This window comes from Dendrobium catenatum, unplaced genomic scaffold (genome assembly GCF_001605985.2).
Source record: "Dendrobium catenatum unplaced genomic scaffold, ASM160598v2 original_scaffold_76227, whole genome shotgun sequence".
In the NCBI taxonomy this organism is placed as follows: domain Eukaryota; kingdom Viridiplantae; phylum Streptophyta; class Magnoliopsida; order Asparagales; family Orchidaceae; genus Dendrobium; species Dendrobium catenatum.
The window spans coordinates 398,958-471,046 of NW_021394673.1; the positions used below are offsets into that span (position 1 = coordinate 398,958).

Sequence of the window (72,089 nt, forward strand, 5' to 3'; positions counted from 1 at the left end):
GTGGCAGAATGATAATGATCAATCAGTATCTTTTAGTTATGTGATTTTGATTGTAATTATCATTGTTTTCTTAGTAAGTAAAGCAGTCAATCCAACTTGATTGAATGATCTTTATCGACAACTATGAGTTGGCATTGTCAAAGGATATTGTATACTTAGGGTGGATATATATTTAAGGCACATTTAAGTGAAACTTTAGTTAATGGATGGCTTTATGCCATACCAAGTGTATCATGTAATTCACCACTCAAGATATTAGTGTCTTTGGAGAACTTAATGTATCAAGTATAAAAATGAGTTGTGACTAATTACTGAGTTTCTTTAAATTTAAATAATCAAAATTCACTTGATTTTTTTTTTTTGCAAAAAAAAAAAAAACTTTTTTTATATTATTATCAGAATATAGGCTTGAAGTAATTTATTTTTGACATTCGATATCATTTTTTTAAATAATGTAATCTCTAGTTGAGATTGCAATCAACATGATTATCAACGGTGGTGCCTATTTGAAATTTTTATTGTCAAATTGAGGTTTGATTTGTTATCATGAACCCCTTCGATACAATGGTGTAAGTGATTGCGCCATCATAAGAGTTTTTGTAATATTAAATTGTGCTGAAGCTTCTTAATGCCATCTACTTGTCATAGAAGGTCAGGTTTAATATATGAAGTACAATAATGCCTAGAGAGTCAGTATATTAAAATGAATTTTTCTTTGTAGAGGCTTCCTAGGCTATGTAGCACAAATAAAAGATTTTCATCATTTACAATTTTATGCTCATTTTTTAATGTACTTAATTAAAAAAAAATGGTTCTTTTATAAATATGTTTGAATTTATTGTTTAAGTATCCTGTAGGGGTTTTAAGTCTTATTATCATAATTTTTTTTATAAAAAAGGAGATCAAATTTTGAAATATAGGACATATAGAACTGCTATATAGCCATAGGGCCAGCTTGAGAATATCAACAATGTATTGCAACTTTGATTTTAACACAAACGCGTTGCTACGCAAAATTCATTTATAAGGCTTAATATATGAATAAACAAAGTATAATCCTGAACAATTTAAGTTATCTCACTCTGCCTCAAATTCAGATCATTTATGAGTAAAAATGAATAAATGTTGAGATGCACATGTAATAATTCTAACGTGTACATCAACAAGCATCACAATCCTTTCAGCGGCATATTATCTAAAAACTTGCTCGTATGTACCTAATGAATAGTTAGAATCATAATAGAAGTCAAACAATATTTCAACATCTAAAATAAAACTCTCCTCATAGTTTGGAGTTCATATGAGAGTTACTGACTTCTGAGTCCACTCTCATCAATGATAAAGAAATTTGATAAAACCCCTAGCAAAATTTTTATAATAACCTACCGAGCCAACAAACTAATGCACCTCAAAAACTATAGTAAATCTTAGCTAATCAGAGAGCATGAACTTCTAGGAATCCACTTAAATACATGCCCTGCTCAGTGCTACTACATGCCCCAAGATAAAATATTATTAAACTAGAATTCCACTTCGAAAACTTAGAAAATAATTGATGTTATCTCAAAATCTTAAAGCATTTCTCAAGTGTGTTGCATGCTCATCTTCAGATATGGAATAATTAGAATATCATCTATAAAGACTATAAAAAATTGCATATGGGGATTGCACGACTGTGGGGGAGGGCTAGTGCATGAAAGTGCGAGCGAGCACGGGATCTGGTGCGGCCGTGTGATGCAGCCATAATCAAATTTGAAAGTTTTTTTTTTTAAATCTTTTGATATACAATAACCAATGCTACCTAATTTATTTTATTAATATAAATATCAACATAAATAAAACTACTGATCAAAATATTAATATATATACATTTGTATTCATTTCCCTAAAAATCATGTACACTACTCAAGAATGGATTGTGGAGCATTTGTTATAGTGGGAAGCTGGAGTAGCAAAGCGATCGACTAAGGGAAAAGGAGATATTTGCTTGTGCAGCTCAAGAAAGACTATAGGTAAGAAAGGGTAGAGGTTGGACAATGAGATTCTTTATTTATATATGATTGGACATGATAGAATATGAATACATTCAACACTACTAATGCAGAGGGCACAAAAGTCTGACTTTTAGTGATTTTAATGGAGATTTAAAATAATTGATATATTTTTTTATAAATTTCACATTGTAATTGCATTAAATAAATTTTATGTTTTGCCTTCATCATGCAATAATATCAGGCATATGAGTATTTATCATTGCATCTTTTTGAAGTTTTGGATGCGACAATGCATTATGGTTGTGAACCTATTGTGATTTCAATTTTGATCAAGATTTTCCAATCTTGATAATGACATAAATTAAAATATTTAAAATAGATCAAATCTAATTATTTTTAAATACATAAAAAATAAACTAGAGTGTTGATTTTAAATAATTAAAAATTTTCAATATATTTTTTATTTCAGGTCAAATATAAATTTTTTCAAATTTCTTATAATATTTTATATTTCTCTTCAAATCAAACAATTCATGACATTTAGAATTAGGGGCTATTTGACAACAAGCAAGATTTAGTAAATCCTGTAGATTCAGATTTAATAAATTTTGGGTTTGTTAAATCCTAAAAATTATTTGGCAAGATAGTTTTTAAATCCTCTGAAATCATTTGACAATGTAATACAGGATTTAAGCTGATTGATTTTTTAAAAAAAAATTTAACTTAATGTAATTTGAATTTAATTTACATGTTAAGTTTGAGTTACTCATTAATTTGAATTTTAATTACCATCAATAAGTTATAATGACAAAAAATATAATTAGAAGCTAGTTTAATTATCAAATAATTTAACTAACATTTTAATTACTAATTATAAAACTAAACTAATAAATATAAATTTTTTATTTGAATGTTAATATATGTTAATATAATAAATATTTGACTCTAATTATATTCATAATTATTTAATTAACTAGTTAATTATTTTTTAAATAAATAATTATTTAACTAATACTCCTATTAATGAAATATTTAAATGTTATTGATTAATTTTAATTATTAAATATACTATTAATTATATCATTAATCACATAAATATTTTAATACTCATTAATTATTTAATTATTATTTATGCTATTAAATATTATGTAATCTTTATTTAAATTCAATTAATTAATTAGTTCCTATGATATATATATACTCTTCTAATCTTCTGGCAATGCCTGCCTACCACAAGAGACCTATTTCAAAAATATTTTGCTCCGTTTTTCTATAGCCGTAGGCCTAGGGTTTGCTTTTCCTCTTCTGCAAATTGTGCGTAACTGTTCGACCACGCCTGCTTCGCGTGAGAGGTGGGAGTTTGGAACGGCTCGCTAAAAGTCTCTTCGCCTTCTCCGTCTCTCCTCCTCCTCCTTCGACGACGTTCCGGATCGGAAGTCAGGACAGCTCGCTGTTCTTCTGTTGGGTTCGAAGTAACGACGGCGATGGGAGGGAGCTCGCTCGTCGTTGCGAAGGTAACCATTTCCTCCCTTTGGCGCGCTTCTTCAGCCAAATCACGTTAATCCGCCGAACAACCTGATTTAATAAATCCGTGATTTACCGCAAAAAGGTGGTAACGGCGGATTTATTCTGCCTTGAGATTTATGCCGAGTAGCGTAAACCCTCTTGCCAAACAGCGCCTTAGGGCTTTCCACAACTCAAACTTTAAGCAAGGCGCGTGCGACATCTAGCGAGCGAGCGAGAGAGAAGGACAGTTACGGCGAAATAGGTAGTGATCGCGAGACTGGTGAGAGCTGGGAACTGTGCAATTCGAAGAGGGAGGGTCGGCGACTGGAAGAATCGGTGAGAAGAGATCAAGAGCTGCGAGGGCTTCTTCGTCCTCATTTTGTAATCTTGCTTTGGCAAAGGTGAATCTTAACATAGTTTTTTACCTTTATTTTCTATGAAGATTGTAAGGAGGTATATGGTTAGGGTTTGTTTGTGAAATGAAGAAAGGGTTGTAACCGTGTCTTCCTTTATATTCTACTGTGTTGAGATGAACCCTCAAACCCTAGTTTTCCTATAAGGTGTTGGTTTAATCATTGATGTTTATTCGTTCGGGGATTATGCTTGGAGGATGAAATCTTAAATCCTAGCCTTTCTTAAACTAATGATCTTAGCATGTTAAGGTGTTAAAAACATATCCATGCATCTACTTCCATGGCTAGAGATGATATTATATATCTACATAATTTGAAATAGGGATTCTATTTCCTTAATCAGTTTATAGATGAGATTTTGTAAGTATCAATTAGGGGCATGTGAAAGCATGTCTTGCATTTCATAAGAGGAGGTTCTAGTTGATGATGCCTTATATGGTGAGTTTGATTAGAGTGAGAGTTTGATGTATGAACTTAATTTACAGATTTTGTACTTTTGAAGTCAACCAATTTTAAGAGGGATTTCATGGGTTTGCATATCAACTACTAGTGATGGCACTGCACTTGGTCTGTTGCTTCAATTAGTACTGTGAATTTTGAAGCCTTAGTGGATAGTGGTTGTTCATCAACCTATATGCTATGCTTTTGATACTTAATTAGATACTGGTGCGTAAAAGATTAAGGATTTCATCAAGATTGGTGAGTTCCACATAATTTGATAAGAAGGGGGTTGACTATGTTAATATTCTATATATAGAAGTTAGGTTGGCCCTCTCTATGAGGTAGAGCTAGGTTATTAGGTTACAACATGGAGTCAACCAGCGACTTATGGTTGGTATTTGATTTGTAGTCATTGTGCAACTCAATTGATGAATAAATATCATGGGTATGCAACCTAAAGTTGGTAGTTGACTAGGGCCGGTGAGAGGCTATGGTGCATAGATGATTCAGGTCGAAGAACATTTTGGAACTTGTCGGCAATTCATGTTGATGGACCATTAGAGGTTACGAGTGACTTGGATTATGCTATAAATTAGAGTTGGCACATGACATGGAGTTGTTGGGCCACTTAAACAAAATGCAACTAGTTAGTAGGTGACCTGCATCAGCTTGTGACTTTCAGTCAGTGTGTGATTACAATTGTCATGATACTTGGAGTTAGATTGTAATAAGGGTGGGCAATGTGCAACCATTGGCATTTATGACTTCCTTGCTTTGAGATAAAGGGGAATAGTCATAGTGACATGCAATGAAAATCAACTAATGAGGGATGTTGAGCAACGATAAACATTGGGAGTTACTGATAGTCTTGTTACATAGGGGCATCAAATGATGGGGTGTTAAGTTATTGTGGTTATCAGATTGCATTGGATGATAAATGCCTACGAACATTTGTTGAGAGCGAATGTTAGGTGACTTAAATTATCAATTGATTGAAGGATAATATTTGACAAACAAGAGTAACTAATGAAAAGCGGGTAATGAGTGAAAGTAAGCATTGAAAGAAGTCTAAAGATGGTAAGACTTCAAGTGATGGTAGACATTGGTCAACAATGAGTGACTAATGGATGGCAAGTAAGCAATGGATGACTTATACCAGATGATGTCGGGCACTCAACACTAGACTTTGGGTGAAGATAAACATTGGTAACATATGTACTACTAATGGACGGTGAGTTAATGATAGATGCACGTGACAATAGACAACAACAAATGATAGGAAACTAATGGATGGCATGTGACCGACAATTGATTTTAAGCAATTTATTATGCAAGGAGGATTATGAAACACCTGTATGGTCGAATCTTTTTTTTTTGTCAATTCAAAATTTTACCTATTAAAAATTAAGATAACCATTGTTTTTTTATATATTTTTAGAGGGGGTATTCTTGTATTTATTCAAAGTTATATTGAAATATTCTCTATTTTATCAACATTCAATTTGTTACATAGTGCACTCCCTTTCTTAGAACTAGACTAATTGATCTTGCCTGTTGGCTGACTTGACTGACTTGCTATGTTGCACTGATACACCTATTTTATGAAGGCGTGCTATATCCGATACACCAATTCACGGATACGCCTCCGATACTCCACCGATACGTGTCGGATACGCCAAAGCCGTATCCAATTAAATTACTATTTAATTTCAAAAGGACACACGTATCCGATACGCGTGTCCGTTGAAAAATAAAAAGAAATCCGAAGAAAAAAGACGTTTTGTATTTACTTCCGCGGTTGCGAGCAAGATTCTCTCATTTCTGAGATGGATTTGAGTCTCTTGATGATATGAAAATATTAAAAATTACTAATCTTTCACTTGATGAGCTTGAATTAGAACCTATGATATTTATTAAAGATGATATAGAAGTTCAAAGAAAAACCAATGAAGAAGATAATTATATCATTCATTCTATTGAATAGTTGAAACTCCATGTGCTAGATAATTTATGTTTATGCTTTTGTTGTTGTACTAGACATTTAATGTTTACTTATATTTTGATATTATAAGCTACAAGGCTATAAATGATGTTGTTGTTATTTTTTTTGTTCAAATATTATGCTTTGATTGATTTCTTAATTTTTATGTATGATTTTAAATTATATTTCCGTGTCCGCGCCATACCCGTATCCTGTATTTTTAAGAATTGACGTATCCCGTATCTGTATCATGTCATATCCGTGTCGCCGTATCCGTATCGGTGCAACATAGCTGACTTGTTTGATGATGTTGGTTTGGTGGTGGTGTGATCGCGGTGGTTATTTGTGAATTCCCCGACCAATTAATAGAATGTACCACATAGAAGCACTTAACGCCATAAGTCTAATAGAGTTGGCATTCAAATTCTGATGGTTGGCTTATCTTGTACATTTTGAGGAACTTTAAGTCTTCAAATTGTAGCCAGTGAAGAATGCTAATGATATACCATGATTTTGATGATATACCATTAGGGTTTCTTTGGGACTGTTATAGCGTTTTATAAAGTTGGTTGTGAATTTACCGTGGATAAATCAACTTCACTACTATGATTGCAAAAAAATAGATTTTCACCACAAAAAATTCTTAAAAACAGTGAGAAAGTAGCAATAAAGCAGTAGCCAAACGAAATTGTGGTTGTTGTCTGAAAAGCAAAGCAGTCAGGAAGCTTTCCCAAATAGCCCTAAGTCTTTGAGAGCTATTCTATGAGATCTACGCAATAACATTGAAGATTTACAAATCAAAGTTTTGTAGAAGCTGCAATAATTCTTGAATGATGTGTTGATCTAATTTGGGGTTGTTGTAAATTGATAATGATATGCTTATATGTTTGTTCTATCGAGAATAATCCAACACGACAATTGACCCACAAATTAGAGACATTTAGAAGTCATTGGAATTATGAGAAGTTTAGATCTACCTGGAGCACCTCTTTGTGATTTGACATTGTGGAATGATTGCTCGTAGCAAGAGCTTATTGAGGGTCAGTCCTGGGATCTATTGACTGAACATCATAGTGGTGATGGTGCTATTCATAAGTGCTAACCTCTTGTATGCTACAAAGGAGGAAAATAAATGAGGTTTTAACCAATTTGTCATTCTCGATTATATTTGGCTCCAAACATTTTTTTTGGGACAATTTTGTATCATTGGAATAATCTCAATTAGACAATTATTTCAATTGTAGATTTTTATCGTTTGACTCCCTAGATAAAATTTGAAACCATAATTTGTGGTTGACTCAACCTTTTTGAGTTGTTTCAAATGCCCTAAATGCGCGCTTTGTGACAAAATACTATTTGATAATATGTGAAATTGTGAATTTTTATGGCCCAATAAGGTTTATTTTGTTGGATGTTATTAAACAAAAAGATAATAGTTAAAATGACATTGTGTGTTGGCCCATCAGGATGGTGATGATGCCATCTCGTCCATATATTTGAACCTCTTCTGTGTGATGAAGGAGAAGGGAGTCTGAACAAATTCACAATCCAATTTGATTATTGCAGACCCCATATATGTTTTTATATAGGCAATTTTGGCATCGTCAAAGTCATTTTAAAAAGACAATCAATTTAACTGTATATTTGTATCTCATGGCCCCTAAATAAATTTTGAAGCTATAATTTGTAGTTTACTCAATTTTCGAGTTAATTTAAACACCTTGGAATATGTGGTATATGACAAAACAACTATATTATCATATAGGAGTTTTTGTGGCCCCAATAAGTTTTATTTAATTAGATGTTATTAAACGAAAATATAGTTTTTAAAATAATGTTTGCTACTCAAGTTAAAGTAGTCTAGACAACTATGAAATTAGTTGCTATTCAGATTTTGGCTATGATGGGGGTAGTATTTTAGCACATTTGTTTGGATTCCTGTTTCTCTCTCTGTTGAAGCTTTCTTCACTTCATCCCATATAATCACAACTTTCTTTTTAGTCCATTTGTAAAATGTTAAACCCTTAATTTTTAAGACGCCTCTATCTTATGAGCTGCTCTTTGTTTTCCTCTTTCACAGAACCCTTTAATATATATGTTTTGATCCATGATATAAACATTTGGATTTGTGGTGTTGGAGATGCCTCATACCATCCACACCTGTCCTGTAGGCTTATCCTCATAATCGATATAAGGAGTACTCTGACTAAATCTTTCCATAGCTAGAATTAGTCCAAGGCGGCATCTCATAGAACATAAATGATAGCGACGCCTGTGAATGACTCGGTCAGTCCATCACTGATCTGTTGGTAGATTTTGAATATTTGACGCCTTATCTGTTAGTTTTCTTTTTAACCACTGAGATCTATAGATGGATTTTGAATTAGCTTTCTTATAATTTTCATTAAAGGAAAAAATACTGAAGCTATCCTTGAATGTAAACCTATAATCTCTATACGTACTAAAACTCTATGTTTAGATCTTCAATAGTCTCTCAATATTTTCTGCCAGTTCTGTAAAGTTATCAGTTAACTAAATTCATAGTTTGGATAATTATACCAGACACTGAAATTTTGAATGTCCAAAGTTAAGTGAAAATTTAAGATTTTGATTGCAAAATATCATTGCAGCAGCTGACATCAACCTACGAATTTTTTTATGTTTTAGTTTGGTGGGAGGGTTCTACTTCTGATGCAGCCATATTAATGAGTGCAGTGCGGAGACCCAATGAGTTTTAGGGTCCTCAAGGAAAAATTATTTTGTTGATGTTTCGCACTCCAAAAAGCTTGATTTCATTGCTTCTTTTTGGATTACAGGACAATCATCTAAGTAAATTTGATTTTATTGCTACTTATCAAGGCTGATGGCATTTTCCGAGTGGCCCGATAGCTTCTTCCAATTCTGGGGTTTACACTCACTTTGTTTCCACTAGCAGATCATGTTTTAGCATTGTTCAGTACAAAAGGGTATAATGCCAGATCCTTGGCTCCCTCACGTCCACGCCCCTTTGAAACTCTAACCCCTCAACCGTCTTGCCCCCCTTTCCATTGTATACTGCTCTTTTGGTGGCAATTGCTTGAGATCGGTAAGCTAGGCGTGTTCTAGATATCCCACTCTGTCTATTTTCTATGTTGAACATATTTGTTTTTTTCTAATATTTTAGCTCTTTTTTCCTTTTTCTCCATTAGTGATTTTTCTGCCTTTATTCTTCTACATCAGCCTCTTATTTGCCGTGATATTTTTGGATATATCTTTCCTTTGATCTGCTCTTAGTTTCGTAATTTTGCTCAGTTTGGAGAATGAGATGCATGGATGATATTATTTGGAACATGCGAGAGAGCACTATGTGGTGGTTTTTCATCCCCTGATTTGTTTTATTGTTTTCTCACCTAAGTTGATTTCTGGAGAAAAGAGTGGTATTTTTCTCAATTGCTGTCATGTGGTCTATAGTCGGATTTGTCTGCTATTTTATTGCTTGTTTGAATGCACTTTGCTGGTTTTGTTGCTTGCTAACAGTGCTATATGCATCGAGCCGCTTCATGTGTTCTTTTGATTTGGAAGCCAACGCTGTAGAACATTTAGTTCATTTTCTCTTTATATGTTTTGAAAAAGCTGTTGAACCTGATGATATTCCAATAGAGATGTGGAAATGCTTAGGAGATGAAGGAATTTCTTGTCTTACTAAACTTATTAATATTGTTTTGAAGACAAAAAAGATGCAAGATCAGTGAAGAATGAGTGTGTTAATTCCTATTTTTAAGAATAAAGGTGATGCACAAGATTGTGCGAATTGTAGAGGAATTAAGTTAATGTGTCATACTTTAATACTATAGGAGCGAATGGAGCGTAGGTTGCGGCGTGATACAAATATTTCTCAAAATCAAATTGGACTCATGTCGAGTAGCTCTACTATGGAAGCCATACATTTATTGAGAGGTTTGATGGAGAAATATAGAGAGAATAAGGAGGATCTACATATGATATTTATTGATTTAGAGAAAACATATGATAAAGTTCCAAGAGAAGTGTTATGGAGAGTTCTTGAAAAGAAAGGAGTTAATAATGCTTATATTCAAATCATTAAAGATATTTATATAGGAGCTATTACTTGTGTTCAAACACAAGGTGGTTTGACCAAGTATTTTCCTATTTCGGTTAGATTACATCAAGGATCAGACTTAAGTCCATATCTTTTTGATTAAGTCATGCATGTTCTCACTAGACATTGTTTTATGTTTTTTTGCTGATGATATTCTTCTTGTTGATAAGACTAGAGAGGGAGTTGAAGGTAAACTTGAATTATGGAGGTTAACTTTAGAGTCTAAAGGTTTTCTCTTGAGAAGATCTAAAATTGAATATATGGAGTGTAATTTTAGTAGCAATAGACATAGTGAGGGGATTGTGACTTTGGGCGATCAAGTCATTAATAAGAGTACACATTTTAGATATCTTGGATGTATTGTTCAAAGGGATGTTGAAATTGATGGGGATATTATTAGTAGAATTCAAGTTGGATGGTTGAAGTGGAGGAATGCATCAGGCTTATTGTGCGATAGAAAAGTCCCCCTCAAACTTAAGAGAAAATTCTATAAGATGGTGGTGAGACCTACAATGCTTTATGGTGCCGAATGTTGGCCATTAAAAGAGAAGCATAATACTAAGTGTTGCAGAGATGAGGATGCTTAGGTGGATGAGGATGCTTAGGTGGATGAGTGGCCCTTAGAGATAGGATACGAAATGAGCATATATGTGAAAATGTTGGAGTAGCTCTAGTAGAAGATAAGATTAGAGAGAGTCGCCTTAGATGGTTTGGTCACATTAAACGGAGGCCTTCCGATGACCTGGTTAGGAATGTTGAGGTATTAGATTTGACTTTGTTAAGAAAGGTAGAGGTAGACCTAAAAAGACTTGGTTAGAAAATATTAGAAATGATCTTTCTTTATTATATTTAAATGAGAATTTGACTTTTAACCGGACTCAATGGCGAAAAAGAATTTATGTAGCCGACCCCACATAGTGGGACAAAGGCTTGATGTTGTTTTTGTTGTATGTTTTGGAATTCGATGTTAAAACAATGCAACACATATATTGGAATATGAAGGTCAAATTGGTTTATATTTAGATCTTAGGTTTTATATTTCAGCTCATTAGCTTCATTCTTTGTAGTATTTTCATATTTAATGAATATCTAGCAGTTAGCTTTTTCTTTGATTATTTGTTTATTTTGTCATATTTTGGAATCAAGTTTTTGATTTATTATTGTTTCAAGGATTCTAGAGTCTGAAATACAATAAAATTTTCTGTTGTATATTTTGTTATTTATAGTGGGTTTGTATTAGAATTTTCTGTGGAATAATCTAAGAGTTTTTAATTTCAGTAGATTTACATTAAGAATCATAAAGTTTCATATTTTTTATATTGGTTATGAATACTTTTATAAAATATATTCGAAGCGAGATGCCTTGATTTATGACTATAATATTTGAAGATGGTATAATTATAATCGGTAAGACTTCCATAATCAAGTGAAGAATTAGAATAGTGGATGTAATGCTCGAAGGTAATGAACTTAGAATGAGTAACACAAAGGCTAAGTATTAGATATGTAAAATTTTAGTGGATGTGATACTAACACATATCATTCAATATTATTAAAAGATAAGATGATACTTAGGTGAATACTAGGGATATAGATGATGATATACATCTTAGAGTAAAGTTTTAATGTTTAAAATTGAGAAGTGTCACATGAGTTTTGTTTGGCAAGAGGATATCATGGAAACTTAAAGATAAATTCAGCTAAGATTGCTATTATGCTAATGATGTTGTATTGATCTGAATGTTGGACATTAAAAACGGTGATCAATATTTAAATTGATAGTCTTAAAATAAGAGTATTAAAGATGGATGTGTGACAAAATTATGAAAGATAAATTAAAGAATGATTATATTACAGAGAAGATTGGAGTAATAACTGGTGAACATAAGGTAATTAAAAATGGATTTAGATGGTTCGTGCATGTATAATGTAAGGGTAAAACACATGCCTATTATGCATATTGATAATTTACTGTCAAAGTTTTACGAAGGAAATACGGTAGACCTAAAGTTACATCAATGGAAGTTGTGCTAAATGGTATACATTGAATAGATTTTAACTATAGACAATGCTCAATAAAAGTGAATGCAAAATGTGGATTCATAAAGTCGATCCCAAATAGTTGAGAAAAGGCTTATGATAATGATGATAAGTTATTTATAGAAGCCTATCAAATACTAGACAAATGGTCTTTACCTTGGTTGTACTTCACTAATTTTCTTGAGATTTTTTAAGCATGTACGGTTTTCAAAATGAGTATTTATTTCAATATTTGAATGAAGTCTTCTTGAAGGGACCCAGGACACGTCATTTGAATTTTAATATTTATGCTTACCGTTTGTATAGAAACATATGTGTTACTCTTTATGATTAATATTTGTTTAACGTTACATATGTATTTTGATATTTTTATGTCGCCATTTAATTTACTTGTATTGATTTCTCTCTTCAAAGGCTTATGGTATTTAGTGGTTGCTAGACCTGTTCTTAAGTTAACTTAAGCTTGTGCTTTTTTGGTGCTTCAGGCTTGAAGTCAGGAAAATTTGGCTTGGCTTCACTTTTAGTATTGACAACATTGCATGATTCTGTGCAATTTGCAATGGTTCGGCCAGTTAAGAGGGAGCTGAGCAGCACAGATAGTGCTGAGGTTGAGAAAGTTGTCATCATGCAGGGTAACACCGCAGGTGTGAGCAGGCAGGGAGCATTGGAGAGAAGAGTTCTGCGGTCACGGTACCTTGCTGTTAAGAATCTCATTAGCAGTATGATTTCCTTCAAAATTTTGTTTTTGGCTTGTTTAAGTTCTTTTAATGTCCTCTTTACCCTTATTCCGTGTTTTGTATTATGGGCTTTTTGTAGATGAGAGGGATGATATCACTAGCCAAGATTCTAAGAAGTTCAAATCTATTATTAATGAGGTTGAAGCCTTGCATGAAAATGGTATATTATTTTCTATTCTATTGGACTTTTCTCATCTATGCTGGCATTGGCAAAGAACATTCTTTTCATTGTTTGTATAGTGCATGCGTTCAATTTGTATGTTTGGTTGTTTTTATACTCTTTTAATCAATAATGTCAAAGCTCTTGAAGTTATTAGGAAACTCATTTCTAAAGAATCAAGAGTATTTATGATGGATAATGTATATACGAGTCCTTCAGTGATGCGGGCAAAAAATATAGGGGAGCCTATATCTCTTGAACCCACAAAGAAGAGGAAACGAAGCACCAAGATAGAAGGGAATCACTTAGAGATATTAGAACAAACTCTTACATTTCAAACCTAAAATAAACTTAGAAATAAAAGACTTACAACTCTTTAAAATTTAAACGACTAGCAAACAAAATGACACCCTAAAATTGCTTCACTATTAGAAGAGGGATACAGGTGGAGTGGCACTTGCGGAGAGACGAAAGAGATTAGAAGCCGAGAAGAAAGGTTGGAAAGAGCTCGCAAGATTTCCGGAGGGGATGAGAAAGAAGACGGACAAAGCTCGCAAGCTTTTCCAAGCAAACCCGTAGGTTATAGCTTTTCCAAAAATAACATTTCATTTACTACTTTTTTTAAACATTACAAGCCCCTCATATTTATAGGTATGAAAGGAGAATACCAAAAGACACAAACATTGAATTCTCATTGGAATTCCAAACATCACAAACCATAAAACCCTATTGCTTTTTACGGAGGAGCAACCACGGGAGCCAAGGAGGCCGCACGGAACCAAGGCGCCAAAGACACGGGAAAACTCCCAGGCTCGGAAAACCAATGGTCGGCCAGAAATTCAAGGGGCAAAGGCACGGAAAACAGCAGCCCACGGTGGAAGCCAAGGAGCCACGACATGGGAAAACGAAACAACTTTTTTTTTTTTGGATTCCAAAAGCCCTTTTTGGAACCCAAGAGATATCATAAAAACAATAAAAAACTATAGAAATAACATGTAATAAAAAGATAAATATGAATTAAAATGTTAGCTAATAATGAGCTAACCCTTATTTCAATAAGTGAACTAAAGACCAGCTCATAAATGAGCTAAAATTTCAGCTCAATTTTGATTGAGCTTCTAAACTTGAGAGAAGCCAAAATTGATTTATTTTGGACATGAGTTGACCCCCCATTTGTCTATATCAGACTTCCCTTCTTGAGAACTCATCTCCCGATGAGTTAGTTTTGGGTTCTTTCGAGGAGGTGAATACTGTGCATCCTATTCATTGATCAAATCTTCATACTTCTGCATGATCTCATCTCGTTCTTTCAGAAATCAATCTTGTAAACGCTGCTTTTTCTTGAAGTACCTTTCTATACGTATGTGCATCCATGATTGAAGTTTGTATAGTTCATACTCCAGAGGATTTGTTGATTTTGATGGAATCCACCTATCCATAGGATCTTCAATTTCTTCAGGTTTGCTTTCTTTTGTCTTTTTTGTCTTTTTTCATTTTTTTTACGAATGAAACAAGACTCAAAGAAAGACTCAAAAGACTCAACCTAAACTTAGACTCACAATAAGACTCACGACAAGACTTACAAGACTCACACTTGACTTGACTTGACAAAAAGAAACTTAACAATCAAATCCAAAATCTAAGACTTCCTAACTTGCTTTGATACCAAATGATGCGGGCAAAAAATATAGGGGAGCCTATATCTCTTGAACCCACATAAGAAGAGGATACAAAGCACCAAGATAGAAGGGAATCACTTAGAGATATTAGAACAAACTCTTACATTTCAAACCTAAAATAAACTTAGAAATAAAAGACTTACAACTCTTTAAAATTTAAATGACTAGAAAACAAAATGACACCCTAAAATTGCTTCACAATTAGAAGAGGGATACAGGTGGAGTGACACTTGAGAAGAGACGAAAGAGATTAGAAGCCGAGAAGAAAGGTTGGAAAGAGCTCGCAAGATTTCCGGAGGGGATGAGAAAGAAGACGGACAAAGCTCGCAAGCTTTTCCAAGCAAACCCGCAGGTTATAGCTTTTCCAAAAATAACATTTCATTCACTACTTTTTTTAAACATTACAAGCCCCTCATATTTATAGGTATGAAAGGGGAATACCAAAAGACACAAATATTGAATTATCATTGGAATTCCAAACATCACAAACCATAAAACCCCATTGCTTTTTACAGAAAAACAGCCCAAGCCCGGGAACTGAAGGAGCAACCACGGGAGCCAAGGAGGCCGCACGGAACCAAGGCGCCAAAGTCACGGGAAAACTCCTAGGCTCGGAAAACCAGCAGCCGGCCGAAAATCCAAGGGGCAAAGGCACGGAAAATAGTAGCCCATGGTGGAAGCCAAGGAGCCACGGCATGGGAAAACGAAACAACTTTTTTTTTATTCCAAAAACCCTTTTTGGAACCCATGAGACATCATAAAAACAATAAAAAATATAGAAATAACATTTAATAAAAAGATAAATATGAACTAAAATGTTAGCTAATAATGAGCTAACCCTTAATTCAATAAGTGAACTAAAGACCAGTTCATAAATGAGCTAAAATTTCAGCTCAATTTTGATTGAGCTTGTAAACTCGAGGGAAGCCAAAATTGATTTATTTTGGACATGAGTTGACACCCCCCTTTGTCTACATCATTTAGGCTCTAGTTTATTTAACATGTTTTGTGCTCATGAGATTGGAGTTCAGAGACTTCACTTTGTTGTTTATGTTACATCGTTGGTTGATAGTGCTTGGGAAGTATATAATATTTGTTTTCCTAGTAATTAGTTTGTATGGAGCAATATCTTTTGTTATTGGTTTGTATGAATGATGTGAAAGGAGTTGCGGGGGATGTTTGGCAACATGATCTATGCAGAGGATTTGAGCAGGATTTATGCAAAATCCTGCCGAACGGGATTTGTGCCCGTAAGTCTCACAGTGGAATAAATACTCCATTTCCTTGTTCTTGTATCCTGGATTTACTCAATCTTGTAGTGCCGCAAATTTACAAGGTTTGGCCGAAGAAGCGCTTGAAACTAAGAAAGTTACCTTCAGTGCGAGTGAGCTACCGTCGTTCAACTTTTGGTCTGACAGGAAGGTAACGTCGTCCAAGAGCGAAGTCGAACAACAACAAAGGAGCCGAAGAAGCAAATATCAAGGACGGTAGGGACATCGATTTCAGCTAGGAGGTTAGGCCGACAGTCTCGGAGGGGGGCTAGTTTTGTTTCCTGAACCGATCGGTAGCAGGCTGTCGTGGTCGGGCAGGAGAAATGGAGAGGGGTTAAAAGTGTGGGAAGAACAGGAGATTCGGGAGTCCTTCGGATGGAGCGATATAGAAACATAAGTATTTCCTCTGCGACCCGCTGAAGAAGGAAGACAAAGGACACTAACGTGTGATTGGACGTGCGAACGTGGGATGGGTTAATTTGGACATTTTGCATCTAAAACGGTGATTTGGGAACGAATAAGCAGACTGAGAAAAAAAATTGCAACTGCCGAAAAAATGATGTTTATTGACAAGTAATTACAAGTTTTATTTCCAAACATTCCGAAGTAACTGATTATGGCATATCCAAACGGAGAAAGGAGGAAAAAAGTCTAATCAAACGAGCCCTTAGTAAACATGATTATTCAGGTTTGATGGTTAAGAATGGATTTAGTTCCCATTGGCAGCGTATGGTCAATTCATGATTATACTGATACCTTAAATATTTCTTGAGCAGTGCTTTAGTTGATTACAATGTAATTGACTGCACTTGGTTGTTACTCTGCTCTTTATTACTTATCTTTTTTTTTTTTTCCATTGCAGTGAAAAAACCTAGGGAACAAGTGGCAGATGCAGAGACTTTATTGGACATAGCAAGCACGTTGGCAATATCAGTTAGATCTCAAAACAGTGAGGGAGTGACACCGTCAGTTTTTGTTACTGCAATACTAAAGAACTTTGGCTATCAAGAACATAGCGCACAAGCTAATAATTCTCAAAACCTGGTTTCTTGGGCAAATATCGGCCTTTCTGTCTCGCATATTTTCACACCAATTCCTGGATGCTGTACAATGTACGTCTTACTGACCTTTCTAGTCTGCATTTTCTCAGAACATTCTTCAGTGAGTTTAAACTTGGGTGTCTCTAATTTGCAAATCTTGTAACTTGACATCAGGATTGGACCTATGAGTAGTGAAATTAAGCAACGGAAACCTACAGTTCATAGAAAGCGGACTAAGCCAACTGAAAGCACTCGCCCTGAAGAGGTTTGTATTACTTTTATAGCATTTTTTTTCCTTGGCCAAGCTCTGTGGTCTTTTTGTGACAATTGGAAAGCATCTCTAGCTTTAATCTGACATTTTTATTTACATGTGCATGAAACTGAAACATTAGCTTAGGCAGAAATACTTGGTGGTGGTTGTTCTTTTGGATGGTTTGGAGCAATGTTTAAATTGTGTATTCAGGTATTGAGGCGTTTTTCATTCGTGAGGCGAGGCATAAGCCTCAAGGCGTTTTGAGGCGTAAGCCTCAAAACCAAAAGATTGCGTAAACATAAAATGATAAAATTTTTTTATATTGTGATATATATAAAAGCATAAGATGAAGTGAGTAAAATAATACAAAATAGACACATAATATATTACACAAAATCTATTTATCCAATTCTAGATAAACTTTATCATTAATAATAATTAAATTTAAAATAAAAAATAGCAATGAATATAATAAAAGATCATAAGTCATTAAGCACTGTCATCACTAAGGGGTTCTTCATTTGAATCATCATTATGATGAACTGCTCTCTCCCCTTCCTCCTCTCCTATAGACTCCAATGTCGGGCATTTACTTCAAGATTTATGTAAGTTTTAATATATATAGCATGAGCCGTAAGCCTCATGTCAGTGAGGCGAGGCGGGCATCAAGGCGAGCCTCAACCAAGTTGAGGCGCAAGCCTCATAAAAAAAAACTCGAGGCGTAAGCATTGAGGCATTTTTTCCTGGAATTGCGCAAAGGCGGGCCTCAAGACGAGCCTCATATTGCGCAATTTTAAACCATGGTTTGGAGTTTTTCTGATTCTAAAACATATTTGCAATGATAAGAAACTTTTCTCGTCTGCTGCAGATTGATTCCAAAGAGAAAGAAACAAAAGCTGATACTGATAGTAATATGTCAACAATGTTCGACATTTTGAAAAAGAAAAGAAGGGTTCGTCTTGAAAGCTTGCTACTCAACAGGTTTTCCTTTGCGCAAACTGTAGAGAACATTTTTGCCTTGTCCTTTCTGGTTAAGGATGGGAGAGCTGAAATCACAGTCGATGACTCTGGATCCCATCTTGTTTGTAAGTATTAGACTATTTTTCTTAGGTTCTATTATATATTCTTGCTTATGAACGGCCTTTGTGATTTACTTTCAGCTCCAAGAAATGCTCCTACAGCATCAGCGGTGGCTTCTGGAGCGGTCTCTTACCATCATTTTGTTTTCAGATTTGATTACAAGGACTGGAAGGTAGTCCATTATTCTCACTTTGCCATTTTAGTTGAACTATATATATATATATATATATATATATATGCAGTAAAGTAGCACTTGGCATCACAACATTCCTGTGTAAGCAAATTCGGCTATCATTCTCTGCCGTTAGCAATAAAAACAACAATTTGAAATCAATCTCTGCTGGAAGCAAAGAAATTCATACCATTATTTGGTCCCAATAATTAATGCCAATAAACATATAACTGTACATGCCATTTTATAACAACAAACTATAAGCAATAAAAGTTTCCTTCTTCATACAATAATTCAAAATAAATATTTTCTTAAGTAGAAAGCATCAAAGTATTGCTTATTTTTTCTTCACATGCTATATATATTGTTTCCTTTTACGGATTTGAATGCATATATTCATTAAATGTTAGAGCTGTATGTTGATTTGTAAGTCGGAGGTCCAACCCTCCATTTTGCCTGCTTTGATAAGTAAATCCAAGCTTCCTCACAGGCTTGAGGCTGATGTCGATTAGTGAATTCAAACTGATTGTGTATGTGCCCACCCTCCTGTTTCTCTTTATTCCACTAACTGGCCTATGTTCTCCACATCTTTTTCTTACTATGACGATAAGTCTCCGATCTTTGTGTCATCATCTGGATGACCGTTGGAGGTGAATATGCCAAATTTTTTGGCCCTACCCTACTCTCTAGTTATGCGCGAGAAATGGAGGATGCAATCTTCATACCACCTTCATTCTTCATGATTTCTCTCCACTCCATTTCTTAGCCGTCTTCAATGGTCGGAGTGTACTCAAATTAATAACCTAAGGCTTCATTTAGGAAGTCTTTTTTTCAGCTGCTTAAAGTGGATTTCTAGTAAAAAATTAATTTTTTTACTAAAAAGTTATTTTAAGAAGGAATAAGAAAGCCATCCCAAATGAAGTCCAAGTACCCTTGATAATCACCTTCTTCGTATCAGTATCGGGATCATTAATTCTTTTGCAGTTTTTGCTTTGGGCTTGTGGCTAAAAGTGGAGGATGGATAGCCCGTCAAGTCTTCGCTGAGCCCCAAATCACCACTTAAGTACTTAAACATTTGTTATCGGAGGCGGCTGCAGCTTGAGGTTCATATCTTCAACTAGGAGATAGGTTTTTTTTTGTGTGGTTGTTTGGTCTAATTCTTTATGCATATGTATATATGTATGCACAACAATAATAAGTCTTTATCCCATTGCATAGGTTGCTTACGCCTTACATGAAATTTTTTTTCCTCCATTGTGTAACAATAAAGTCGAATTCTCATTTAAATGAAAGGTCATTTTTAACACTTTATAAACAAGTTTTCTAGGTCTACCTCTACAACTTTTTAATATAGACCATATCTAATATATTTATTCTGTTAATAAGGTCATTGAATATATGTATATATATATATATATATATTCAAAATCTTTTCTACATTTTTTTTACGTTTCCTTGTAATTGCGAGTTCATGCTTGAAAGTTGCCCACTAGAGGTTAACTTTAATTGTTTATGCAACGTTCCATTTGGTTATAGAACAAAGCCGTAAGTTGCACTTGATTATGCAATTTCCTTGTCAATTAAATAACAATTACATTCTTTCAAGCATGTATTATGATCTAAGAGAAAGGCCATCATGATTATATTTATAGTGGAAACATTAACAGGACAAATTTATTGAATAACTTGGGATAAAAAACTTGCACCTCTTAGTCGGATAAGTAATTTAAAATTCTTTGAAATATTACCAATAAAACCGAATGAATAAATGAGTATAATGTACTTCCTTTCGAACTAAAAAACATTTTCCATTACTTTTTTGGTACTTTCGGGCATTTGAATAGTTTGCTTTATCAGTGCAAAATTGTAAGTATATCATCTGTTGTAGTTACCATATCTCATAAGTTTGATGGTTAAAAAAGGCTTGATTGTTCATGAACAATATGTTATTGCTCATTCATTCCCCAAGTTACTTGATCTCGGTTTTGTTTAAAGCAAGTGAATAGAGGGTGCATTTTCAAGCTCTGTTTATAAAAAAAAAACACAAAAATGAATCAGTCAGTGGCTGCAGTCGAGCTTTACTGAGAATTGTAAAACTCATCTAAGATGAACTGAACAAGAACATATGTTTGCTCATATTCATATCTTTTTCATCATCAACAACAATATCAATCTTTTGTCCCGCTACATGGGGTTAGCTACATGATTTCTTTTTTGCATTGTCCTATTAAAAGTCAAATTCTCATTTAAATCTAATAAAGAAAGATCATTTCTAATAAAATTTTATAACCAAGTCTTTTTAGGTCTACTTCTACCTTTCTTAACATAATTCAAATCTAATACCTCAACTTTCCTAACCAGTTATCAGAAGGCCTCCGTTTAATGTGATAAAACCATCTAAGACGACTCTCTCTAATCTTATCTTCCACTGGAGCTACTCCAACCTTTTCACGTATATGCTCATTTCATATCCTATCTCTAACGGTGAAGTAACTCATCCACCTAATCATCCTCATCTTTGCAACACTTAACTTATTATCATGCTTCTCTTTTAAAAGCCAACATTCGGCACCACAAAGCATATTCATATCTTTTTTCAACCTCAATCCAAAATTTAATGAGCTAAATGAAACTAATTGTAGTTTAATATTTTCAATTGCATTCATTTGTTGCTTTGCAGGTGATGATGGATGTTGTGAGAGAAGGGGAAGAGTTAATGCCCCATAGGAACCCCCCAAATGAGTTGTCACAGCCCTCTACATTTCATGGGGATATTGAAGCCAATGCACATTCAACACCAATCAGAAAGCTGACTCGAAATCGCGGCCTTGTTGTACAGGACGATTCGATTGTAGAGGATTCATTGGAAAAAGAACCTCCTTGCAAGAAGACTGCACCATCACTCAGAGGAAAACGTCTCTGCATCTGATACTGAGCTTCATTTTTATATCATGACAAGCATGCTTTAAACCATCACAAGAGTATATTATAGCACATAGATTTTTTGTCTCTGTATGGAGTTATTTTGTTGCTTGTCATAGAACTCTAATTCTAACCATGGGTTATTAGGTATGAGCTATTAAAAGGTAAAGTGGTCAGAGCTCTATTGAGAATGCTAACTTGTATGTCCATTTTTTGATGGTAATGTCGTTTTTTGGTATTTTGTTTTCAGCCCTATGAAATGTAAATATTCATTGATAGTAAATTATTTTTTGGTCACTTATGTTTTGGAAGTGATGGAAAGAACATTGTAATGGTCTGCTTGTATCTCTGTTGGTGCTGACAAAATGGCAGGATTTCTATAAAGAAAATTGAAATCAAAGGTTGTCTATAAGTTGATTTGTTAAGGATTGAGCTCTTTAAAGGATCTGGCATTTTATCTTTATGCATTGAGAAATTTTGCAATTATAAGAGAATAATGAAGTTGCTGTTCTAAAGGTTGATTGTGTTCCAAAGTATAAGTTTATCTCAGGAGTGACTGGATATACAGGAAGGTCCCAATTACATGTATTAATTATTTTATGCGGATGCCGAAAACGATGGCATTTGGCATCTGGAGACAAATCAAAATGCATCGTTTGGAGACAAATCAAAATGTGTCATCACGTCATCTCCTTGCTCGGAATCGTGGCTCGGTATTGGTGACGTGGTGCATTTTTATTGATTTCTGGTCGGTATTCTACATCTTGCCTCACTGAATAATTTCTCCAATTACATGGCCATTAAGGATGATTGTTTTGCTTGGCGATCAATCTACTCTTAGTCAAGCAATCAACATTGCTAGGAGCTGAAGGCTGAGCATACAAGTCCCATTGAGTAAATTGGGCATCTTATAATAGGGATATCATGACATTAAATTGTAGCACTATCTGAATCTTTCTCAAATAACTCATTACTTATTTAATAAACCATCATCTAATTAAGACAGCAAAGCAAATCAAACACTGATTTCTTTATAAAATTTCCTCTCAACATTGCAAAGTTACATGGAACCAAACAGCCCCAACCTTTGTGCAAATTTTCTTTCCCAGTGCAAACTTCAGCCTTATTTAGTTCAGATTGTATCTTTTTAGCTGGGGATTGAAAATTTGAAATTAAATAATTTTTTTTTTTTAAAGAACCAAATATTCATTTCAGTAAAGTATTGATTCTCCACTGGGAAAACAACAGCATTAAAAATTTGGAAAGAAAAAAAAAAAGTACCAGAGCCAAGAGAGCAGTGAAATTTATAGGCTTAAAACTCTCCAAGTGAAATATATCTATTTAGTTGAAAAGAGTGCACATATATAACGAGTAATGTAATTTAATCTAAAGGGGCCTGCAACATAAACAACGAATTTCCCCATGTCCACATACAGATAATAAAAGGAAATTCCAATGATTGAATTGAAATATATATATTTTTTAGGTAAACAACCACCATTAGAGAAATTCAGATGGAGATTTACCAGCTTCACCTTCTGAAATGCCTCTAATGCAAATCAGAGAAGAAATTCGGCCAACACCATCATCATATTCAAATATTTGATAAGATGTCTTTTGTCAATTTGCACTACCTCCATGTTGAACCTCCCAATCTAATAACCTCTTCAGAACTGGTATCCTTTGAGAACTTGTAGTCGGTACCATTTCCCTTGGCGTCACTTGCATCACCATACAGATCCTTCAACTTCGCCAGATTGCTTGAGATGGGAGCAGCCTTATCCTTGCTTAAATCTTTGAGGGGACTACGATGACGATCTAAGCTACGGCTCCTGCTCCTGCTCGATCGAGATCTTCTGTGGCGATCATGGTCGCGTCCACTCCTTTCATAATCCCTTGTGCTACCACCATCCCTCGTAGAATATCTCGATCTGTAAGAGTCCCTCCCCCGGAGGTCCCGATCACTATGACCATCATAGTCATGCTTTCTATCCCTATCCCGAACTCGGTCTCGGTCATGAGAGCGATCTCTGTCGGAATTGTGACGATCAGGCCCTTCACGACTATGGCTGCGGCGATGTCCTGGGGATGACCTTGGTTCTGTGCTGTGGTTTTTGTCCCTAGGTGGTGTAATAGTCCTCCGAACTGGTGAGGCATCCCTGGTGGATGCGCGATGCGGAGCACGTTGTCCAAATGACACAGAAAGAGCAGCTTTCACAGAAGGTGGGCGACGAGCAGTGTCATCCCAGCCATGGCGATTGGAATCCCCAGTGACACCAGAGTGCTTGGTTGGTAGCTTGAGTTTCTCAAGATTGCCTGTGATTTGCCGCAGGACAGGAACTGGTACCCGAGGGAAAAGTGTGTCAAAATAATACTGCACCAAAGAAGGCATAGCTCAAGTTAGACCTGAACTAAAATTGTATTAGTCTAATCTTTAGTGCAAAACAAAACATAAGATTTTGAACGACTTAACATGAGATAACAATATTCCAAACTGCTTAATTTGGTTTTGAAAAGCTTCGTTTGGGACGGCTTTCTTACTGCTTCTTAAAGCAACTTTCTAATACAAAAATTTAAAATTTTTATACTAAAAAATTGTTTTAAGAAGCATTAAGAAAGCCATCTCAAACGAAGCCTAAGTGGTTGTATTACTAGCCTAAGTCAGCACATGATTCTTAACAAGCTTGCACACAGAAAAAAAACACTGAAATATGAATAGACCAAAGGTAAAGGTTGCTGAACATAATTTGGATTCAATGAGAATCAAGCTTTCTTGAAAAAATTGGAGAGCTGATATAGTCCTGTAAGAGACAGTTTGCCTACCTGAAATGCTGCATCAACTATAAAAGAAATCACCGTCAAACAACTATATTGACAATCAACTAATGGGGTTGTTTTGCCCTGGTGTTTTTTGACTACAAAGTAAAATGAATGTATGGTTTCAAATTTTTAGGCGTTTGGTTGGGAGTAACAACAACAACAACAACAATAACATCAAGCCTTTGTCCCACTAAGTGGGTTCGGCTATATTGTGCCCTGTTAAAAGTCAAATTTTCATTTAAATCTAAGAAAAAAAAGACCATTTCTAATATTTTATAATCAAGTCTTTTTAGGCCTACCTCTATCTTTCTTAATATAAGTCAAATCTAATACATCTACTTTCCTAACCGGTCATCGGAAGGACGTCGTTTTATGTGACCAAGCCATCCAAGGCGACTCTCTCTAATCTTATCTTCCACTAGAACTTTGGTTGGGAGTAAAACAAATGCAAAATATTTTTTTTTTATAAATTTTAGAATATTGTAGTTCATTTTCAATGCATTCTAAATTTGCTCAAATTAGGGAAATGCAGAATACACGAGCTCGTGCAGACCTCTCCACCACATGCCTCCGTCCATCAGGCATTAACCTCAACAAAACCTAAGTCTGCCCTCTCACCTTTACAACCCCCGACATCACCTCCATCGGATGCCGACCTAGCCTCTAACCTCACCATCCATACAGAAAAAAAAAAAAAAAAAACAATTATTGCATTTTTTTTTTCTTTTTGAAATTATTGATCTGGAAACACAGAATGCTTGCATTAATCACATGAGAAGCCAAGTAAAGAGATCGCCTTATCACATGCTTAAATATTGCAGACAGCATCATTATCACAAAAGCAGACAGGAGGCTTAAAAAAGAATAGATGCTTATGACAAGCACTTAACCGTATTCCTACAGGAGGTGAATAAAAAAAGAACAACAAAAACAAACAAATAGAACCCTAAATTTCTGCTTGAAGTCAAGACTATACTCATTTTGAATACAACGTTACAAACCTTATACTAAACTGTAGACAAGATGGCCTCTCCTTTCAAAGCAAGCTTCATATGGGAACCCAGGCTCAGAATAAATGAGAATTTGCATTTGAATGAACACAATAAAAGCCATTTCCAAGGCACAGTATTCTGAACGCGGACATATGAGAACACAGGCAAAAAGCTGATCAAGTAGAATTTGACTATACTTGCAAGTTACTACAGATAATGAAACTTCACATAATATGAATTATGAAATACATAAAAGAAATGAAAACAGACCTGTCCAAGAAGAAGATCCCGTACATATACCCCCATTGTTGTCGTTCGCCCATTGGACCCAGGAGAAAATTCCTGAAAGGAACACAGAACTACATGTATGCTTAAATGTAACATTGGTAAAATTATTTGTATCAATATCTTCGTTAAAAAAAGTCAGCAGTGCTTGAAAGTTCACAAATTAAACTAAACGTAGATCAAACTATAAATAGAAAAAAACAAAATTAATGTAATATAAATTTCCTCAAAGATCGCATAATGTGAAGTGCAAGCATTTTCATCCTAAAGAAAAAAGTTTTCTAACTGAATTAACCACGGCAATCTTAATCAGAAAATCTGTAGTTAACAAAGATAAAGACCACTTCTGATAAGCCATGTAGAAATACCTAAAAGAACCTCTTAGTGAGACGCAGGGATCAAACCCACCACCTCAAACTGGAAAAAAGCCCTCTCAAACACCATCTGAGATGGAATGGATATGAGCATGTTATTATCACAAATTAAATATTAGAAAATGACCTAGGAAATATATTTAGAGATAAAAAAAAAAATTGTAGAGCATAGAGCACAAAATATCCGATCCACTGCCTCATAAAATGATTTCAAATGAAGGGGCATAATTTAGTATCAATTAACCAGTAATTGCCTCGTTAGTCAATGAACCAAATGAATAGTCATGTTTTTAGAAGCCAAAGCCGAAGGAAAACTAATAATCAATCATCAACAAAGGACCAATGCATCACCATAATTTCAAATTGACGAGCATAAAATACCTATAAGAAAAAATTATTTATTATATGATTCTTTAGATAATGTCCCCATCCATGTATTTTTTAGTCTCTTTATTACAAGGGTTTTTAAGGCAATTCTCCCCCCCCCCCCCCCCCCGTAGATCTACGGCCACGTCGACGGTAGACTTTCCAACTGATGTCCCCATCACCATAATTTCAAATTGATGAGCATAAAATACCTATAAGAAAAAATTATTTATTATATGATTCTTTGGATAATGTCCCCATCCATGTATTTTTTAGTCTCTTCACCAAATCTGCAAAATCAATTATTTTTAGGTAGCGCCCTCGGAACAAATTTTGGTTGCAAGGAAATTTATTGAAAAAATATCACTACAATTTTACTTATAAGTTTGCCCCCCCTTGAAAATTAAGGTTAGTTCCATCCTTGCCTAAGACCAATCTGCATCCGCACTTCAAATATCACTACACAACTCTGAAAACTAAAACGTCTAGTTACATCAGCTAAAGGCATTACAACACCACTGAGACAAAAAAAAAAGATGCGAAAGAAAGTATAGAGGTTTCCAAATTTCAGTACAAATAGATAATATGCAATTTTTTTGTTGACTATAGGACACAAACCAAATGACAACTATGTCAACGAACCAACAAAAAATCATTGAATTCTGACTCGATGTATCAAGACTCCTCCAAGACAAGTTAAGACATGTCTGTTCAATAAATCGCAAAAGATTATAAAGGGAAGATATGAAGGACTAGCTGAATCAATTCTGGTATGATACCAGCCTCGTGCAGCACTTCTGTCCAATAAACAGTAAAGATGCAACAATATATAAAAGGAGTACATGAAGGACCATGCCTTATGTTTTATTCCAAATCATGTAAAAAATCTACATGCAGAAGCATGCAGCAACCACTAAAACCAATAAAAGGAGTAAATGAATAGACATCCAAAAACTGAATCTAGCCCCCCTACATAGAGGGCTAATAATAATTGTGCTCTCAAAAGTAAAGTAGCCACCTATAAAATTGTTAAGGGTTAAACATAAACTCTGTTAAAACTATAATCGAATTATTTTGGTGTTGTGTTGCTTGAAGAATAATTGCTAGAAACAACCAGTAACGATACAATTTGGTTGCCATTAAAAAAATTCTGCTTGTCAGAATTTGGATTTTCTTTTAACAATGCCCTGATTAAGCTAGTGAGAAACAAAGAGAATCTCCACATGCAACTAAGCAGTGCAAAATCTCAGAAGTGGATGCTCTAGATTCTTAAACGGGTAAGTGATAAATCCATCATTCTATATAATTATCCACAACATCGTTATCCTTTCCCCAACAAATCATGATTGGACTTCTAAATTAGATAAGTGCAAAACAGACCTCTCACAAAAGCTCATTCCAAATCTGCAAAATCTGCAACCCATAACAACTATGGTTTCATCCGAGTGAAATTTCAACTTTGATATAAAACATGGTTGTTGAATAATAAATCATGCAATCAAGGCAAAAAAAATATGATGATGCCCCTACGGCATGATAATTTCAGTCCACTATGACATTCAAGTCATTAAAATTTCCTAAATTTCATGGATGTTGTCACTGCCATTACATTATCAAAAATCAGTACAACATCCAGCAATTCTATCTCTGCAAAAGCACAAAATTTTTATGATCATCAATGCTGAGGAGTGAACGCGAGTAATAAGCAGAGGGTGTTATATAGAATTTAGTTGGGATGAGCACAAAGTAGGGATGTTTGATCCGATAAGGATGAGATAAATGGCCTCCTAGAGAGTCAGGTATGAGATATTTATTTATTGATAAGGGTCTCGATAAAGCTTGACTTCATTAATTTATAGGTTGTTTATGAGCCCTACAACAACAGATTCTGGTTCGAGTAGCTGATAAATGCCTCAATAGTCAGGGAATCTGACAAACTCGTGCTCCACTAATCAATTCACATCGCTTTGAATGACATCTATCTCACCGTGTGATGAAACAATTTGGTGAGGTGCAGCAGATCGACTTGGAGCCCATGAAGCATGAATTTGTGGGATTAGATGAGAGTTGAAAGACAGATGTTGACTGGGTAGTCTTCCACCAAAGATATATTCAACTATTGGAGAGCATACATGCCCTTGTAGTTTGATGTAGGCAGGGGTGGGGGTCAAAACATTTTGAATTGTAATTTTGGAGAGCTTCTAGGTCCTCTACTAGAATCAGCTCATTAATGTCTAGTAGAGTGCTTTTAAGCTCATAATTTGGAGATTTGTTAGGTTCTTCCCCCCTTTCTAATGGCACTTTGGTTTCCCATTTGGCTCCCCTTTTCATGGTTGCCCTATCCCCTTCCCTTGGCCCTTCGGTTTTCCCCTCCTGGTTCTTCTTTTTCCCCTTTTGGTTGTCTGTTCCGGTTCCCTGGGCTGCTGGTCCCGATTCCCTATGAAGCCCGTTCCTTCCCCCTTTTTTAGCTGCATGTTCCCATTTCCCTTGGGCTGCCTTTTTTCGGGTTTTTATGTGGTTGTTCGGGTGCTGTTCTGGAATGAATGTTGGCCCCCTTTTGTGGATGTTTGGGTGCTGTTCTGGATTGACCTTTGACCTTCCATTTCCCTGTTTTTTTAATTGGATTAATTGATGATCTTTTGGGCTGTTTGAATGCCCACATTTTCCCTATATATATATGCGATGTTTTGTAAGCAAAAGAGAGTTTTTATGGATTATTTTTGGAGCTAAGAACCTGAGGGTTTTTCTTCTTTCTTTGGAAAAGCTTGCGAGCTTGTTCCGTTCTTCCTCTCCCTCTAGGAAAGCTTGCGAGCTTGTCCTCTCTTCGTCTTGGGCTTCTTACCTCTTTCTTATCTCTGCAAGTTCGACGTCATTTGTATCTTTCTTCTCGACGAATGAAATGCAAGTTTAGGTTTTTATTATACAAGTTTGTAAGTTTCTTCAAGTTGTCAAAGTTATGAAGTGTCTTTCGATTTAAATTTGTAAGCGTCCTTTTATTCTATAAACGGTGTATTTTTGAGTATTTTCTTACTTCCTAGGAAATCTTGTAATATGCTTGCAAAAATTGGGGTCTCCCTATATATTTTTGCTTGCATCATAGTTCATCATCATCAACAACAAGTTGATCCCAAAAAAGCCCGTAGGAGATACATGCGGTAGTACAAATCTTGAGATTTCTGGTACTTATTAAGAGCTCCTAAAACAACACCCTCCACTTACTATTTGCATTCAGCAAATGAAAGGATTTTGGTAAGTAATTTCTTATTTCTTCTCCCTGCTCCCTTAATCTGAAAGACTTAACTTTTTTTTTTTTTAAAGCATCAATTCTTCTTGGATATTGAGGATGCTTTACAACCTGCAATTGAATGTGATAACAATCAACTATTATTATGCATGACAAATAATTAGGTCGATGAACTATGTACTGAAGTGAGGCGGCCGATGCACATTATGGATGATCAATAAGGTGATGAAGATAATTTTGATGAAGAACCGTCTATGCTTGGATTTGCAGGCCCGTCAGTTCATATGGGTCCTAGCCCATCCACAGGGACCCCGATTTTTGTGGACCCCTATAGTGTTCCAAGCGCATCTTCCCAGGATCTATTTGATTTCTTCGGATCACAATATGATACCTTAGTTCGACATGTATTTTAGTGGTATTGAGGGGTTTTTTCACTCCTCAACAACAACAATTGTTGACGCAGATGCAGTATCTCGATAATCACCACCAATGTGGATGGGCTCTGCAGCAACTGCGTGACCTTACATAATGATATATTGAATGTCTTCATAAACTCCACAACAATCACCAAATCTTCCAACGCAATTTAATCATGATATGCACGATCAGCAGCAAGATCAGGAAGATGAAGAGTTACCATAACATCAACTTCACAGCGGACCAGCTCGTGATCCACAATATTATACATCAAGGATAGCTGCAATCCCTCCTCAGTAGCGTAGGATAAGTATTATTAGCTTTTTCACCATCACTCTGAACAATAGATCCAAGATATCTAAAACATGTACTCTTATTAATGACTTGATCGCCCAAAGTCACAACCCCCTCACTAGGTCTATTACTACTAAAATTACACTCCATATATTTAGTTTTAGATTTACTCAAGCAAAAACCTTTAGACTCTAAGGTTGGCCTCCATGGCTCCATAATTTAAGTTTACATTCAACTCCCTCTCTAGTCATACTGAAAAGTACAGTAAATTCTAGATCTTAAAAAAGGTATCAAGTTTGTACCTTACTTTTACAATCATCACAAGAGACAGGTAAAAATGTTTCCATAAGACTTCTTGGTACTTTACAAGAATTTGTTATATATATATATTGTTTTATACTAAATGATCACGTTTAGTCACAGCAAAAGGATCTCAATTGCATGCCAAGTCCAATCATGAGCATTTGTTATGGTGCTAAAAATGAATGAACTTAAATGTAGCATGCATTCCTTCTTCCTAACATATGATCATATCCCTATATGTTAAGAAAATCAGGGCGGTTAATTGCATGCAAATAGAATGAGCAAAACAAAAATGCTCATGACCTAGATATATACCTACAAAAAAATAATAGGGATAGGAGCTAAATACCTCTTCATCTTTTATGTAAGGATCACACCATCCCCATAATGTCTTTGGATCGGCAACATATCGCAAGTATAGAAAACCAATCTGCAAAATAATTATCAGGGATCAATTCTCCATTCTATAACAATATTTGTAGACAAAAATTAAAATGAGAAAAATAAAAAAACTATTGTAGTTCTAATTGCAACTGGGCCGTAAAAAATAGTTAATGCTGAAATGGAAAATGTTAAAAAATATTAGCAAAGCGTGTCCAATGGAACATCTACATCAACGTTCGTCTAAAAAAGTGAAATTTTGTGATATGTTGTCTACTAGAAAGGAGAATTTATGATTGAATACTTCTGCAATATTTCTTTTAGAAAGTCAGCAAAATAGCAAGCCCTACTTCAATAGATTACCACTCTCCATCTACCAAAACAAGAAACTTAAGAAAATGAAGAACCAACCCCCCATAAGTGCCTTCTGGAGTAAAAAGAGAATGATTACATTCATACCGAAATACTAGATAATGGATCAATAAATCCGAGACTATGCTAATTCTATTACAGTCTCCATTCAAAGCCATCATCTCTTTGTATACATTACTTTGTTCACCAGTTATATTTAACAAATTCAAAAACATCTTAACTTTCGCATAACCTTCATGCAAATATAGTGTTCATTGTCATTTTGAACCCATTGAAACAATGACAATTAGATAGAGGAAAAGAAAGAATCAATATCATAAGGTATGCAAAGGTGTCAGAATAAAAATTCATGCTCTACTGTTTCCCTTTCCTCAAACACTCCATCTTTTTAAGTATTTCTCTATTTATCTTATAAAACTTTAAAGTTTAGTCTAAAACAAAGGCTTTTTATATTTGTAGACAAAAATTAAAATGAGAAAAATAAAAAAACTATTGTAGTGGAAAAGAAAGACAATTAGATAGAGGAAAAGAAAGAATCAATATCATAAGGTATGCAAAGGTGTCAGAATAAAAATTCATGCTCTACTGTTTCCCTTTCCTCAAACACTCCATCTTTTTAAGTATTTCTCTATTTATCTTATAAAACTTTAAAGTTTAGTCTAAAACAAAGGCTTTTTTCAATTATACAGGCAGCAGGGCTAAAGCACAGCAGTTATCCGCATGAAAATATCAACAAGTTTAGATAGAGTACATTGACCGAAGTAACATGTGAACCAATTCAATTTTAGATAAAACAAATTTATCCAGGAATTACAAATTAAGCTTCATTTAGACATCTTTAGAAGTATTTTCATTCTAAAAGTGATTAAGAAACATTTCAAAAATGAACAGAGATGCAAGCAAGATGAAAATTCATTGAACAATGACATTAAATAGCCCTAAGGTGAAACCAAAGACAAACCTCGAAGTTGTATAATAGTATGAATAAGCCGATGTTCAATTATTCAATATGAAAAATGGTTCTATTTACCATTCAAAAAGTGTATAAACTACTCCAGCTTAGGTTCCAAATCAGGCTACACAAAAACTTGCTTGAATGAAGGTAAACGATGTCAAGCACCACCAATCCCTCTAAAAGTTAAGCAATTGTTCCCCCCTATCCTCTCGCCAGGAAAAAAAAACCAAAAATTCCAACTCTTAATCACCCCTATAAACATGCATTAACATTGCAAAATATGGAAGTGGCAAGAAAAAGCACGTTCTATTCCACAAATGTCTCCGAGTTACTAAATTTACTGCAGAACAGATTTTAATACGATTAGCTGCATAATTCCATATATTGCTTGAACTGAGTGCTTAGAGAGGCTAGAACCACAGCAGAAATGAGATTACATCAAACAACATCATATTTCCTGCAGAATCACCGACAAACTCTATAGCAATATGAATTTTCCTGCAGAACCTGAGATTTAATAAACCATACAAGATCTCTAGGAGATCATAATTATATAATGAATTGGGATGCACTTCTCTATAAAACTAAGTCAATTTCAATCGATTGCCATCCCTAATCTAGAAGCTTTTGCATTGTTACTGACCAAAAAGAAAAAAAAAAGTATGCTGCAGAATGACAAGCATTATTTGAAGAAGAAGTTTATCAAATCCGCAATTCTAAAAGTTAACCATCCTCAAGTTAATGAAAAATAATCAACATCCATTTATTTATTCATTTTAGTTTTGGGAAAACAGATAAGCAGCATATGCTAGGTTTACAAAATTGACTATATGTGGAAACTTACAGCTCTTATATATGGAGAATCAGGATGCTTCAATAGTCCATGCATTTGCTTGACAGTGAGCTTCATAGTGAAGAACTTGTATAAGAGGCAAAATGCTGTCGACGGACCCCTACAATTTCCGGTCATCCATGGCTCCACATGGTCAACTTGGTTGTAGATCTCATCGATTACCTCATGGTATGTCTTCAACCTATATAGTTCTTTGAAGTAATCAGAAGAAAGAATGTTCATGCAAAGCACCTTCTCTAGTAAAGTATCAATGGGTTTTCCAGAAGTTTGAATCTCCATTGCTACAAGATAATGCCAAGCAAACAATACAATCTGCCAAATTGATGCACGAGATAACAATATTAATGTTGTAGGATTGGTGTCAACCTGCAAGCTCAAAAGACATCATAGAGATCCCCGCATTAGACAATTCCACACGAAAATAAAAAACAAATTTTCGAAGCAAAACTAGAAACCAAAGTCATTTAAGCAATACAAAAGATAATTAGAAAAAAAACTGCTGAGACATAAAGATCCCAACTATAGGGTGGGTTCAATGCGAATATATTCAAGAGTCTTCAAGAATCACAGAAAATAAGATAATTAATCTAAAACTATCAAGATATAGTTTCTTCGTATCACAAAAGCATCAAGATATAGTTTAGTGCATTGGTCACGGGCACAAACATGAAGAATTGCAAGTCGTGGAAAGAATCACCAAGAGCAATTAATTCAGCGTTTATCATAGAGCATGGGGAAAATCACTTTGCTGCCATAGCTTTTTATACAAGCCTTTCTGGTGAATGTTTGAACTTCCAAATCTTTCAGGCCATATCAAAGGATGTGGCATATTCCTAACTATGCTGCAATTTTAATGTATGTGTATTTAAGTTGACAATTTATTGCGCAATAAGATCATGATGCACTCATATGTGCCTATAATGACTACTACTCGAAGAAGGGTAGCAACTTACCCCAATGGGCCAATCAAATCAAATGAAGCGCCACAACACACCTTTGAACAAATTAAAACTCATTGGTTAGCTATTATATGCCAACATCACCACAGAGGTGGGTATTAAGGAAGTTGGGTCAACTTCATTGTCAAGAGTGACTACCACTAACATCAAATCACCTACAATACCAAAGATGACTACTATAGTTGGGTTGAACACATTAAATAATCTAGCTACATTCCATGGACCAACTATACCACCAACAATATTAGCAACAAAATTGTTAGGTTTGGCCACATCCTTTGATGGTCAACTACAAATTTTATTTGTTTGTTAACTAACTAGTCATTTGTAGGGGCAAATGAATTCAAAGAGAGTGAAAATCCAGATGGTTCTCACATTCATGATAAATTATTTAGATAATTCAGCTCAATTGGGACTAAATGAAGTAAGCAAATAAAATAAGGACTAAATGAAGTAAGCAAATAAAATAAGGACTAATTGAAGTAAGCAAATCAAATAAAGATTGGACATGTCTGACTAAGGCAAATAGGCTCTTTCAAGTTAAAAATAGCCAAGGGGATCTATGTTATTAGTGTAAGTCCTTAATTTATGTTAAATAGGTCTAAAATAAATAGCTTATATAAAATTTCACCCCCATCAGTAGGAATTTGTCCTATCAAATACTCATCTAGATAGGTTTTATCTTATAATTATTATTTTTAGGATAGAATAGAATTTTCAAGTAATTTCTGATTTCCTCATTATAGAATTAGATGGTCATATAACTAGTAATATGGCTTTGAAATTAATTGAATACAAATTTAATTGATTTGGCATAACCGCATAAGTCTCTATCCTATTCTATCACCTCTCTCAAACTCCTTACAACCTCACGAACTCCTAATCCAGGGAGTAAAAGGCATTGAATTCACTCTCAACAATTTATGCATACAAGTACTCAAACAAGAGCAAAAATTCAATAGGCTTGCAACCACAACCTACAACTGCACCATCCAAGGACAAAATTGTGTCATTCATTTGTTTTTCAGTTGCTAAGGGTGATTTCTGTAACTTTTTTACGACTAAATTTCAAGGGAAAAATGGGGCAAAGTAAACATAGAGGAAAAGCCATGGGAACGAGTGTTATATTCAATAAAACTTTATCGATTAATTGCATGGTAATCTCTTTTTCTTGATTAGGGAAGTTTATTGTAGTTGATCTCACAGGAAAACTCCAGATATTTGTAAGCCTCTTCGAGAAAAACTTAAAAAATCGAGTTGATTCCAAAACATTTTTGTATCATCATTTTCAATTTGATTTAATATCATAATGCACTTATATTTTAATGTCAAGTTTATTCCAGATCAATAAATGTAGTAAGCAAGTCACGAGACATTAGTTATTAACGGAAAGATAAAAAGGAAATAGTCTAGTAAAAAAGAAATATCATTTATTCAATACCATGCCTTTCCATCCGGTCATAGTTAATCATTGCCTACAAGCTTAATCAGGAGATTAGTTGAATTCAACATCTAACATACAAATATATGATGTATAAATTATAAACGAGAACATAATGGAATAGAAGTTCTAAGCAGTTATTGTTTCAAGATCAAAGACAATAAGCTGCTAAAAAGAATTCCTCAAATGGAAGCAAAAAACACAGTATAAGTCACTTGCCTTGTTGATTGAATAAATAATTTTAATTTGATATTCCCTTCATTGTTCGTTGTAACTAATCTTTCATTTACACAGAGTTTGGCACCAAATAGTCAATAAGCCCAAATATTTTTTGCTATGCAATTAGAAAAATGTTGACATCAGCACCTTACAACTTTCCTTTGGATATAACTAAGTGGCCTAGCATAAATTGAACCAATTCATGAATTCTTATTCGCCTTTATGATACTTCGATGCTCATAATTTGTCTAGTATATTTCCCTGCCTTGTGCAACACAGGTTATCAATTATCTCGTAGTGCAAAAACCTTAAGAAATTTTCTAACATCGGTGAGATGGTCCCCTGCAAATCTGCTATAAATTAAAATGCCATCAAGATGCAATATGTGGTTGGCAAGAACATAAACAAAACAAATATGCAATACGTGATTGGCAATCTTCATAAACAAATAGGTTTATTGGTCAAACCAAATGACATAAACAACTACATGTATAAACAATCCTTTGTCTCAATGATATTTTTATGTGAACTTGATGTTAATCACTTTGAAGATCAATCTTTAAAAAGATCAACATCCACTCATTGTATCTAACATGCAAATATGCAATCAAGCCTAGGTACAAGAAACTTATATTTAGTTTTAATTTAATTATGGCTTTTCCATCTACAAATGCACTTTTATTCCTTTAGAAGAAAAATTAGAACCAAAAAGGGACTTGGGCTTTCTTTAAATGAATCTTTTATGAGTTGAGCCTCTAATAGGCCTTCTTTAATTAAATCCTTTCATGAGTTGTCCATTTACTGCCTCTCAAGCATAGTATGTTCACGTTCTAATGGTACATTGGGTAAAGATGATTTGAGAACAAGATCATTAACATGCATGCTTCAAACAGGTGAAAGTTGATAAGGTGGATCATAAAGAAAAGATCATTAAAATACCAAGAACCTGACTACTAGCATTAAGTAAGATGAGGAGCCTATAAAAAAGCTAATTATTCTCTAAAATGACCAAAGCCTGAAACCCATTCTTCAAACTCCCCACGTTCAAATTCGCATCAACCTCAATATGTAGTGGCTTGTATCCCTATATTCCTTTCTAGAGCTAACTTAAATCTCCTTAGGTTTGTAAGTATTCAACATAATCCGTTCACTTTGGTTTTTGAATAAATAAGAGTTGAACATATCGCAATGGATCACATCAAACCAAAGGGACACACTTGACCCAATAAGACACATACATCATTAATAGACAAGACATCATACAAGATGAGTTTATTAAATATACAAGCTGAATGGAGACCAAAATATGTCTTGTCAAACCACACACCATGTAAGGTTGATGATGAGGTTCAGATTCAGATTTGAAGTGCTCCAAAGCAGGCTTAGAAATCACATGCATATGTCTATCATTTAAAAAAATAAGTTTTCAAAACTTCTTAAGAAAAAGAAATAACAATTCTTCAACAGTCAACATCAATTACAGGTGTAGTGATGGCACTTCCATGACATTAAAAAAAAAAAGATCCACTAAAGCTTCTGCATCACTAAATCCAAACAAGGTTTAATTCTTCATGGACTTCCTCATCACCTCCTTCCTCAAAACAATGATAAGATTTGTAATAGGACATTCATATGCATTGGTAAAATGTTAACATCCAAAAAAAAGTTGTTCAATCTATCTAGAACCAAAATTAAGAAAGCAAGTTTACCCCAAAGATCCTAATTAATTGAGGAGTTAGTTCCCTTGGATACACTTGGTATGTTGGAATGTTAGACCTTCTAGGCTTAGGAAGAAAGTCTTCTAACGTTAGAAGCTTTAAGGTACTATTACAATTCAAGGAATAGTTGAAACGCACAATATAAGTCAAAATCTCCTTCAAAGTCCTAATAAGTATACCAGTTCATACTGCCTTTTTGGACCGTATGCACCACATTACATCATGTTTGAATTGAGAATCTAGAGGTAGAATACAACTAGAAAGGTTATGGTTGCAAGCAATAATAGTTTCAGACATCTCTTGATTGTGCCAAATAGCTTTTACTATTGCTTAAATAAAGTCTGTACTTCAACAAATTGGCTATCTTGCAGAAGCAAGTAGAAACTTTCCAAGAAAAGATCTTGATATTAACACATCATTGAAGCACCAGTATTCTATTTGTTCAGTTGCTGCAGACTGCTCTGAATTGCAACCCAACGTTATGAAATTTTTAACTATATTGGTTTATATTAAACTTCTTTGCTCCTTACACTAGACCCTTTTAGTACACTTGAGAATATTAAACTTCATTGCACCTTATTAGCCATGTAGCTTTCTTTAAAGAGAACAAAGAATTGAAATTTAGAGAGCAAAGAATTGAAATTTCAATTTATTTATGAACATGTTTTATTAACTTGAATCTAAAGCAAACTTCCCTTATATGAATGGTTAAAAAACTGGAAAGCTTCTCTTTTGAGTACATAATACCTTACTTATAGATAGAAAAGCTTCCTATTTCTCAATATAATTTATTTTACTTTGATGGTCTACTGCAAATATTCGTATGGCTTATCACATCGCGTCTATTTAAACTAAATTATAAATAAATAAATAAAGCAGCAGCAGCTCAAAGGGTTGCTTCCAAATAATCCAAATTCAAGATAATTCCTCCAAAAAAATCGGAGAAGAAAGCTCAGAGCGGGGGAAGATAACAGAGAAAGCGAAGCGCGCAAAAAAGAAAACATGAGAAGAAGAAATTAGAAAACACTGCAACAGAGGAATTAAATAAAGGAAAGGTAAAAAAAAGCACCTGAGATCTCGATCTCAACCGATAGCCGCACAGTGCGGGGAAATCCGACGAGATTTAGAAGAGGGGCAGAGAAGAAAGAAGCGAGATGGCAAGATAGATGCTAGGGTAACGAAATCGATTGTGTCGAAGATTGTCACTTCGGACTCTTGTAAGCATCGAACCGGCTGTTGTGAACCGGGCAGATACTCGACCGGACAGGATCAGACGGCTCGCATTTTAACGAAATATTTGAATAAATTTATCTTTTTTAAAAAATCGTTTATTATTTAATATAGGCTTTTTTTATTATAAGTAAGCCCCACCTAAATTATATTATATTACAAATAATAATAAATAAAAATGGGTTATAAAAAATAGTTACATTTCATAGGAGGGCAAGATCACTTAAGGGCATCTCCAACCGAACGCTAAACAAGTGTATGGAGTCGTTCCGTCGCTCCAACCGAATGCGAAAATTTCCTCCATTTAATCGCAGGTGAACAGTGCGACGCCAATATTGGCGTCTCACTGTTCACTCACGCCATTTTTTTGCTCTCAACCAGAAAAACGCGCGAAAGAGAGAACGATCGTTACCTTCTCAAAAACACCTAAAATGGCGTTCGATTGGAGCATCACCGCGCCATTTTGGAGTTTTGCGTTACTTTGCCGTGAAAAATGAAGTTTTCGGTTGGAGATGCCCTAAGCTCTAACTTCTATACGAAATGTTTATTTCGTGTCAAAAGCAATAAACAATTGTAGTAATGATAATAACATGAATTCTCTTTATCATAGGACGCTCTTTGTTAGAATTTATTGCAAATAAGCATTAAAAAGATAATCAACCCCATCATGTAAGATGATCCTTATTAAATTCATGGAATAGAGCACCCTAAAAAATAAAAATAGGTTCCTATGAGTCATTAGCCAAATTGCAAAGTAAATAAGTGAGATTAAAATCATTTCATATTTGATTAATAATTCTATAGTTTTAAGAACCCTAATGTGAGAAGTTCACCCGAGTGACATCGATAGAGAAGGCTCAAGATTCAATTGTCAAACGGAGCTAATTAATGCAAACTCTTCAATATCAATTGACCTTTCTATTGGGATTGAAATGGCGGTGTTAACCTCAAAGGGGTACGTATCATAAGGGTTTCCTTCCTAATTCAATAAGGACCAAAATTTACTTACTGGGGCAAGCTAAAGTGATAGGGGCAACCTCTAAAGGGCGAAATGCTAGTCAAGTAATGCCTAGAGCTTTAGCAAGGGTGATTAGATAATGGGTTGTTGTAAGGCCGTATTGCTTAAATACCAAAACTTAATGCGAAAGCACAATTATCATCAAGAAAGATGAGCCACATTAAGCATAAAAGTGTTCAGACATAAACAACCTAGAGATTGCCGAGCTATATATGGTTCAAATTCAATCAAGCCTATAATAATATGAGAGGAGAAAATATGTAATCATCAATATTGATCCAGTAATGTATTTAACATAAATCAAGTATGAAGTGAATAAAATGAACTATTTTCATTAGACCATCTCCAACCGTTCGGCAAACAGCCAAATGGAGGCCCTCAAACGTCGCAATCGAACGCCATTTCTTTCGCCATTTGATCACAGTTGAACAGTGCAACGTCAATATTGGTGTCGCACTGTTCACTTGCGACATTTCTTTCTCTCTACCGAACTTGTCCGAGAAAGGCGCGAAAGAAAGGAACCATGATTTGGGGGCAAAATGGCGTTCCACTGGAGATGAATCATGGATTTTACTGCATTTTGCAGTGAAAAACGAGAGTTTCGGTTGGAGTGCCCTTAGAGCCATTAGCCATATGCAAAATCAAGGTAATTTTGATTGCAAGCTTTCCCTACTTTTCCCAAATATTATTATTGGGAGCTTTTATGCATGTTCAAATTATAATTATAAATAAATTTTTTTTTATAAGACATGAAACACTTAACAAGTATTATAGTATAATTTAATATAACAATTCAATATGAAAAACAATTGAAATTAATTAAATGAGGATTTTCTCTTTTTTTTTTTTTCCTTTATGCACCTTATTTTATTTTTTGCTATAGTGGAATTGCTTCATGAATATCATGGATATTTGAAGTTGCTTAATCAATTAATTTGTTTGTTTATTTATTTAATGAGGAGGGTGGGCTATGTTGATGAAATTACAAAATTTGAAAAGAGAAAAAATGATTAACGCCTTTGTTTATATATATTTAAAGAATGTGTGTCAATCTTAAAAGAGAAGAAAGAAGTTATCCACTTCTTCAATTTTCTAGAGCCAATCAATATAAACATAAAAAAGAACCTTTATACTATTCTCATTAAATGAATTGATAGAGATCCTAAATATAAAAATGTTGATTAAAAGAGAACCAAAAACTTCTTATATTATAGTAGGTAAGTGGTATAATGAAAAGATAAAGACATGCAAAATATAGAATCTGACTCATTCTGATATATTTATACTTGCAAATAGTTGATTTATCAGTTAACAGTTTAACACAACACTCAATAAAAATAAAAAATGAATGATGATTTATAAAAAATTTCCTAAATAATTGAGTTAAGACATTAAGATTTGTAAATACAAATTTCTTATCCAATAGTTTATGAGCAATGCATGCTTGAGGGATGCTTAGAGAGAAGATAAGAGCCATCAATTCAATATATTTTTAGGCTTCATTTGAGACGATTTTCTTATTATTCTTAAAGCAGTTTTTAGTACTAAAAAGCTGCTTTAAGAAGCAGTAAGAAAGTCGTCCCAAATAAAGTCTTAGTTAGAAGGGAGTCCAAGCCACTAAAAATAATCATGCCTCACACTAAAGGAAAACGAAAATGGGTTAGGCGGTTCAACGTGGTTTACAAAAAAGAGTGTAAATTTGACTATATTTAAGAGATTATAATGTTAGCTACTTCTCCTAGCTAGGAGGAGATGGAATAATGCCGCCTTCCTATAAAATCTCATCATCTCAATGGTTTTCCTAAACCCACAAAATATTTACTATCAGTGATGGACATACAAAAAGGGGAACTACTAGAGTGAGAGTGGTGAATAAGCGCATATCGACTACATCTAAGTGATCAATAAATTGACAGGACATATGCCGAGCCATTAACACACCAATTATTACATGTTGAACTTCCAATCATAAACTTGCTTGAAGAGATCAGGCAATCTTGTATTGTTATTAAAATGCACATGGTGGGAAGAATACAAGTAGCTAGGGAGACTAATGTAATATCTAACTAGATATCAAACCATATAAAAGGACAACTCAAGAGTAGTGGTTCTTGAAAACAAGGCAGCAAGAAGAATAGGCGATGGCTAAAGAGAAGAAGAGGAACGATGCGAAAGAGAGGAATTCATTCATTGTGTACAAAGTATTACATAGCAGGCAATATATAGATAGCAAAATACAAGCATAACGAATAAGAGATGGACACGTGTCCAATACAATCACGAAGGAATAAAGCTGACTCATCACGTATATCTTAACAGTTCTTAGGATTGACCAATTGATACACTTGCTAAGTAAACGAAATTGATTCAAGTAAACAAGGGTTGAGCAAACAAAGATTGGTTGATAGTTTAGTACTGAGTGGGCAAGGAGAGTTCAATAGGTTAATTAGTGCTATGCATATGATAATGAGCTGATAAACTTGGTGGAAGAAGGTGGGCTTGTAAGTGAGTGCCTGATGGACAAAGATGGGTCTTGAGATTCTCACAACTTTGACATAAGTTAGACAGGACTTGACATGGTCAGTTAGATGAATAGAGTTAGTTTTATCTATTCAACCTTGATTTGAAGCACTTTCATGAATGACTATGGCCAGTATAGAACATGAGGAGTTACAAATTCTTTTGTTTTCAAATCTATTTATTTGCATTTGCAATGAAAATCAAATGCATATTTCCTACACATTAGTGCCTCTTTACTTGTCATAATTGATAAATAAGAAGTAATATCTTAATTTAACTAACATTGGAGTTGCATGATGGAGCATAAGCATGTATCTTACTCTAAATGAACCAAGATGTTGGAGGAGAAAGAGAAAGAGCCCAAGATAATAAGTTTTCATGGCAAGATATTCTTAAGATAGTTTTTGTACACGTTGACATGGTGTTGATGGTAAGAGGATATTTATCTCTATACATTAGAGACCAACAATGGGTTGATATATCTTAATTTTCATATTTAGATGATTGCGAGGTGGAGGTAAGAGATTGAGGTCTCCACAACAATATATAAAATTTTAAGTGAACACCGGAAAAGATACATCAATGATATGACTCTGATTACACTATAGGAATTATGACTATTTTTCTATCAATTTCTTTAACAATTACAATACTTAGATCAATCCCAAAACCTCCAATTTCTTCTTCTCCCAGTCCTTTATATCCCCTCCTATGATTAATAAAGTGAGTAAATAGCTTTAGAGAATACTTGAGGGCATTTGAGTATGTTTCAAATATGCATGCAATTAATTTTCAGGTTTCATAAGAATTTGACACATACACTCAAATGTATAGTTCATTTTAAGTGTGAGTTGAGCCATTACAACAACAACAAGCCTTTGTCCCACTACGTGGGGTCGGCTACATGAATCATTTTTCTCCATTGTGTCATGTTAAAAGTCAAATACTCATTTAAATCTAATAAAGAAAGATCATTTCTAATATTTTATAACCAAATTTTTTTAGGTCTACATCTACATTTCTTAACATAAGTCAAATCTAATACCTCTACTTTCCTAACTGGGTCATCAGAAGGCCACCATTTTATGTGACTAAACCATCTAAGGCGACCCTCTCTAATTTTATCTTCCATTGGCGCTACTCCAACCGTTTCACGTATATGCTCATTTCTTATCCTATCTCTAAGGGTAAAGCCACTCATCCACCTGAGCATCCTCATCTCTGCAACACTTAACTTAGTATTATGCTTCTCTTTTAATGGCCAACATTCGACACCATAAAACTTTGCAGGTTAAAATATAAATACAACTGAATTTAAATTTAATATAATTTATCCATTAAATAAAAAGTTGACAAACATAATTTTAATTATTTAAATTAAATATTCTATCTTTAAATTGTAATTAAATTTTGAAAATAATGAAAAGCAAGATGTCTTATTAAATATTAATTAAAATAGTGTTTTTAATATCTAATTATTGATATAGTTTGACATATTCTAATTTAAAAGTAATGACATATATGATGTGATAATTAGCATTTAAATGTGTTTTAATTCAAGTTTAAAATTATGCCAATTGGTGGCCTTATAATACTTAAAAATTTCTCCTCTTGAAACAATGTAAGTCAAGTCTTCCCAATCTATCATTTGCAAAGGAAATCTTATAGATTTGTGTGTTGAACTCTTTGATATTAGCATATATAAGACTATAAATTTGATAAAACTTATCTCATCCTGAAAGTCCCTGTTTTTCAACATTTAAAAAGGCTGTAGCACTGCTAGCTCCAGCTCTGCTCCCTTAAAGCCTGTCAACAATTGGTTGCCCAAACACTTTCAATAACTTTTTTTTTTTACAATACACAGCACTAAGATCATTTTTTATGCCATGCAATCAAGCTTTTTTTTTTTTTGCTTGCATTTCCTACATAGAAAAGAAGAAAGGAACTTTCACAAAATATTATTATTATAATTTTTATTTTGGCAAAGGCCTGGAGAGACATTTCTTAATCTGTAAGCATGTAGAAATAGACATCATGGAGCACTTAACACATGCAATTTTACAATTGTTTTTTTAAATAGTGGATGTCAATATATAAATTTAAAATTTCATATAAAAATGATTCAAATTTAGTATAATGATAACAACTTTCAATATCTTTATAAACTAAACTTATTGATACTTATGTAATTTTACATAGTGTCATAAATAGAATTTCAAATAAGAAGGGGAGAAAAAATTTGGCTGAAATTTAGATGAGATAAAATTTCTACAATATAAATGATTATAAGAGAATTTAATGATAAAGTTCTTACATTATACGTAGCTGAATATGATTTTCTCAAATTTAAAGAGATTAGAGTCATCCCCAGCTCTCAAGATTCATCATTAATTTAACACTCTCTACATCACTAATAAGATGTCACTCTAGACATGGTACAATAAAATATTTGATAAAAATCTCTCAATTTATTTATATTTTGGACGTTTTGGTCAATTAAGATAAATTCACACACATATACATACGCAAGACTCGAACCCAATATCTCTTGGTTGGTAGCCAAAGCTTCCTAATATGAGCTGTGTAAAAGTCTCTTTATCGTCCTGATGTTTTTCAAACTCAACTTTATCCAAGTTGCAATATTGAATCAATATCCAAAATTCAGTAGGTTCATTAGAAGATATTTAAAATTTATCCAGATTTCTCCTCATCATTCTTTCATTTATTCCTTAGTGTCGTTCCTAAGTTATTAAAATTTGCATGTCTAAATCTCTGAGTGAATCAGTGAAGGGGCAGGCTCACATAAGGAGAAAAATTAGGGAGATGACGTTATTAATGCCCTGTCTAAGGGCGTCTCCAACTGAAAAACTCATTTTTCGCTCTAAAATACAGTAATACATCAAAATGCAGTAACTTGTCTCCAACCGAACTCCATTTTCTAACACGAAATAAAGAATATTCCTAATATATTCCTTCTCATTTTTCATTTTATATATTTTTAATCATAAATTTTATTTATAGAATTTTTTGAATTAAATCTATTATACTTATTAAAAAAATTTATTTTGGCTTCATAAAATAATTAGGAATATTAATATGTCCTTAATTTAAATTTCAATATTTAAAACTAATAATTAATTTTCCAATAAAAAAAATAAATGGCAGGTGAACAGTGCGACGTCATATTGCACTGTTCACCCGCAATCAAATAGCAGAAAAATTGCTGCTCGGTTAGAGCGATGGAAAAATGGCAAACAGTTGTTTGCCGTTCCATTGGAGATGCCCGGCCTAATGACTGTTAGCTCGAGCCTAATTGCCATATGAGAGGCCCTTAGAGCTTTCACTCTTCTTATTCTTCCTCCAACATAATGGAGTTTGTACTCCATCTCCCTTGCAGTGGACAGAAGCCAACTGTTAAATAACTGAAGTGTTTTGTGCGTTCTCTTCTTTATGCTATCTGTTCTCTCTTCTCTTTATCAAAAATTTTCTACAAAATGAACTCCACCCCATCAAAAGAGTAAACCAATTAGGAGGCTCACCCTTCCTTCCCTTCTCCTCTTTGGGAGCTAGGAAGAACCTTTGTTCCATTTCCTCTATCCCTTCTCCATGCTAATTTCTCCTATTCACAACAGCCTAAGCCTTTTATATTATGCTAAAGCCATTATGATTTTAATTTTAATTGTACAAATAAATAGCTATAGTTATATATGCAATAAATGATATATGTGCTCCAATATGATTTTATACAAATATAACCAATCAAATGAATGAGGCTAAGAACCTAATGGGTCAACAAAAAGCAAAAGAAAAAAAAAAAAGAATGAAGCAACAAAGGAAAAAAATAATTGAGATATGATATAGCAAATAAGAGGAAAGATTTGACTTCTTATCATTTTATTCTTAAAAGATTGAAGAAATCAAGTTGAAGACTAACTTCTTTTTACTTTTCTTTATAATATCTCCTTTTTTTTACCATTAAGAATTTATTTTGATGAAGGAAAAATTTATGTTAGAATATTTCGATATAAATTATATCATAATGGGCTTGGAAGTTATTAATTTTTTTTTAAATGAGTGTAATACAATTTCTTTTTGGTATATATAGCACTAATTTTAAAGCATATATTGATTTTAAAGGTCATTCTTATATAATGATTAAAATTATTAATTTCATCATTTTGAAGGTTAAGTTGAACAATGTTTTTTCAACTTTTTATCATTAACTTTTTGCTAGTCTTTTATTTTATTTTATTTTTAAGTTATAGTCTTCTAACATAATTCTCAGCTGTTGGAATCATTTTTTTAATGATAAACTAGGAAGAATGTCTAATTGAACAAAATCAAAAGTAATGTACAAAGATTCAGGCTTTATTTGGGACAGCTTTCTTACTACTTCTTGAAGCAGCTTTTTAGTATGAAAATTTTACTTTTTATACTTAAAAAGCTGCCTCAAGAAATGGTAAGAAAGCCTTCCCAAACAAAGCCTCAATCTTCATTCGAGACGGCTTTTTTAGTGCTTCATTTTTGTCATAAAAAGTTGCTTTAAGAAGTAATAGAAAGCCGTCCCAAAAGAGGCATCACTGCATAAAAGAGAAACACCAAAATAAATTAGCTCACTTGAGAAATTCAAATCAGAAGAAAGATTCACCAAACAACAAGAAATAATAAATCCTCAGAATTCTTCCTGAAAATTCCAGGACTTATCTAAATCAAATTTGATACTTTCAGAATTCTTTCTCTTTCAGGAGGAATTATGAGGTATGGACGCAGGATCTAGATATAGGTCCGGATATCCAATTAAAATTTGACAAGTGGACTGCACTTTGACTGTGATTTTTTACTGCGCTTTGACTGTGCTTTACCTGTGCTTTTGGCGCACTTGACTTAAAATTCCGCGGACACGTGTACATTTCACATGTCAATATTTTATTAAAGTCTGGATGTATCTCAACGTCCGGTGTCCAGACCTAATAATTTTCCCTCTTTCAGAGCTCTGTTGAGAGATAAACAAGTTGAATAACATCAATCCAAATCACAGTTTCCATGTGATAAGAAAATGTGGCTATTTCCTTCATTCCTGATAGTTCACATGAAAGCAAGAAAGAAAGAATAGAAAATGGACATCTAATATGGAAGAGAGAGCACACAGTTGATTTTTCTAAGTCTTCCTCCTTTATATAGTAAATTACCTTTCTAAGCAGCCAATCAAGAATGAACTTTATCAAATTCTAATATCTTCTCTGAAGCTTCTTGGAAGTAAAGTATGTGAATGCAAGTTTTTCAACTATGCAATTGAGAAAGACAGCAACTTGTTTATCAAAGTTACCTTTGTTTCAAAATAAATGATAAAAGATTTAAGGAAGTTGATGCTAAGCCTCAAATGTCTTCATTCATAAAGCAAAAAGGTTTAAAGATAGTGAGTTTTTTTAGAAGAGCGCCTCTTAAATAATATCACCCACAAATTGAGAATATAAATATATTTGCAAGTAGTTCTAAAAATGAATGTCAAGAGTCTTGTAACGCATATAAATATGGGTCAAAATATATTGTAATTTTTCATTAATAAATAAAATATTTTTGTGGTGAAGTACTCTTCATATATTTGATAGTGGTTGTGGCTTCAAGTAGTTTGCTTATCATTGGTGCTTATTACTCCATAAGTATCATCTAAAACCAATACAGAAGCAATCAAAATATTAAAACTCTAAATACTTCCACATAGCTCTCAGCAAACTAAGGAACACTAGAACCTTATCTTGTTCCTTACACTTCGACATCCTTTTAACTCCACCAAACACTACAATCAACTCCAACTCCAGATCATAAGCTCGCATCATAATCTAATCCAACACCAACATTTCAGCCATTTATCATATATAAAAACTACTTCACAAAATAATTTTTCAAATTAGCACAAACTGGATTAGTATTAGCATTTCTACCAGTATACCAATTTAAACATCTCACCATTCCACCACAACCTTAAGAACATTTATGTAAAAATTAACCTAATAAAATCATAGCCTTTTGAAGCTATTAATCTTACCTAAAGGCTATTCACCAATATTAATAAGACCATGAAGAAGATAGAGAATGGAAGGAAAATAATGAAGACAATGCAGAGGTGACTGAGCTTGTTAAAGGAAATGAAGGATAACGTACATGACCTGCATCATCGAAAGATTAACGCCGTGTTTGGTACAGCTTTTTTATTGCTTCTTAAAGTGACTTTCAAGTATAAAAATTAAAAACTTTTAACTAGAAAGTTACTTTAAGAAGCAGTAAGAAAACTATCCCAAACAAAAACCTAAAACTCACGAAACCATACAGTCTCATGTCATTCCATGTTCTACAATTGCCACACTATTTGGAAGAAAGGTTGCAATATCATTATAGATAATGAAAGTTTTCAGAATGTTGAATCCAAAGCGTTAAATAAATCTTCCAACTGAAGACCATCCATAACCATAGAAGATCGAAAAGATAAAAAAGGGATCGAAGGCAACATTAACCACAAGGTATACTGAATACAGCCACGTATTGGCAAGTTTTATCAAGATGGTATCATGTGTGATGTTGTACAAGTGGATGAATGTCATATTTTACTTGTCTGACTATGAAAATATGATTTTAATACAACACATAGAAAAAAGATAATAAGCTATGATGCACCGACACTTCTCTTCAAAGAGACATGGCTGACACACTTCCGACACGTGTTGGACACACCAAATATAGGTTTAATTAAAAAAAAAATGGAGACGCATGTCATAAATAATTTATGAAATTTGTAAAAAGTAATTTCTTGTATTTCAAAATTTATTTACAAAAAAAAAAAAAAAAACTAAAATCTTAATTCCTCTCCACAGCCTCAAATCAATCACTCATACTTAATATCCCAATCTCCAAACATTCTCATATTCATTTATTTATGGTAGGCCACAGCTAAGGTTTCACAACAACGCTTGATGCCATCTTAACATCGATGTACGTCCACGACCGCTACAACATCAATATTTAAAATCATCTCAACATTTAAATTTTGATGCTATCTTGAATTGATGCTCAATGCTAGCAATTTAGACAATCACAATCATGCGCCCGCGCTGTCTTGAAAAAGTTATTTTTATGGTTTTCTCCATTTCCATCTCTTCAAGCATTGAACGGAATTCACTACTCACCCTTGCTCCATCCTGATCCTCTCCTGCATCAAATCTCTTGCATTTCTTGAAAGTTATTTGTCATGGTGACCTCTTTCCTTACTTGAATTTATTCTAACTCATGAACTCACATATTCAAGTAGTCATTCAGTTATGATAGAAATCACATCAGAAAAGAGCAATATATTTCAAAGGAAAAAAATTCATTCAAAGATCAAGCATAATATGTTAGTGCACAAAGATGTAGATGGACTACTATTTATAGACTTGAGTTAGAGCTAGCCCAAAAGCCAAAGGGAGAGAGGGGAGGAACATTCATGGATGTGGAAGGGGAGGAGTAACAGAGGGAGTGTTTTGATTTGTTACTATTAGACTTCAAAATTTTCAAGAGGATTCTAAGATAGCCATTGATTGGATATATGTGAGTAAACAATTTTTATGATTTTAAAAAATAAATTCATAGGAGAATGCCATTTCAAAATAGATCTCTCATTTTATTTAAAAATCAAAACATTTTTTTCTTACTATTACTTAATAATACATATAGATATACATATTATCCCCACCTTATTCTCTTTCTAAAATATAGACTCATTTAAAATTATAAATATTCCGCACTATCAATTCATTCAACACCAATAATTATGATGCAAGGCTACTTTATAAAACTACTATAAAACTAAAGCCTCTAATCATCAAACCTTTAGGCAGAACATGACATGTTGTTTCCCTCTAACATCATAATCAAACAAAATATAGAAGGTGATGGGCTATCTACTCATGCCCCCACTCACATTTTGCTATTGAAATAAGAAAATAAAACAAATAAAATAAAATCCCTTCGCTAAAAGTATAAAGTCTACAGAATTGGAAGTTGAAGTGGCCAGCAATATGAATCCTTACAAAATACAAGGCCATTGCATCATCATCAATCAGAGGACAATAATATAATTCATATTAGGAATGCAGGAGACTTTCTTGCCACTACTTGTCCATTTAAATAGCTTGCTTTTGTCATCTTATCTTACTTGCCTTTATTTTAAGAACGAAGTGTGATGTAAGCAAAGCGATTTCATCGAAGGCCTAACAATTTGATTGTCTCATTGCTTGAAAGTTCATGTACCAATCACATCATTCTACTCCTTTACAACTCCTTTTAATGATTTAAATATAAAGTGTTAAGAGATACTGTGCTTCAAAAGAAAATCTTCGTCACATAAGTTTTTGATGAATTGAATTAATAGTTTTCTTTTGAAAAAAGAATGATATTCTTGCAAATTTAATTGATTCTTCTATAAAAATAAGATCAAATTTTTTGATATGTAAGTATTTTTTTTAAAGGATTCATGTCATGGTTATTTGACAAGTTTTACGCTGGCTATCTACTATCTAACTCAACCCTCAACTTTTCTCATCCAGTACTTCTTCGGACCTGGCAACGGCAATGTTAAACGAGAATTTAACTTTTAAGTTTTAACAGGACACAATGGAAAAAAAAGATTCATATAGCTGACCCCACGTAGTGGCACAAAAACTTGATGTTGTTGTTGTCGTCGTTGTAAGTATTTTTTTAAAGTGTAGTATTACTGATAAACAAAATCAAATCTGTAAATGTTTTTCTATTCTCCTTTCTTCAATAACTCATATAAGTATTCAGATCACTAATGCACAAAAAAAAAGTAAATTTATTCAGTGAGTATAACATTAATAAATTCAGTATAAAATTTGTTAAAAAATCATGTTGTATGTTGTTGCTGTATAATAACATTAATCAATCAAGTCCACCCACCCTATGTAAAACGGATAGAGCACAAAGAATTAAAAAGCCAATAGTTTATTACAAGACCTTGCAGGTACATTGATCAAACTGAATGCAATTACAGCTCATAGGCCACATACAGACAGGAACACACAACCAAACACTCAACAATATCGCCAATTACACAGTAGATCATTTGTTCAGCGTTCTTTCAGACTAAAACAAACTAAATTCTGAAAATATCACCTTATTTTCAGAATAAAACATGCATAGACTTTATAGATTATACAAATATCATAATTTAATTTCATACATGATGTTCATAACAGTGATAAACCAAAAAGAACAGAAACTGCATGCCCTTATCTAATAGAACTGGATCATTTCAGAAGAAGCCATAATAGGCTGGTTCTTGCACAGAAAACTCCACAGGTTAATGAAGTTATCAGGAATCATCATATGAGGTTCACTAGTGTTGCCATAAAAGTTCATGTTTTGAACGATTTCATTAAGGGAGTTGAGCCTGGAAGTGAGCTCCATCATCTGTGTTCTAAGCACTGAGTTTTCAGCCTCAAAACTCACATAGTTTTGTCTGGTAAGATTAAGGATGGTTAAAATCTGACCGTTTTCCTTCTTCAGCAGGCTTACCTGTTCTATTAGATCCTCGACGTGCTTCTGCTTCCTCTCCCTTGACCTCCTAGCCGACTGTCTGTTGGAAAGCATTCTCTTTCTCTTTTTCTGATCCATCTCAGGCAGCAAATCTGTTTCTTGGCTGGATGACACAGATGGTGTTCCAGTACTGTAGGATGCTATTTAAGAAAAAAGGAAAGAAGATCTCTTTTTTTTTAATGCTTATGTTGTTACTTCAGCTGAATACTAGCTATAGATCAGATGAAGTAGTTGAGAGTGGGAATCAAAGCAAGCTCATGAAACACATAGAACCAGTAGAGGAAAACCACTGAAAAGGATTGAACAAGATGACTCCTTCGCCGTAGAGTAGAGTTTATCATAAACCCTGAGAGCAGGATCTCACTTAGGATAGGCGACATCAATTGAAAACATTAAGAAGGATGCGGCATATGGGTTGAAGATAACTGAAAAAGAAACTACTAGAAAATAAGTTTCGGATTTTTCGAGAAAGACGTGATTTTTATGCAGAAATCAAGGTTGAATATTAACAGAAATCTCTCTTGGTATGGGAAAGAGCAGAGAAAAAAGGTGAGGAGGAAGATCGGGGAAGAGAGGGAGGAGGAGCGGAACCTCAGCCCTTAGAAATAAAAGGCCCAGCTGGGTAGGGAAAGGAGGAAAGCTTAACAGGAGAGGAGTGAAGAGGAGGAAGAGGAATTTGGTGATGAGAGGAGGGTGGAATTTATAGAATAAAAATAGAAGTAAAGATGAAGGAAAATTGAAATAAAGTAAGAAAAAAAAGAGGAAAAGTTGTTTGGAGTTTTCACTTTGGAATCTCCAATAAGAAGTAGTTGAGACATAGTGGTGATGTTGGCAAGTGGAGGCTTTAGGGGAGAAATTGTTAGGTGAGTGCAATTCATAATATAAATCAATATAATATTTAAATTTTCTATTTTATACTATCATAAAATTGACCTCTCACGTGTGAGCATAGAAGAAAGTATTTTCCCTGCCAGATTCAATCTCAGTTCACGAGAGATTATTCTGTGCGGACATCGAATATAGTTTATCGTTCAGAGACAAATCAGGTGCAATCACGTCATCTAATACCGAGCAGTGTCGAGCTGCGGTACCGAGTAGGGGGTAACGTGACACATTTTCATTGGGTTCTGAACGGCGTTCGGTTTCCGCACCGAATAATTTGCCCATTGAACTGGCTTCACATGACTTAGCATCACACATGTGACTTGCTGCCACCAATTCTATAAGCGCAAATCATTTTCTGTAATATTTACTGAACAATTCTTAATGAGAAAAATTGTTTTTTCTTTCAGCAAGATTCTAGCTGGTGAGAAAGCTCAGGGTTGATTGAATCCTGTGGCTGAAAACTCTAAGAAAACAACAAACCTCCCTCTGTTGTTCCTTCCTCCATCCTTTCTGCTGTGTTCTTCTGAATTTCTTATTGTTATTCTTGGCCTTTTCTAGAATTTACTTCCATTAGTGGTCACAGTGAAAGTAAGTTATTAATATTTAAAATTAATTGTAAATGGAATGTCATTTTCATGGTGGTTGTTTCTGTGGGCCTCGCTTTGGATGGTGGGTTCAGCTGATTTCTAAGGCAGCACATAGAATCAAATCATTCTAGATATTGAATCTTAATTTCAATCGTCATCATCATTTTTTTCTCAATTATTTTGACTTGATTATCATATAAAATATTAACTCTATTATTATGCATATTTTTTATATTATTTTAAGCTTAATTGATTTTCTTTTCATCTCAAAAGAAATGAAGAGAACATCGTAGAAACTTTCAGGCTTCGTTTGGGACGACTTTCTTCACTACAGGAAAATCATTTATTACCGGCGGTTAGCATTAGATTTCTGGCGGTTTTGTAAAACACCAGTGGCTTTTCGGCGGTTCAAAAGTCACCGGTAAAAACCGCGTAGGAAACCTTTTTCTGACGGTTTTTTTCCGGCTGTTTTTTTCACCGGTGGATTTCATGCGGTATGAACCACCGGTGGCGTACCGGCTGTCGCTGGTATGGTTATCGTCGTTCTAACAGCGTAGTCCGCCGGTGATTTACCGGCGGTTGACCGGCGGTCATAACCGAAGGATTTGCCAGTGGTGAGACCGCCGGCGTATTGCCGGACATCGTCGGCGGTAAATACAGGCGATTTTAGTAAACTTCCAGCGGCTATGGTTAGCCATCCGGTATTGAAGTTTCCGGCGGCCAAACCGCCGGTTGGCCGTCGGAAACCTGTAGCATTTGAAAAAAAAAATGATAGCCTCCCATCTATTTTACTGATTTTCACCCTAAATTCTAAACTCACACAAAAAATACAATAATTTTCACAAATATGAGCAACACGCCACTATAATCAATCACAACAATTATCACAAATGTATTCATTAAAACAAATCAACTCATAATAAGTTCATAACCAAACAATAAGTTAAACCAAATAAGTTCATCATAAGTTTAAACATAAGTTCATCAAATCAAATAAGTTTACAATAAGTTCATCAAACAAAAAAGAGTACTAGTTCTCCTCCGTATCCTCGCTGTCTGGTGATGCATGTGGCTGCTCTTGCTCTTTATTCTTTTGATTTTCATCTCTATAGAATCGCAGCTCTACTTGCATCTCATTTTGAACATTTTTTATCTCTTCTATCTCTCTCGTAAGCGCTGCAACCCTCTGGCTTACACTTTCTTCAGCTCCACTAGGATCATAAAATGTTGAGGTGGATGAGCTATCCTCATAAGCATAGCCTTGTGAACCCAAGCCATATACCCTCCCTCTCTGCCTTCCTCCAACAACATCTGACCATGTATGATACTCAGAAATATGAGTCAATTCTGAAGATGATCTCTCACCAATGGACTGACGACTTTCCCGAGCTCGTATAAAATCATCATGCGAAAATAAATCCATAAAATATATTGATATTAGAATGAGTTTTATTATAATAAATTTATATTCCCAAACTCCAAAAAATTATACTCACATTTTTTAGCCTTTTCATCAACCCACTAATTTTCAGCAAGATGTTGATGAGTTCTCGTACACAACTCCAACGGTGTCGGCTCCCGGCTAAGAAACTCTTTCTGAAAATATAAGATATATTTATAATAATATAAATATATTTATTAAACTAATTTAAAGCTTTTACCAATCGTCATCTATGTTCCGTATGAGGAACAGATCCACCAGTATGAAGAGAGCTTCCTAAACCCCCACAGTTAGATGCTCGATTTTGTTTATTCTGCTCTCTTATTTTTATGAACTCATTCTTAATCACCTACACAAAGGAGAAGTCATTCCTATGGGTGAAAATTAAAAATAAAAAATAAAAAATAAAAAATAAAAAATGCAAACCTACGGGACTCAGACGACGGATTCAAGGAGGAGTTGGCGAGATCTTCGGCCTTGCTTTGATGCCGGAGAGGGGTCGACGAGATCTTCGGCCGGAGGGAGCTTGTCGGCGGCCGAAGGGAGCTTGTCGGCGGTCGGAGGAGCATCTTGATTGCACGAGAGGGCAGAGGAGACGGGGCGACTGTCGGAAGGGAGAGAGAGGACGATGTGAGCAAATGAAATGGAAGGCTGGGGACGACTTATTTTAGGGCTTTTTCCAGCGGCGTTCCCACGGCCGGAACAAAATCACTTAACACCGGCAGTTAAACTGCCGGTAATAACTAATGCCGGCAGAATAACCGGTGGTTATTTAACCGCCGCTAATTCTGGCGGCGGTCATTTAAAAAACCGCCGGTTAAATCGCCATTATTACCGGCAATCACATAATCGCCTGTCAGAATCGCCAGTAATTCATGAATTTTCTGTAGTGCTGACTATTTTTCAAAGCAACTTTCTAGTACAAATATTTTTATTTTTGTATTAAAAAACTACTGTAAGAAGCAGTAAGAAAGTCGTCCCAAATGAAGCCTCAGTCTCCGAAACGAGCAATCATATTTAAAATAAAGATGGGAGATATTCTCAGCATTCATTTGGCACATAACACAGATAGGGGAAACATAAATATTCTGAACAAGAAGGAATTCTAATTGCATATTTCTTCTTGTGTCAAACCTGCAAAGCCCAGTGAACTTTCTCTAGTTCTTGACCCAGAAACCAAGGAAATTCTTAAGTTTGAGCTTATAATTGCTCATCCAAGAAATCTGTTATGAACTGGTTGAAATTATAGGGATGGCAAGTAATTTATGGCACAAAGCAGGAAAATTATGAGACCCATTATGAAATATGAGTGAGTTTGAGAGTTCATTAAGGTTTCGTTTGGGACGGTTTTCTTATTGTTTCTTAAAGCAGCTTTTTAGTATAAAAATTAAAATCTTTTTAATAGAAAGCTGCTTTAAAAGGTAGCAAGAAAATCGTCCCAATCGAAGCCTAAAAGATCAGAGATTAAGGGCTGTGGCTGAAAATACCAAACACCATCTCGTTTTTCAGATTTTTGAAAATTTCCTTTCTTCTTCATGCATTATTGAGTTCAAATCTCCATATTTTTTTTCTTCTTATGTGGTTTCTAAGAGAATTGATACTTTCACTTTTTATTTCTTTCTTGAAGAAAAGAAAGAAAGAAAGAAAGTGGGAAGTGAGGTGTCTACTTCAAAACTGAAAAACATGAAAGCTAAGAGGCTCTTTTGAGATCATTTTTTTTAAAATACCTATTTGATTTGTGTATTTGAGCTATATATTTTAATAAATTAAATTATTTTTTAAATAATAAAAATAACTTATAGATATTATTTTACTATTTTTATTATTTTTTAAGTGGAAGTCAAATAGGGGTGTCAAAAAATGATCCGACCCGCCAACTTGATCCGAACCGAAAAAATATGGGTTTGGGTTGACCCTTTTAATAAACAGGTTGAGTTTGGATTGACATGTCATTCCCTATTTTGACCAGTTAAATTATTTTTTTGCTTAATTTTTTTTATTTAATGGCTATATAATCATTTTTATTAATTAATTTAAATTTAATGTTAAAAAACTATAAAAAAATTAAAACAGCTTATTGGGTCAAGATTAGGTCATTTGGGTTACTAGCGGGTTGGGTTTGGATCCACATTTTGACATGTTTATTAAACAGCTTAGGTCTGAGTTGACTGGATTCAAGCCAAGTCAATTTTGAGTTGGACCTGAACCCGACCCATTGACCCATCTCTCTCTCTCTCTGTCTCTCTCTCTCTCTATCCCTATCTTCATAATAATTTGAACTTTTCAAATAATTTTAAATATAAATATTTTTTTTTTATTATACATCAATAATCAAATTTTCTTTTCAAAATTGTATTTTTATCTAATTTCCTTTTTAATTGAAATATTTTATTTTTGAATTACATTCAATCACTTGCTACTGATTTGTTTTTTATTAAAACTATTTAATATGCTTCTTATTTAAAAATTAAAATATTATAAATTTATTATAAAAATATAACAAAATACGTTGACATAAAAACAAATATTTTTAGGATAAAATTTATTTAAAATTAGAAGATATTTTACCTAAATTGTAGAAGATTTAAATAAAAGAATATAAAATAGCAAAAAAATGCCATAAAAACTTTTCTTATTAATAATGTTTTCAATTTCTAAGCTATTGGCGTCGGTTCGAGAATGAAATTTTCAAGATAAAATTTAAAATTCATTTAATTTTATCAAAAAATTTATTTTTTAATTTTAAACAAGTATTATCTATTTTGATAAAAAATTTAACTATTTTGTATATACATCTTTTTTAAGATATTATTTTTTGTCATACTCTTTTACAAAAAAACACAAAATTAAGGGGTTAATTACTTTTACAATTTTATCTCACTTTGATGCTCTTAAGAAAAATGTTACTGGGTGGCGCCAAGCAATCAGTGTGGAGAATTTACATACATACCATTTTATTTCATGATATTTACATATCTAACATTCAAAAGTTTAATATTTCATAGCTACCATGCACTCATATAAAAGCTTTAATATCAAATATACGAGTCATATATTTCATTTTTACCACCCATACCACTCTATAAATTTTAATATTTTATTTTATGCACCAATATTTTTATTTTATGGGTGGTATGAATGTAATATTAAAGTTTCAGGTATTAGATATGTAAATAGCATGAAATAAAGTGGTATGCATGTAAATATCCCAAAATAGTATTTGCAGATTCTTAGGAAACTTTTAGTATTTATATGGCTATTATTTATTTATTTATATAAAATCTTAAATTTAATTCATATAAAAAATCATTAATATTTATTTATCTATAATTAAATATATCTTTCATACATACATTTTAATATAGTTTAAATAGTCAAATATTATAAAAAATAGAAAATTTTTAGTATTAATGACCCATTTAGCCTGCTTAAAAAGTAAATATAATGTATTTAAATATTTAAATTATTTGGATTAGTGCAAAATAAATATAGATAGAATGATATTGGTTGTTAGTGACAACCGCCGTTGAACAGTGGCAGCAGTAGGAAACGATGAGTAGCGGTCGACTGCATCAATGAAGGGTAGTGACCGGCCGCGACATGTCTCTAGGTATGGCCAACGATAGGCAACAACAATGACGATGGGTGGTGGCAAAGGCAACCAATGGCTAGCGGCGACATTGACAGATTATGCACCATCTGTGATAGAACCCTAAACAATGAGAAATTATTATATCCGGTCAAAAACCGAATGGTTCGAATGTATACTGAGCAATATCGAGTCCAAAATATCGAGTTTTAGGTGACGTGGCATGTGATTATATATTGGTCTCTGAACGCATTCGGACACTGGATGTAATAATTGCTCCTAAACAATTAATATATCTGATAATTATCACATATTTATTAATTAATACATTGCAAAGTTTGCCTTGTATCGACCGACACTATTAGAAGTGAACCCCACACTAATCAAAATTTTATTTATTTAATGATGATTATTAAATGACAGATTAAAAATAGAAATTAATTAAAACGCCAGCATTTATGATAATCTAATCCCAAAAAGCTAAATCCTGTCAGTGTCATGCATGAAGCTACAAAAACAAAAGGACTGAGGCTCATAATTAAAGTTGCATCAATTAATTGCTGATCAGGAAAATTAAAAAAAAAAAGATTACTATTTTAATTATAAACTAATCAAAACTAATAGTAGATAAGTACTTAAATGTTGAAAAAGATGTCAATTTTCTGGTTTATTTGTCTATTAAGGATATGGTCGGTGAAACAAATTAGAAATTTATAATGGTTTATATGACTCTGTAGTTTTTGGTATTAGAAAATTTATGATGATAAAGAGAGAATTTTATATTATAATTATTTTGCGTGAAGATTCACATGCATATAGATAAAATAGAAGAATATACGAGATACTAGTTAGCGTTTCTACGTGAGAAATCCCAAAAGAAAAAAAGATAGGACTTAGCTTAGTTGAAATAATCCACTATAGGCTTGAAGTTATGGAGTGTGCGCTTCTCCATGACATGAGAAGATGAGATTATAAAATTTAGAGTACTTGTTTGGTCTCATAAAGTTGTAGTGAAAATTGTGGGAGAAATAGTTGATGTATAATGACGACGAACATATGGTATTAGTCGAACAATGATAGTCTGATGAAGGTGGTTGAATTATAGTGGTTAAACGATGATTAACGGTCAATGACGATCAGATGATGGGAAATTGACTATAATATCGATCTGAGTAGTGGCGTTTTGATGACGATGGTTAAGTGGTGGAACATGATGATTATTGCCATTGAACATCATGTAGAGCTTTATGGTTCTTCACATCTTCAAGCTTACTTCAATCCTAAGTCTAGATCTCTTACATGTGTATAATGGGGAGTGATTATTGAATTTTAGAAGTAGTATTTTGATAAATTCAACAAAAAATTTGTAACACTACATCTGATGACTCACATCAAACTCTTTGATTATACATCATTTATTCATCATTTAAGTGTCTTAAAGTCATCATAATTCAATGATCTTGGGCTTCTTGGATTCAGCTCGTCAAGTCACTCAATTTGGCGATAAGCACTAAGATTTGGAGATCATTTAGTCTTTTAATTAATCTTCCAAACTTTTCAACCATACTTCAATTGCTTCATTTGAGCTCATTTGGGCTCGAAAAGAAACACCTTGGGTGTCATTAGGTTTAGCATATTAAGATGTTCATATAAAAATTTATGTATTATATGTATAAATATAAAAAAAAATTTGTAGTATATATGTAAATCCACTAATATTTTTTGTCATACCCTTAATAATTTTATTTTTTTTTTGTAAATTCATTAATAAAAAAATAATAGATAATGTTTATTTTATTTATTATATTTTTTAGAGAGATTTGGACATCTAATGACTTTATTGGTTAAAAAATATTAATTGAATTGATGCCTTTATTGCAAAGTTGTCCAAAATTCTGAATTTTTAAAACTCCTTTGTTTACTTTATGCTTAGGCTTTGTTTGAGTTAGCTTTCTTATTGCTTTTTAAAGCTATTTTTTTAATATAAATATTTCTACTTCAACAAATTTTTATACTAAAAAATTGCTTTTGAAAACAATAATAAAGTTTCACAAACTAAACCTTAGAATGCCAATCAAACAACCCCTAATATAAGCTACACTCTCTGCTTTTAGAGAGATTATTAGGTGCGGAGTGCGGACAAGGAGAACCGTCCGCACACAAGTATAGGGTACCCAGCTAGGTATCACTCGGTACCGCTGGGTACTGCTGGGTACCGCTAGATACCCAGTGCTTGTGCGGACGATGCACACTCCGCACCTAATAATTTTTCCTGCTTTTAACACCAATTTCACATACAAAGATTTAGTATTACATATCAAAAGAAAAAAAAAATTATGTTAGGATATTCTGAATAAATTTTTTTAAGATGGTGGGTTTTAAAATTATTAAGTTTATTTTGAAATAAGTGCAAATAGAATTTAATAAAAATTTTAAAACTTTTCTTCATCATTTTGCTGATTAGGACATTATTATACAAAATATTTTCCTCTATAAAAGCCCTGTCCTCAAATCTTGCCAGCAAAGAAAACAGTGCTGCTTTAATTTAAAGCCATAAGGCTGATTCTCATATCTTTCAGCCCTGCTGGCAAAGTTGTGAGTGCCCAACTTGTGCTCTTTAAAGAAGTCACCGATTCACATTTCAATCGATGAGCAGATACTCTACAGTATTTGTCTCTCACCAGTCCAATTCACATTATACAACAGCTATTAAAAATAAAAGAGATAGAGAGAGAAAAGGCGAAGAAATTATAGCTTGCCTTTTCTGTCGTTATCAACGGAGCCTTCGAGGTTTGGTTCACTTTTTCTAAAGGGCGTAGCTCATCTTGGTCTTTTGGTTGGAAGTTTTGACTACCAACTAAGAGGTCTTGGGTTCGAGTCTTGCGTATATATTGTGTGTGCGATTTGTCTTAAATGATCAAAATATTAAAAAAAAAACTTTTAGTAAAGGTTTAAGGTAAAATTATTATTCCGCCCTATTTATTACGCAGCTCACCTTGGTATATGAGCGAAAGAAGAATGGATGTTGTTACATGACCAGTTCATAAGCATTTTACAGTCTTCAGATGATTACATTGCAATCCAAGTAAACACAACAGTAAGATGTGTACTTGAATTCTATAGCTTGCACATCTGATTTCAATAAAGAAAATTGCATTTATTCTTTCACAAATGAGAGAATGATCAAAATTGTCTCTTAACTATTTACAGAAGGTCAAAATAGTCCATAAGTATATTAAAGAACCGTTTTAGTCCCTCAATTTCTTAAAAAAGAACCAAAAAGTCTTTTTAAAGACTTGATGGACCAAAAAAATTCTTTAATATAATTGTGAATCATTTTGATCTTTCGTAAAAAGCCAATGGACTATTTTAGTCCTTTTCTCTTTTACAAATTGTAAAGATTTTTCATTTGAAACATTTCAACCATCTGATGCTTAAATAAATGATAAAAAGCATAGCAAAAATATATATAAGCTTTTAACTTACATGATAGACTTTGGCTTTGTTTGTGACGACTTTCTTATTGCTTCTTAAAGAAGCTTTTTAATACAAAAATTAAATTTTTGTACTAAAAAGCGGCTTTAAGAAGCAATATGACTGCTATCCCAAACGAAAACTTAGTGAAGAAAAGCACGTGTAAGATGTTATGTGTGGAATCTGATTGTGTTGATATCTCAGGTTATTCCGTTGCCCTGGACCTCAAGTAATTTGTCGTGCTCGTTGGGTGGTGTGGGTTTACCCTCGGACCTCAAATGTTTTTTTTCCGCAAAATGTACCCGAGCGTCCCGAAGCTGCATACCTAAGCACCCTGGCACAAAGCGATAGAGATCGGAACGCCACATCAGTCTAGATACGGCACCGCAGCGGATCAATATAGAGGTTTGAGTGCCGCAGCGCTCAGACTGGCACCGTAGCGCTGAGAGATGGACTAGACAATTTTCTTTTTCATTTTTTTGAAGGGTTGCATCCCTTGGTGGATATAACTTTGCTTTCTCTTGTATTTCCTATATGATAGGCATTGAGAACGATGCATACGAGAAAAGAAGCAAGGAGAGAGCGTGAGAGAAGAAAGATCTGTACTCATTTCTCCTAATTTTCATAGTGTATTTTTTAGTGTGGTGTGGCTCCGTGGTTTTTTTCCCTATTTTGAATTTTTTCAAGTTCAATCCTGGTATCATTTATTTTTTCCGTTACTTTTACTTTCTTGCTTGTTTCGTCCCAACATAAGGGATGGCAAGCAAATTGAGAGATTATTAAGAGACTAGACAGAAGAGTATCAAAGAAAGCTTCAAGTGTGCTTGAAGACACAGTCCTTCTAAGATTTTTATGGGAAGAAAACTTGATTCTTAAATATTAAGAATGCATCTTTGATACAACTGGACCTCATGTGTTTGGCTCTAAGTACACCATTTGACATTTAAGTTAACTTGATAAGTAGATAATAGAACAGTTGAGAGTATTATATCTAATTTTAGGTTGAATAACTCTATAATTCACATCTCTAATTTTGAAAAAGCATCAAACATATAGTCGCCAATGTGAGGATGCTTATGACTTTCTTGCTGCTTCTTAAAGCGCTTTCTAGTAATAAAATTATAATTTTTGCACTAAAAAGCTGCTTTAAGAAGCAGCAAGAAAGCCGTCCTAAACGAAACCTTAGATTTCTTTTGGGACAGCTTTCTTATTACTTTCTAAAACAATTTTTTAGTACGAACTAATTTTTTTTTGACATCTCAACAATCCAATTGTATATTTTTTATTTTTCTTTAATTTGTTGTTAACTATTTTGTTTTTTTTTTCTTTTATAAAACCGATCAAACTAAAAATCAAATTGTATTAATTTCTTATAAGATTAAATCAATAAAGCCATGCAAATTTATTTCTTTTTTAAAAATGTGATTTCTAATTAGCTTATGAGCATATGAGATGAAAAACAGATAAAAGAGAGAATGAATTCATAGTACACTTTTTGAGAAGATTCTACATTTAATCATTGAAGAAGTCTCATAATGAGTTGTTTTTATACATATTAAACAAGATTGTCTAGCTCTAAAAAAAGGAGAATTATGAGGGATAATCAAAAGGAGGTCCAGTTAACAGATGAAAGTATTAGGCAAGTGAAGATATAAGTAGTGATCTTCCATTGACAACAAGTATTGCGTAATAATTGGTAAATTTTTTTAATCAATTTAGGCTTCAATTTAGACTTTGTTTGGGGGACTTTCTTGCTATTTTTTAACGTAGCTTTTTAAGAAGCGGTGAGAAAGTCATCCCAAACAAAATCTAATTCATCATGAGTGACATAATAAGAACTTATTCTCCGGATGATTATGGCTGTAATTGGATTAGCTTTTTGCTGCTTTCTAAAGCTTCGTTTGGGACGGCTTTTTCAAGTTTTTGTACTAGCAGTAAAAAAATCGTCCCAAACGAAGCCTAAGTTTAGTTCAGAAATGTTTGTTCGTAGAGAATATAGAGTAGACAGGCTGCATCAAACAAAAAGTGCTGAAACCACAATTGCTTTATAACGTCATTACATAAAGCCAACAAAATTTGGAAGGATGGTCAAACACACCCTACAGACATTAAACACATTAATACGTATATATATACACAAAACGCAAGACAACCAAAGTAATCCGATAAGATCAGCTAAAACAAACAAAAAGCAACTTATTGCAATACAAACACTCCTGAGCTAAACTCCTGAAACCAAGTGGAAACAACTAACAGTTCAACAAACAGGAACCTTGAGGATGGTAATGAAGCATCTCCTCCCACATCAACTCTCTGATTACATCTTCTTCAATATCTTCATCTATGTCAAGATCATTAGGAACCTGAGGAGCAGGATCAGCATTTGGATCTAGCAGACCAGACATGTATGGATGCTCCAGTGCTTCAGCGACACTTATTCTCTTTGATGGATCAAAAACAAGCATTTTTCCCAAAAGATCAAGGGCCAAAGGATTTGCATTTGGGTAAAGAGAACTTAGAGGAATTCCTGGAGTATATGAGAGAGACTTTATGAATCTTCGAGCTTTTGGGTTGTCTATGAAGCCAATATCATTAGCATTCATGGTGCCAAGGACATTAATGATGAGTTTGAGCTGATTCAGGCATTCAGTTCCAGGGAAGATAGGCTTGCGGCCTAGAAGTTCAGCAAAGATGCAGCCAACGGACCAAACGTCAATAGATGTTCCATATTTCTCGCAGCAAAGGAGAAGTTCTGGGGCTCGATACCAGCGAGTCACAACATATTCTGTCATGAATTGGCTTTTTCCAGAGCTGGCGCGAGCTAGGCCGAAGTCACAGATCTTGAGGTCACAGTTGGAATTGACAAGTAAATTCCCAGGCTTTAAGTCTCTGTGAAGTATATTTGCTGAGTGCAAGTACTTCAATCCTCTAAGTAGCTGACAAGAGGAAATGAGGAATATATTAGTGGCTGCTAAAACAATGAGGAAAGTAAGATTGATTTTTAAATGGATAAATATAAAGGGAACTTGCCAGTTAGATAAATTTTTTTGGCAAGTGTTAGCAGAACTGGCAAACAAGGAAAAAATTATTCTGTGTGGAGACCGGACGCAGCCGTCTGGAGACCAACCAGAATGTCTCACATCAACGGTACTGAGCAGCGGTACCGAATGTAGGGGTGAGGTGGCACATTCCAATTGGTATTCGGATGACGTTCGGCATCCGCACAAAATAATTAATCCAAACAAGGAAGCTTCACATACCTTTCTTGGAAGCATGGAATTCCACCAAAAAAAACTTAATAAAACCACATTTTCTTCTTATTTTTAAAGAATAGCTTGAAAGAAAAATTTGTTTGCTGTATCAAATGTTAAGACCATGTGTGGAAGTTTTTTTTCTTTTTTTTTTTTTGTTTCATTGTCGTTTTGCTTTTATTTTGTTCTGTTTTTGTTTTCACTAAAAGCAAAAACAATTTTTGATGATTTACTTAATTCTTGTTTTACAGAACATAAAAGCAGAAAACAAGAATAATAATCTGTATTTAATAACAAAATTTAATATTTATTCCATAATTGATCAGATTTAAGTATCTAAATGCTAATTAATCATCATAATCACAAGCAACAAGTTAATCAATAATATACTAGGTTGTATTATTGTGATTAAACAATAATAAAACTTATCATCCATAATTAAAGCTGAATTAGCTTAAATAAATAGTTAATAAGAGAAGCTTAGTTAATTACTAAATTGGTTAAAATTCCACACCTAATTATCAAAATTAAACAGTTATTAAACATAGCAATGATGATTCTAACACTAATTAATCAATAATTGATTATAATAATATAATACCAAATAAAGATATTAATATCCAATTAGCATAATTAATCTTGATCAAAACACCATCACATATCATGCATGAAGATTGAAGACCCAGCAGAGATCCATACCTGGAAGAGAAAATACTGAAGATGATCATTTGAAAGTGGCTGAGGCGACTTAATAATCTGATGCAGATCAGTATCCATCAGTTCATAAACAAGATAGACATCCCTAAAATTCTTGTTCTGTGCAGGCATCATGATGTCCTTCAAGGCAATAACATTCTCATGGCGTAAATGTCTAAGGAGCTTCAACTCTCGCAAAGTTCTCAAGGCATCAATGCGATTATCAAAGACATTATTGATTTTCTTAATTGCAACTTTCTCATTTGTCTCCCTGTTAATAGATGAGCAAACAATTCCATAAGCTCCTCTGCCTATAGGCTTGATAGGGACATACTTTGTGTCAATCTCAAACAAGGTTCGCCACATGGAGTAGTAATGCTTTCCCTCAGATCGAATGCCATTTGGAGGATCTACCATCATCGCCATTCCTTCTCAATCTTCTGCAGACAAAGTTCAATTCAAGATCTTCATTTTAACCAAATGCAGAATTTGCATCTATTCCTAGTTTTGCAAAACGACGATAATACCAGAATCCTAAGATTCGTGGTAAGAAAACCAAAATAGTTTCAAACTCAGAAAAAACATTCAAAATCCCTCAAAGGTGACGCTTCTTCCACTATTACACACAGAAAGAACGGAAAAAAATCATAATTTTCTCTTAAAAAAGGGCTCAGTTGGTTAGAAAACATGTTCTAAAAAAAGATAATTTCACTTTCACTCATTTTGACTTTTGAGTATGAAATTGAAATCAAAATTTCAACTTTAGGTTTCAATCAATTCAAACTATACCCAACCAAAAGATGAAGCTAGCAAGAAGATTTCTAAATTCAAGCACCCAAGGCTTTAATTACCGTTATTTTTTTCACAATTACATTGTACAGTTACAACTAAAAAAGGAATCGAATTTCCACCATAACACCTGTTTCTAATCCTCGATGAGAAAAAAAAAATCCAATCCATCAAAATAAAACACCACGCAAAACTCAAATCCAGATGAAAACAGATAACTTCACCTTCCCAAAACTTGAATTCGGATAAAAGGATCGTGCGTTTAATCAGAAGCACAGCAACTAAAGATCTGCACAAAGAAAATCCAAACTTCTATGCCAAATCTCCTCGCAATGGCACGCAAAGCCCTAAATTTCCTAATATAAGCAACCCTTCTCTCAGGAAGATTTCCGTTCCCAGATATAGCACCGAAGATACAGATATACAGCAAAAAATAACGATAAATACCCCCCACGATGCTATGCGGTCGGCTAACTCGCGCGAACTCCCGCCTACGCAAGGCCAGCGGAGCACGATAAACGGACGCTTCCGATCGCGCCTTGTGTTCGAAATCTTCTTCACTGACCATCCGATTGAGTATCGGGCAAGGTGGCTTCAGCAGTTATGCAAAGGAGGATAAGATATGCCGCGGAATATTATTCGCTTATCATGCTCGGTTTCATATCGAGTCCGCGTAACGCCGGTGAACGAATAAGATACGGACACGTGCGGGGCGTGCGGGTGTTCGCTGACCGACTAATCGACGGCAGGCGCTGGGATATGCAGGAGAGAGGGGGCGGAATCCTTGTATGGAACGGGCTATGAATTCCGATCGTCAGATTTGTGGAAGGGGCACGTGGACGGCGATGATGAGAGAGTATGGCGTAGTTTTAGGGGCTCTGTAATGAACGCGTAGAAGCCAGCAAATGTGGCTCGTGAGCGCGGATTGGGGGACTGAGCCACGTGGAGTAAAGGCTAAAAGACGCCGGTGCTAAAGCGGGCGAAAACAGCGTCATATTAGCTGTGGGACAGTGGGAGTGGATATTTTTATTGAAGTTAGCGGCTTTGTTTGGAGCATTTGTTTTTGTTGAAGAAGAGTTAAATCCACCTATCAATTATTGAAGTTAGTGTCTTCTTTTTGGGGGAAAAAAGGAGATTGTTATGCCATTTACTTTGTCTTTTTTTTTTTTTTTTTTTTTAAATTTTGAATGCTATATGGAGATGGTTTTAATAATCAAAATACAACTATAAGTGAAATAATAAAATTGTAAAAAATAGTAAAGTTATAATATGAGAATTTTACAGATGATAACAAAGAAGTGAAATAAAAATATCATAAGCCCATAAAAGAGACATAGATATTCAAAACAACGAGACGAATATATGATAATGCTCTAATCAAGAACTACTACTACTCTTGCGTCCTAAAATATTTATAGCGGTAGAGAAATATAAAATTTTAATATCTTAACTTTATACGAAGATCCAACACACAAACAGAAAAGAGAGGGTGTAGCGTTCATAAGAGACACCGCAGATTTTTACGTGGAAACTCTTGAAAAGGGAGGAAAATCACAAGACCTAATCCAGTTTGAATGAATCCATTATTATTTGTAGTCGATTACAAATGAGGTCCTTCCTTGGGGCGAAGGCCTTGGGTTGATGTAGCAAATGTACATCATATTACATTGTGGGAATTAGAAGAATTAGTATTGAAACATTTGTTTAGTCGGTAGAACCATAGCGGTGGGCGACGGAGGTCAGAAAAAATCGAGTTTGGTGACAGTGATTAGAAGGACCGTTATCTAGTGAGGGAGTTCGAAAATATCATATTCGGCATGAGATAGTGGTCAAAAAGATCTTTACCTAGCAAGGGAGGTCGGAAGGAATGTAGTCGGTGGGAGATAGTGGTCAGAAGACCGTTGTCTGCCGATGGAGGTCGAAATGACCGTAGTAAACGACAGAGGTCGGAATGATCGTAGTCGGTAGGAGACATGGGTCAGAAAGACCGTTTTCTGGTGATGGAGATCGGAAGGACCGTAGTAGGCCATGAAGGTCGGAAGGACCATAGTCAGTAGCAGATAAGGGCCGAAAAGACTGTAGTCGTAAAACGGTGGTCCAACGAAAGCCCAGGCATTATTTGGTGATCTAGCAAAACTCTGACTTTTATTGATGGTTCGGTGAGTTTGGGTCTCAGTCGTTGGTCCGACGGTGGTTTGACAGAACTCCCGCGTCAGGCGGTAGTCCGACAAAACTCTAACTTCGGGCGATAGTCCGGCAGAACTCAAACGTTGAACGATGATCCAAAAGAACTCAAGTGTCATGCGGTGGAACTGACAAAAGTCTAGGCATTATTCGGTGGTATGGTGGAACTCCAACTTTTGTCGGTGGTCCGACAAAAGTTTGGGCCTCAATCGGTGGTCCAGCGGTGGCTTGACGAAACTACGATGTTGGGCGGTGGTCCGGTAGAAGTTCGGCATCAGGCAGTGGTCATGATGGAAGTCGGCCGGTAATTCCACGATGGTCGGGCAAAATTCCGGTGGCGGTCGGCGGCCGGGTGGAAGTCCGACGGCGTTCGGTGTTCGGGTGGTGGTTCGACGACAGTCGGGCTAAAGTCTGACGACGATTGACATCCGTGCGGTGGTCCGACGACAATTGGGTTGAAGTCTGACGGCTGTCGACAGTCTTCATACAAAGCTAAGACACTAAACTTTATATTTTTCTACCACCGTAAATATTCCAGGATGCAATAGACATATTATAAACAAATATAAACATTTTTTTTTTTTTTAATTTTTTCTCCTACGAAGTTATGTTAATAAGCATATGAAAGTTGATCCGAGACTCTCATCCCTACATATTCCTAATAATATTTAAATAAGTATCAAGAGAGGTTTGTATAATCATAGAGTAAATATTAAATTAAAAAAATATCTTTATACAATTTGTATTGGGAGGTTAAGACCAATAATTAATAATTATAAAATAAATACTTAGAATTAGAAGACGTTTATTTTTTGTTGAAATAAAACTAATTATGATATTTTTATTTAAATGTATTTAAAATTTAGGCCATTATATTTGTTGCGTGCTAGAATATACGCGGCGGTAGAGTTTATAAATTTGCGTCCTAGTGTTGTACGAGTATTCAGCACACAAGAAGAAAAGAGAAGTGAACACCAAGATTTATACGTGGAAAACTCGAAAGAGGGAAAAAACCACGGGGCCTCGCCCAGTTGCAAAGTTTCACTAGTATTTGTTTGAAGTACAAAGGTTGATCCGTCTTACAAATCAAGACGATCAATTTACAATCAACTTCTCACAAAGTTACAAAGTTGTGCAAATTCCCTCTGTTTCCCGAAAATCCGGCAGAGTTCCGGCGTCTTCAGGCGGCGGGAAGAGCTCCGGCGGTGGTCCAGGAGGAGCTTCTTCCTTCTCCTCCTCCTTCTCTTCTTCTTCTCTCTCTTCACTTGAGTCCCCTTTGTGTAGAATGAGGGCTCTATTTATAGTTTTTTTGGAGTGGCATAGCTCGTAAATAGGTGTGAGATCATGGGCGAATAGAGAGTGGTTTGAATGGACGACCGATAATGAACTCTTCGATCGTGCACCGTTCGTTGGACATTTGGAGACCTTAATAATGTCGGAATTTGGTGATCTTGGGCTCGTTGGATTTGTCTCGTCGAGCCAATCGATTCGAGTATAAGCTCGTTAAAATCGGAGACCGTTTGGTAACTCAAATTGCGGTTTGAACCTTTCAATAGCGCTTCAGGTCCTTGATTCAGACTCATTGGGGCTCGGATTGGGTTCATCTTGGTGTCGTTGGGTTTGTATTTCCGAGACGCTCAGTTTGACTATAAGCTTGCTGAAATCGGAGTTCGGTTGCTCCTGGAATTAATTTTTGAAGTTTCCAACTAGCTTTTACCTCGAGATTCGTGCCCGATCAAACTAATTTTGTGATGTCGTATCAATATTTTCATTAAAATTATCTCCTAACCACAATTACCTAAATAATGTCACTTAATTATCATCATTTGATCGTTGTTATCCAAAAGTCAACACCCTCTAGTTAGTGCTACGTACCTAAATTTATAATCTCATCTTTATATTAAGATACATTTTTTATATATCAAAATATTGTGTTATCTTTTTTTTTCTCTCTCTCTCTCTCTCTTTTATACATGAAACAACTTGAGTGAGGCCAATGATGATGGAGGTGGGCTCCCTAAAGGTCAATTGGTATAGGCGGGCTCGGGCAAGGAAAGCGATGGCAATAGGCAAGACTAGGAGCAACATGGACAATTAAGCTAGGACATCTTGGGGATGGTCGAAAGAGGCATGAGGAACTCGGCGCAATCACCGATGAAGGGATGGCTCATAGGAAATCATTAATGGTGGAAGGACCTCACAGGAGGTCTCTAATGACACATGTAACTTGGGTGTCAAAACGGATTGATGGGTTAGATTTTGATATGATTAAAATTGATCAACGTGTTAAAAAGACTGATATAGATCCAACTTGTAGTAACCCAAATGATTAGAACTCAACCCGTTAACCCATTATTGTTAAAATTATTTTGTTATAACTTATCAACTATAGAGTTTATGTTATTTGATAAACAATAAGAAGATCATACCGCAACCAAAATAATTTAAAGAAAAAAATAGTAAACATATCATTTTATGTCAAATGCGGGTTTAAAATCAACTCCATTAATTAAACGGATCAACGCAAACCTTAATTTTTTATTCAATGATCATATCATTTATTAACACCCCTATAAATAAATAGAGAACATTAATAAATAAAAGGGCTCAATATAAAAAGAAATGTAATTTGAAAATGGATCAATTTAATTGAAAATAATTACAAGCAAAATAAATATAATACAATACACTCATAATACATTTAAGAAAAAAAAATACACTTAATTCTTGAAATTAAACAATATTTAAAGGTTTCGCGTAAAGACACGTGTCAATATCGGAAAGAAGAAATATCGTCTGGTACTCGGATTAGGCCGCCGGTAACCTCAATGAACCGGTAGATTGCCTTAGCCTTTCTGTTCATACAAAAAGACCATTTTATCCTCTTCTGGATGCGGATAAGACCATAAGACAACGAAATCATGCTCTCAACGGCGTGCACTCCGGTCCTTTCAAGTCTGCCCGTCCAACAACTTTAGTTTCCCTTTCTATCCTCTAACAATTTCCCTTATACCAGTCCTTGCAGTATTAATCTTGCACTTATTGAAAGGAGCTCT

The 72,089-nt window shown here is 34.2% G+C and overlaps 4 protein-coding genes across 9 annotated transcripts; 1 reads left to right on the forward strand and 3 right to left on the reverse strand.

Annotated features, from left to right (window-relative positions):
- Nucleotides 1-3,223: 3,223 nt before the first annotated feature.
- LOC110116584 (non-structural maintenance of chromosomes element 4 homolog A) lies at nt 3,224-22,120 on the forward strand. 2 transcript variants are annotated; one of them, XM_020850229.2, is made up of 9 exons: nt 3,224-3,508; nt 3,671-3,901; nt 12,960-13,193; nt 13,291-13,371; nt 17,184-17,433; nt 17,536-17,626; nt 18,483-18,699; nt 18,775-18,866; nt 21,547-22,120. In XM_020850229.2, the coding sequence occupies exons 3-9, from the start codon at nt 13,034-13,036 to the stop codon at nt 21,793-21,795; spliced, it is 1,140 nt and encodes a 379-aa protein (XP_020705888.1). In that variant the 5' UTR covers nt 3,224-3,508; nt 3,671-3,901; nt 12,960-13,033; the 3' UTR covers nt 21,796-22,120. The 2 variants fall into 2 exon arrangements, with proteins under 2 accessions (XP_020705888.1, XP_020705887.1); XM_020850228.2 differs by lacking the exon at nt 3,671-3,901.
- Nucleotides 22,121-23,095: 975 nt separating this feature from the next.
- LOC110116561 (pre-mRNA splicing factor SR-like 1) lies at nt 23,096-38,991 on the reverse strand. 5 transcript variants are annotated; one of them, XM_020850200.2, is made up of 6 exons: nt 38,851-38,991; nt 33,436-33,810; nt 31,233-31,313; nt 25,871-25,942; nt 25,610-25,738; nt 24,025-24,162 (listed from the first exon to the last, which is right to left on the reverse strand). In XM_020850200.2, exons 2-5 carry the CDS (start codon nt 33,721-33,723, stop codon nt 25,616-25,618), a joined length of 564 nt encoding a protein of 187 aa, XP_020705859.1. In that variant the 5' UTR covers nt 33,724-33,810; nt 38,851-38,991; the 3' UTR covers nt 24,025-24,162; nt 25,610-25,615. The 5 variants fall into 5 exon arrangements, 3 of the variants coding, with proteins under 3 accessions (XP_020705858.1, XP_028547683.1, XP_020705859.1); XR_002305449.2 differs by lacking the exon at nt 25,610-25,738 and adding an exon at nt 26,254-26,329 and having other exon boundaries at nt 24,100-24,162; XR_003699567.1 differs by lacking the exon at nt 24,025-24,162 and adding an exon at nt 26,254-26,329 and having other exon boundaries at nt 25,670-25,738.
- Nucleotides 38,992-51,834: 12,843 nt separating this feature from the next.
- On the reverse strand, nt 51,835-55,619 carry LOC110116565 (basic leucine zipper 25-like). Its single transcript, XM_028691846.1, has 4 exons — nt 55,477-55,619; nt 54,641-54,850; nt 54,126-54,283; nt 51,835-52,277 (listed from the first exon to the last, which is right to left on the reverse strand). The coding sequence occupies exons 1-4, from the start codon at nt 55,617-55,619 to the stop codon at nt 51,835-51,837; spliced, it is 954 nt and encodes a 317-aa protein (XP_028547679.1).
- An 8,508-nt stretch (nt 55,620-64,127) lies between these two features.
- On the reverse strand, nt 64,128-67,280 carry LOC110116570 (mitogen-activated protein kinase 3). The gene is made up of 3 exons (XM_020850210.2): nt 67,074-67,280; nt 66,064-66,500; nt 64,128-65,049 (listed from the first exon to the last, which is right to left on the reverse strand). Exons 2-3 carry the CDS (start codon nt 66,484-66,486, stop codon nt 64,363-64,365), a joined length of 1,110 nt encoding a protein of 369 aa, XP_020705869.1. The 5' UTR covers nt 66,487-66,500; nt 67,074-67,280; the 3' UTR covers nt 64,128-64,362.
- Between the last annotated feature and the right edge of the window lie 4,809 nt (nt 67,281-72,089).

Excerpts from the sequence above, each read along its gene's own strand:
- LOC110116584 (XM_020850229.2), top strand. The coding sequence starts at position 13,034 with ATGGTTCGGCCAGTTAAGAGGGAGCTGAGCAGCACAGATAGTGCTGAG. Across the intron at positions 13,194-13,290 it reads TGTTAAGAATCTCATTAGCA|ATGAGAGGGATGATATCACT; the intron begins GTATGATTTCCT and ends GGCTTTTTGTAG. Across the intron at positions 18,867-21,546 it reads TTGATTACAAGGACTGGAAG|GTGATGATGGATGTTGTGAG; the intron begins GTAGTCCATTAT and ends GTTGCTTTGCAG.
- LOC110116561 (XM_020850199.2), bottom strand. The coding sequence starts at position 33,723 with ATGGAGATTCAAACTTCTGGAAAACCCATTGATACTTTACTAGAGAAG. Across the intron at positions 31,314-33,435 it reads ATTCTCCATATATAAGAGCT|ATTGGTTTTCTATACTTGCG; the intron begins GTAAGTTTCCAC and ends ATTATTTTGCAG. Across the intron at positions 25,943-31,232 it reads CTTACATAAAAGATGAAGAG|GAATTTTCTCCTGGGTCCAA; the intron begins GTATTTAGCTCC and ends TGTTCCTTTCAG.
- LOC110116565 (XM_028691846.1), bottom strand. The coding sequence starts at position 55,619 with ATGCTCCTCCGACCGCCGACAAGCTCCCTTCGGCCGCCGACAAGCTCC. Across the intron at positions 54,851-55,476 it reads CCGTCGTCTGAGTCCCGTAG|CTCATCCACCTCAACATTTT; the intron begins GTTTGCATTTTT and ends TTATGAGGATAG. Across the intron at positions 54,284-54,640 it reads GAGGATACGGAGGAGAACTA|TTTACTAAAATCGCCTGTAT; the intron begins GTACTCTTTTTT and ends AGCCGCTGGAAG.
- LOC110116570 (XM_020850210.2), bottom strand. The coding sequence starts at position 66,486 with ATGGCGATGATGGTAGATCCTCCAAATGGCATTCGATCTGAGGGAAAG. Across the intron at positions 65,050-66,063 it reads TTCAGTATTTTCTCTTCCAG|CTACTTAGAGGATTGAAGTA; the intron begins GTATGGATCTCT and ends TCCTCTTGTCAG.